Source organism: Hordeum vulgare, chromosome 1H, assembly GCF_904849725.1.
Source record: "Hordeum vulgare subsp. vulgare chromosome 1H, MorexV3_pseudomolecules_assembly, whole genome shotgun sequence".
Classification (NCBI taxonomy): domain Eukaryota; kingdom Viridiplantae; phylum Streptophyta; class Magnoliopsida; order Poales; family Poaceae; genus Hordeum; species Hordeum vulgare.
In genome coordinates, this window is record NC_058518.1 from 410449982 (window position 1) to 410522070 (window position 72089).

The window sequence follows — 72089 nt, forward strand, 5'->3', positions numbered from 1 at the left end:
TAATAAAAAATGACCTATACTTAGCTAATTATCCTCGAAATGACATAATTAGCTCCAAAAAGGCATTCTTAGCCAATTTAGCCCGAAGAAGGGGACAAGAAGAGAAAAAGAGGAAAATGAAAGGAAGGAAGAGGAAAAATGAGGAGAAGAAGAAGGAGGAGAGGGAGGAGGAGAAGAAGAAGGAGAAGAAGGAGGAGAAGGAGAAGGAGCTCCTCCTTCTCCTTCTTCTTCCTCCTTCTTCCTCCTTCTCCTTCTCCTTCTTCTTCTGCTTCTCCTTCTTCTTTTCTTCTTCTTCTCCTCTTCCTTCTTCTTCTCCTCCTCCTCCTCCTCCTCCTCCTCCTTATTTTACTTCTTCTTCTCTATCTCTACTTCTACGTAGCTTAGATTGATCCAAGAAAGGCTAAATTGGCTAATTATCCTACGAAATGACATAATTAGCTTAGTTAGATCCAAAATCGCCTATTTAATAAAAAATGACCTATACTTAGCTAATTATCCTCGAAATGACATAATTAGCTCCAAAAAGGCATTCTTAGCCAATTTAGCCCGAAGAAGGGGACAAGAAGAGAAAAAGAGGAAAATGAAAGGAAGGAAGAGGAAAAAGGACAAGAAAGAGGAAAAATGAGAAGAAGGGGACAAAAGGATAAGAAGAAGAAGCTCCTTCTCCTTCTTCTTCTCCTTCTTCTTCTCCTTCTTCTCCTTCTTCTTCTTCTCCTCTTCCTTCTCCTTCTCCTCCTCCTCCTCCTCCTCCTCCTCCTTTTTCTTCTTATTCTCCTCTTCCTTCTCCTTTTCCTCCTCCTCCTCCTTCTTTTACTTCTTCTTCTCTTTCTCTTATCCTATAGTTAGCTAGGGTTCCACCTAAATGACATAATTAGCTTAGTTAGCTCCAAAATGGCCTATTTAATAAAAAATGACCTATACTTAGCTAATTATCCTCGAAATGACATAATTAGCTCCAAAAAGGCATTCTTAGCCAATTTAGCCCGAAGAAGGGGACAAGAAGAGAAAAAGAGGAAAATGAAAGGAAGGAAGAGGAAAAAGGAGAAGAAAGAGGAAAAATGAGAAGAAGGGGACAAAAGGATAAGAAGTAGAAGCTCCTTCTCCTTCTTCTTCTCCTTCTTCTTCTCCTTCATCTCCTTCTTCTTCTTCTCCTCTTCCTTCTCCTTCTCCTCCTCCTCCTCCTCCTCCTCCTTTTTCTTCTTCTTCTCCTCTTCCTTCTCCTTTTCCTCCTCCTCCTCCTTCTTTTACTTCTTCTTCTCTTTCTCTTCTCCTATAGTTAGCTAGGGTTCCACCTAAATGACATAATTAGCTTAGTTAGCTCCTAAATGGTCTATAGTTAGCTAATTTCTCTCCGAAATAACCTATATATACACTACTTCATCTAGTATTATTTATCTAACTTTCTTATTTGTCATTTTGCAGATTACCTTCACTTCACGGGAAGCTTGGTTGATGGAATGCTTGAAGATGATTTCTTGTACCATGGGTTGTATTGAAACTATTGTAGTATATGAATATATGAAACTTTGTATGCACGTGGATGAAACTGGTGTAATATATGGTTTGGTACGGATGTAACTTCCATAATATGTATGCACTATGGATGAGAGTTATTTTAATATGGTTATGAGTACGGAAAGAAATTTATTTATGTCAACTATATATATATATATATATATATCCTGATTATTGTTAAAAATGCTGGATATAACAAAAAATAAATAAAAAAGGGGCTGGTTCCCCTCTTTGCCGTCTGCCAACGTATGGCAAAGGGGGGGGGGAGGCACATGGCAAAGGGGGAATCTGCCCCTTCTCTCTCCCCTCTTTGCCGTCTGCCAACACATGGCAAAGGGGGGAATGCACATGGCAAAGGGGGAATCTGCCCCCTCTCTCTCCCCCCTTTGCCGTCAGCCCCCACATGGCAAAGGGGGGAAGTCACATGGCAAAGGGGGAATCAGCCCCCTCTCTCTCCCCTCTTTGCCGTCTGCCCCCACATGGCAAAGGGGGGGAGGCACATGGCAAAGGGGGAATCTGCCCCCTCTGTCTCCCCTCTTTGCCGTCTGCCCCCACATGGCAAAGGGGGGAAGGCAGACGGCAAAGGAGGAATCTGGCCCCTCTCTCTCCCCTCTTTGCCATCAGCCCCCACATGGCAAAGGGGGGAAGGCTGACGGCAAAGAGAGGAGGCCTGCCGTTAACACTTAACGGGGACGTTGCAATATATGCCGTCCCATTTATTTTGCCGTCTGCCCCCTCATGGCAAAGATTCTTTGCCGTCCGCTTTGTGAAAGCAGACGGCAAAGAGCCTCTTCACCGGATTTTTTTTTACCGTCTACTTTGCCATGAGGGGGCAGACGGCAAAGCCTTTGCCGTCGGTGGTTGCCCCCTTTGCCGTCCGCCTTGGCAGACGGCAAATTTCTGAATTCCAGTAGTGCACATAGCATGTGCGAGAAACTTGAGAGGGTTACGGCAAAAACTGGATGCACTTCGTGTACAAAACGGACAATCTCTTTCGAAGTATCAGGGTTTCATACGGAAACTCGTCTGTTACAAAGGGATTTCATTTTTTGAACTTATTTGAACTCCATAGTTTTTTTGTGTTCAAAATGCACCATTCAAATCCACATCATCAATTTACAACCCTTTCTGACTTCATTTGTTATTTTTCATGCATTTAGTGATTATTTTGAGCTATAAGACCATGAAATTGAAAAGCATTTGAAATGAACTCTAAAAAGGTTCCAAGTTGGCACGGTATCATCATTTCACCCACATAGCATGTGCGATAAAGTTGAGGGGGTTACGGCAAAAACTCAATGCACTTCGTGTACAAAACGGACAATCTCTTTCGAAGTATCAGGGTTTCATACGGAAACTCGTGTGTTACAAAGGGATTTCATTTTTTTGAACTTATTTGAACTCCGTAGTTTTTCTGTGTTCAAAATACACCATTCAAAGCCACATCATAAATTTACAACCCTTTCTGACTTCATTTTTTATTTTTCATGCATTTACTGATTATTTTGAGCTATAAGACCATGAAATTGAAAACAATTTGAAATGAACTCTGAAAAGGTTCCAAGTTGGCATGGTATCATCATTTCACCCACATAGCATGTGCGAGAAAGTTGAGAGGGTTACGGCAAAAACTGAATGCACTTCGTGTACAAACGGACAATCTCTTTCGAAGTATCAGGGTTTCATACGGAAACTCGTCTATTACAAAGGGATTTCATTTTTTTGAAATTATTTGAACTCCATACTTTTTCTGTGTTCCAAATACACCATTCAAAGCCACATCATCAACTCACAACCCTTTCTGACTTCATTTGTTATTTTTCATGCATTTACTGATTATTTTGAGCTATAAGACCATGAAATTGAAAAGCATTTGAAATGAACTATGAAAAGGTTCCAAGTTGGCATGGTATCATAATTTCACCCACATAGCATGTGCGATAAAGTTGAGAGGGTTACGGCAAAAACTGGATGCATTTCGTGTAGAAAACGGACAATCTCTTTCGAAGTATCAGGGTTTCATACGGAAACTCGTCTGTTACAAAGGGATTTTATTTTTTTGAACTTATTTGAACTCCATAGTTTTTCTGTGTTTAAAATGCACCATTCAAATCCACATCATCAATTTACAACCCTTTCTGACTTCATTTGTTATTTTTCATGCATTTACTGATTATTTTGAGCTATAAGACCATGAAATCGAAAAGCATTTGAAATGAACTCTCAAAAGGTTCCAAGTTGGCATGGTATCATCATTTTACCCACATAGCATGTGCGAGAAACTTGAGAGGGTTACGGCAAAAACTAGATGTACTTCGTGTACAAAACGGTCAATCTCTTTCGAAGTATCAGGGTTTCATATGGCAACTCGTTTGTTACAAATGGATTTCATTTTTTTGAACTTATTTGAACTCCATAGTTTTTCTGTGTTCAAAACACACCATTCAAAGCCACATCATAAATTTACAACCCTTTCTGACTTCATTTGTTATTTTTTATGCATTTAGTGATTATTTTGAGCTATAAGACCATGAAATTGAAAAGCATTTGAAATAAACTCTAAAAAGGTTCCAAGTTGGCATGGTATCATCATTTCACCCACATAGCATGTGCGAGAAAGTTGAGAGGGTTACGGCAAAAACTGGATGCACTTCATGTACAAAACGGACAAGCTCTTTCGAAGTATCAGGGTTTCATACGAAAACTCGTTTGTTACAAAGGGATTTCATTTTTTTGAACTTATTTGAACTCCATAGTTTTTCTGTGTTCAAAATACACCATTCAAAGCCACATCATCAATTTACAACCCTTTCTGACTTAATTTGTTATTTTTCATGCATTTGCTGATTATTTTGAGCTATAAGACCATGAAATTGAAAAGCATTTGAAATGAACTCTGAAGAGGTTCCAAGTTGGCATGGTATCATAATTTCACCCACATAGCATGTGCGAGAAACTTGAGAGGGTTACGGCAAAAACTGGATGCACTTCGTGTACAAAACGGACAATCTCTTTCGAAGTATCAGGGTTTCATACGGAAACTCGTCTGTTACAAAGGGATTTCATTTTTTTGAACTTATTTGAACTCCATAGTTTTTTTGTGTTCAAAATGCACCATTCAAATCCACATCATCAATTTACAACCCTTTCTGACTTCATTTGTTATTTTTCATGCATTTACTGATTATTTTGAGCTATAAGACCATGAAATCGAAAAGCATTTGAAATGAACTCTCAAAAGGTTCCAAGTTGGCATGGTATCATCATTTCACCCACATAGTATGTGCGAGAAACTTGAGAGGGATACGGCAAAAACTAGATGCACTTCGTGTACAAAACGGTCAATCTCTTTCGAAGTATCACGGTTTCATATGGCAACTCGTTTGTTACAAATATAATTAATTTTTTTTAACTTATTTGAACTCCATAGTTTTTCTGTGTTCAAAACACACCATTCAAAGCCACATCATAAATTTACAACCCTTTCTGACTTCATTTGTTATTTTTCATGCATTTAGTGATTATTTTGAGCTATAAACCATGAAATTGAAAAGCATTTGAAATGAACTCTAAAACGGTTCCAAGTAGGCATGGTATCATCATTTCACCCACATAGCATGTGCGAGAAAGTTGAGAGGGTTACGGAAAAACCTGGATGCACTTCATGTACAAAACGGACAAGCTCTTTCGAAGTATCAGGGTTTCATACGGAAACTCGTTTGTGACAAAGGGATTTCATTTTTTTGAACTTATTTGAACTCCATAGTTTTTCTGTGTTAAAAATACACTATTCAAAGCCACATCATCAATTTACAACCCTTTCTAACTTCATTTTTTATTTTTCATGCATTTACTGATTATTTTGAGATATTTTTGCATGAAATTGAAAAGCATTTGAAATGAACTCTGAAAAGGTTCCAAGTTGGCATGGTATCATCATTTCACCCACATAGCATGTGCGATAAAGTTGAGGGGGTTACGGCAAAATCTCAATGCACTTCGTGTACAAAACGGACAATCTCTTTCGAAGTATCAGGGTTTCTTACGGAAACTCGTCTGTTACAAAGGGATTTCATTTTTTGGAATTATTTGAACTCCATAGTTTTTCTGTGTTCAAAATACACCATTCAAAGCCACATCATCAATATACAACCCTTTCTGACTTAATTTGTTATTTTTCATGCATTTACTGATTATTTTGAGCTATAAGACCATGAAATTGAAAAGCATTTGAAATGAACTATGAAAAGGTTCCAAGTTGGCATGGTATCATAATTTCACCCACATAGCATGTGCGATAAAGTTGAGGGGGTTACGGCAAAAACTGGATGCACTTCGTGTACAAATAGGACAATCTCTTTCGAAATATCAGGGTTTCATACGGAAACTCGTCTGTTACAAAGGGATTTCATTTTTTTGAACTTATTTGAACTCCATAGTTTTTTTGTGTTCAGAATGCACCATTCAAAGCCACATCATCATTTCACAACCCTTTGTGACTTCATTTGTTATTTTTTCATGCATTTATTGATTATTTTGAGCTATAAGACCATGAAATTGAAAAGCATTTGAAATGAACTCTGAAAAGGTTCCAAGTTGGCATGGTATCATCATTTCACCCACATAGCATGTGCGAGAAAGGTGAGAGGGTTACGGCAAAAACTGGATGCACTTCGTGTACAAAACGGACAAGCTCTTTCGAAGTATCAGGGTTTCATACGGAAACCCGTTTGTTACAAAGGGATTTCACTTTTTTGAACTTATTTGAACTCCATAGTTTTTCTGTGTTCAAAATACACCATTCAAAGCCACATCATCAATTTACAACCCTTTCTGACTTCATTTTTTATTTTTCTTGCATTTACTGATTATTTTGAGCTATAAGACCATGCAATTGAAAACAATTTGAAATGAACTCTGAAAAGGTTCCAAGTTGGCATGGTATCATCATTTCATCCACATAGCATGTGCAAGAAAGTTGAGAGGGTTACGACAAAAACTGAATGCACTTCGTGTACAAAACGGACAATCTCTTTCGAAGTATCACGGTTTCATACGGAAACTCGTGTGTTACAAAGGGATTTCATTTTTTTGAACTTATTTGAACTCCATAGTTTTTCTGTGTTCAAAATACACCATTCAAAGCCACATCATCAATTTACAACCCTTTCTGACTTAATTAGTTATTTTTCATGCATTTACTGATTATTTTGAGCTATAAGACCATGAAATTGAAAAGCATTTGAAATGAACTCTCAAAAGGTTCCAAGTTGGCATGGTATCATAATTTCACCCACATAGCATGTGCGAGAAAGTTGAGAGGGTTACGGCAAAAACTGGATGCGCTTCGTGTACAAAACAGACAATCTCTTTCAAAGTATCACGGTTTCATACGGAAACTCGTCTGTTACAAAGGGATTTCATTATTTTGAACTTATTTGAACTCCATAGTTTTTTTGTGTTCAAAATGCACCATTCAAAGCCACATCATCATTTCACAACCCTTTGTGACTTCATTTGTTATTTTTTCATGCATTTACTGATTATTTTGAGCTATAAGACCATGAAATTGAAAACAATTTGAAATGAACTCTGAAAAGGTTCCAAGTTGGCATGGTATCATCATTTCACCCACATAGCATGTGCGATAAAGTTGAGGGGGTTACGGCAAAAACTCAATGCACTTCGTGTACAAAACGGACAATCTCTTTCGAAGTATCAGGGTTTCATACGGAAACTCGTCTGTTACAAAGGGATTTCATTTTTTTGAACTTATTTGAACTCCATAGTTTTTCTGTGTTCAAAATACACCATTCAAAGCCACATCATCAATTTACAACCCTTTCTGACTTAATTTGTTATTTTTCATGCATTTACAGATTATTTTGAGCTATAAGACCATGAAATTGAAAAGCATTTGAAATAAACTCTGAAAAGGTTCCAAGTTGGCATGGTATCATAATTTCACCCACATAGCATGTGCGAGAAACTTGAGAGGGTTACGGCAAAAACAGGATGCACTTCGTGTACAAAACGGACAATCTCTTTCGAAGTATCAGGGTTTCATACGAAAACTCGTCTGTTACAAAGGGATTTCATTTTTTTGAACTTATTTGAACTCCATTGTTTTTTTGTGTTCAAAATGCACCATTCAAAGCCACATCATCATTTCACAACCCTTTGTGACTTCATTTGTTATTTTTTCAAGCATTTACTGATTATTTTGAGCTATAAGACCATGAAATTGACAAGCATTTGAAATGAACTCTGAAAAGGTTCCAAGTTGGCATGGTGTCATCATTTCACCCACATAGCATGTGCGATAAAGTTGAGGGGGTTACGGCAAAAACTCAATGCACTTCGTGTACAAAACGGACAATCTCTTCCGAAGTATCAGGGTTTTATACGGAAACTCGTCTGTTACAAAGGGATTTCATTTTTTTGAACTTATTTGAACTCCATAGTTTTTCCGTGTTCAAAATGCATAATTCAAATCCACATCATCAATTTACAACCCTTTCTGACTTCATTTGTTAGTTTTCATGCATTTACTGATTATTTTGAGCTATAAGACCATGAAATCGAAAAGCATTTGAAAGAACTCTCAAAAGGTTCCAAGTTGGCATGGTATCATCATTTCACCCACATAGCATGTGCGAGAAACTTGAGAGGGTTACGGCAAAAACTACATGCACTTCGTGTACAAAACGGTCAATCTCTTTCGAAGTATCAGGGTTTCATACGGCAACTCGTTTGTTACAAATGGATTTCATTTTTTTGAACTTATTTGAACTCCATAGTTTTTTCTGTGTTTAAAACACACCATTCGAAGCCACATCATAAATTTACAACCCTTTCTGACTTCATTTGTTATTTTTCATGCATTTAGTGATTATTTTGAGCTATAAGACCATGAAATTGAAAAGCATATGAAATGAACTCTCAAAAGGTTCCAAGTTGGCATGGTATCATCATTTCACCCACATAGCATGTGCGAGAAAGTTGAGAGGGTTACGGCAAAAACTGGATGCACTTCATGTACAAAACGGACAAGCTCTTTCGAAGTATCAGGGTTTCATACGGAAACTCGTTTGTTACAAAGGGATTTCATTTTTTTGAACTTATTTGAACTCCATAGTTTTCTGTGTTAAAAATACACCATTCAAAGCCACATCATCAATTTACAACCCTTTCTGACTTCATTTTTTATTTCTCATGCATTCACTCATTATTTTCAGCTATAAGACCATGAAATTGAAAACAATTTGAAATGAACTCTGAAAAGGTTCCAAGTTGGCATGGTATCATCATTTCACCCACATAGCATGTGCGAGAAAGTTGAGAGGGTTACGGCAAAAATGGAATGCACTTCGTGTACAAAACGGACAATCTCTTTCGAAGTATCAGGGTTTCATACAGAAACTCATCTGTTACAAAGGGATTTCATTTTTTTTGAACTTATTTGAACTCCATAGTTTTCCTGTGTTCAAAATGCACCATTCAAAGCCATATCATCAATTTACAAACCTTTCTGACTTCATTTGTTATTTTTTTCAGGCATTTACTGATTATTTTGAGCTATAAGACCCTGAAATTGAAAAGCATTTGAAATGAACTCTGAAAAGGTTCCAAGTTGGCATGGTATCATCATTTCACCCACATAGCATGTGCAAGAAAGGTGAGAGGGTTACGGAAAAAATTAGATGCACTTCGTGTACAAAGCGGACAATCTCTTTCGAAGTATGAGGGTTTCATACGGAAACTCGTCTGTTACAAAGGGATTTCATTTTTTAGAACTTATTTGAACTCCATAGTTTTTCTGTGTTCAAAATACACCATTCAAAGCCACATCATCAATTGACAATCCTTTCTGACTTAATTTGTTATTTTTCATGCATTTACTGATTATTTTGAGCTATAAGACCATGAAATTGAAAAGCATTTGAAATGAACTCTAAAAATGTTCCAAGTTGGCATGGTATCATAATTTCACCCACATAGCATGTGCGAGAAAGTAGAGAGGGTTACGGCAAAAACTGGATGCACTTCGTGTACAAAACGGACAATCTCTTTCGAAGTATGAGGGTTTCATACGGAAACTCGTCTGTTACAAAGGGATTTCATTTTTTTGAACTTATTTGAACTCCATTGTTTTTCTGTGTTCAAAATGCACCATTCAAAGCGACATCATCAATTTACAACCCTTTCTGACTTCATTTGTTATTTTTCATGCATTTACTGATTATTTTGAGCTATAAGACCATGAAATTGAAAAACATTTGAAATGAACTCTGAAAAGGTTCCAAGTTGGCAGTGGTGACAATTTTAACACAACACATGATATCCATTATATCTAGGGTACATTACATTTGCTCAAGTTCACAACAGTGCACAAATGATAGAATTACATCTAGGGCACAACACACTAGCAGGAACATAACACACACACACTGCCACTTAATTGGTTTGCTTAGACCAAATAGAAATCAACTAGCCACAATTCTGATGGCAAGAACAAAGAGAAAACCCATTGTTTCCATGAGCTCATTCCTTTTCTTCAACTTCAATTGCATTTTCTTGTTTTCGTTGTTTAGATCCATAACCTTCTTCTCCATCCTACTAGCTTTGATCCAACTACGTTCAAGGCCACCATGGAGCTCCTCAAAAGCTTGCCCCACTAGCTCAGTGGGAGGGGGCTCAATCCAAACAACTGAATCACACTCATCAGGAAGCTGTTAAATCAGAGTTCACATAATTAGGTGAAATTCGTTACTTTGCAATAAATCGATGAAAAGAGAGTACCAAATGATGTTTTGAGGAATTACATCGAGTGGAGAACCCAAAAACCTTCTTTCCGTGCTTGCTCCACCCCAAGAAACACGGCGAGCAGGAATTAGCCCATGCCCCGGGCAACGGTGATTCGAGCGCTCCTCAAGGCCGTAGAAACTAGGATTGGAACTGCACAATCCCCCAGCCATCTACCTATGAGCCAGAAAGGCGCATATTACGGGCCATCCCGTGAAACCCTAGATGATAAATCCCCAAATCCAGTGTCAACCGAAAATCCAAATCGACTTACCTCACTGTTTGCGGAGGAGCTTGCAGACGACATTGCAGACGTACACATGGACGTGCCCCAGTGGTGAAAACGGGGACGGGGCGTGACGGACCGCTAAATCTAGACAAATCTCGGTAAAAATGGAGCTCCGAGGTCGAGCTTCGAGAGGTGAGCTAGAGCACCCAAATGCCCTCCCCTCGCCGGCCATAAAAATAGAGTGCTCTGCCGCGGCGATGGGTATATATAGGCAAATTATTTGTCCCGGTTCGTGTTATAAACCAGGGCTAAAGCCCCCCTTCTAAACCGGTTCAAGGCACGAACCAGTACCAATGGATGTGGGCCAGGAGCGCGGCCCATTGGTCCCGGTTCGTGCCTAGAACCGGGACAAATGGGTCCAGACGAACCGGGACCAATGCCCACGAGGCCCCGCCCGGCCCCCTGGGATCATGAACCGGGTCTAATGCCCCCCACGGGTCCTGGTTCGTGGAGAACCAGGACTAATGGGCTGGCCAGGCTCGAACCAAAACCCTGTTTTCTACTGGTGTTTCTATATGAGTGAATTATATATATTTTTGGTAGTACCAAGTTAGAAGTTATTGTTGTGTGACATTTGTTGTGAACCTGTACAGTGTAAGAACAATGGCTTTGCACGGTATAAACTATAAAACATCAAGATTTTACTGTGCATTATCTATGGGGGAACGTTGCATGGAAAATAAAATAAATCTATGCACACGCAAGATCTATCCATGAAGATGCATAGCTACAAGAGGGAGAGAGCTTCTACATATCCTTGTAGATCACTAAGCAGATGCATTTATTAACGCGATTGATGTAGTTGTACACCTTCACGATCCGTCCCGATCAAGCACCGAACGCACGGCACCTCCGCGTTCAGCACACGTTTAGCTCGATGACATCCGCGCCTTCTTGATCCAGCAAGACGGGCGATGCAGTAGATGAGTTCCTGCAGTACGACGACGTGGTGTCAGTGGTGGTGAAACTATTTCTGCAGGGCTTCGCCAAACACAATGGATTTAGAGCGGAGGATGAACTAGAGGAAGGAGATTAGAACCATATTGGGCTTCTAATTATGAGGGTTAGAGTTAGCTAGGGCTAGCTCTAATTAGTCAACTAGGACCAACTAGAACTTAAACTAGATCAACTAGAGGAGGCTCTAAAACTTGTGTTCTAGGGGCTAGCCCTGCTCCTCCATTTATATGTTGATCCCTCGGGTCGTAACTTGGGGGAGGGCCTCCCCAAAGTCGGTTTGGAACGCATGGAAGAGTCCTTCCCGGATACCCGCACCACATGCCATGGTCTTCGGCATCCAGGGCCACACGCCAGGTCCCTGGCTGTCACACCCTCTGTTTCTACCACTTTGCCACATTATATTTCTATAAATTTTGGAACCAATTAAAACTTTTTGAGTGCTTGTGATGGATGATCTGATTGCAACATGCTTGTGTGATTGCTTGTGTTCTAAGTCACCAAAGTTATTCTTCTCTCTAAAACTCCTCTCCTTGACCCCAAACCCTTGCCCAATGACCATGACATGTGTATAGGACCAAAAACTACTTTTATGAAAATGTTATCTCAATAAAAGGGCATTTATTTATTTTAAGGTTTCAAAACCCCTCAATTGGGATTTGTACTACAAGTCCTTCATTTAGGAGGGATGTTTTACCCCAAAGATTTTATTTGGATTCTATTATCAAAAAGACTCCTCAAAACCACAAAATAATTATTTTAAAAGTTATTTCCCTAATTTATTTAGACTCCGTTTCTCAGGCCATAAATGATCTTTTGTGGGTAAAAAATATTTCCTTGCATTAAAAATATTTGATAAAACTTAGGAAAACTCAGTGGACATATATTTCCCATACATATGAGTTTTAATACATGGTCATGTTAAAAATATTGGTCAAAACCCCTCAAAATCCTTTCTGCCTATTTCAAGCTTTTGATATATTTCCATAGGAAATATTCTCATTAAATTCCAGGAAAATTCTAGGTACTCTCAAATGATAGATGCGGTGATCCTGCAAAATTTCATCTCAATCCAAGTTGATTTGATTCACCTAAGAACCGCAAAACCCTCCCTATATAGAATCCAATTTGAGCAACTTTAGATTGCCAAGCTTATACAATTGATCCCAAATTTTTCAAAGGTGATCTAGACCCAAAATAAAGATGCTACACCAAGTTGTGCATTTGTGGGGGTGGATTTGATCACCAAAGTCAACATGAATCTCATTCTGTGTATTCTTGGGGATTTTCATGTTTACATTGCCAACTTTGCTCAAAGAGCTGAAACTTGGTGAACACTCTTGGTTTTTACCACAATTCAATCATTTTAACTTTCACAACAAGTGGGTACAGGTAACTTACTCAAACAATGATCAAACACCTTCTGGTAGTTTGGTAAAGTTGGTGCTTTCACCACTTCTTCTCATCCCCTTCACTTCAAATTTCTACCACATGTTGTTCTCGTGTTCCTTCACCCCCAGTAAGTTTCCCATAGGGAGAGCTCAATTATTGGTCTGGTAAGACCCCCATTTCCCCTTCTAGATAGGAGAATCCCAAATCTTTCTCCACTCCTCTCCCTCTCGGTTAAGCCTCGAGAGCATCGAATTCCCTTCCCAACTTGTTTAACCCCCCTAGACCCCCTCGACAGGCTCCGCGGTGCAAAAGTCATTGTTGGTGTGCTGTGGCATGCAATTCTGGCGCTATGGAGCATGCTACAGTGCCTAGCCGAACTATAGCCGCCCTCTGCTCGATGCTCCCAACCGCCTCGAGCCACTCCCTCACGCCAGTCAAGGCGCATGGGCGTCCGCAACAATCCTCCCTGTCGGCCCCCTTCTCTCTCCCTCCAGTGTCATTACCACTCGCACCCTAGTGCCGCCCGGTTCGGCCAACCAGCATTCCCACACGCGCACGCCTCTCTCTCCCCCTCTTTCTTCCCCTAGCCGTGGACCTCGTCCTCGAGCACCCTACGATCCATTTTGCACCTCCCATGGCCCCTGGCCTCGGCCACGAGCCCGTCGGCGCATCGCCGCCCCCTATAATTAGGGCCTCCTCGAGAGCGTTCTCCCCATTTCCAGCCTCCCCTCCCCTCTTAGCACAACAACCTTCCCCGCGCCCACATCGCCGGTGGTCAACTCCTCTCCCCCTGTCACCCCTCCCCTCCTCTGTCTCGCTGGCCGCTGGGGCCCCCTGTCAGGGTTAAACCCCCGGCCGCCATGAGTTTCGCTCCGCCCTGGGCCGATTTCTCCGGGTCAGCCTAGTTGCTGGCGCCTCTGGCCACGCACTAAGGCCCCCCTCCTTATCTTTTTATTTTCAAATTCTTTCTATTTGCAAAAATTGAAAAATGCATCCAAATACATTTATCCCTTCACCTAAAATCTTGAAATAATGTGTACTATTTTAGGATGCCACTTGTGTGATTTTTACCAAAAACTTTTATGCATTATTTTATTTTAAAACCTAGTTTTAAACATTTTAACCTTCAGTTAAAATGTTTCTCTCCACTTTTTACATTTCAAAAATAAAAACCAACAATTTTTACAATACCTACAATCACCCTAGTATTTTACAAAAATAGGATGATATTTTTTGGAGCAAATTATTTCCCTGTTTTATTTTGCCCGTTAATATTGTGACGATAGATTGCGTTGTTGATGAAGGATTTGGACCAGAAGACTTTGAAGACCCTAAAGACTTTGTTGAGCAAGGCAAGCTGCTCTTTGACCATGTCTAAGAGAGCATTTATTTTGCATACCATATATCACTATATTCTATTGCATTTGATTCATGGTGAGTCGGTGACCACCTTGGTGGGTTGTCTTCAAGAAACCCCTCGTTGATACTTGCACATGAGCATGACCCTACCACCTATGAGGGTTGTGCAGGTGGGAAGTAGTTAGGTTGCTAGTAGTTGGTACACAAATGGGACGGGACTATGCATGATGACAATGCAAGAAATGATTTCGAAGGCTTTTCGAAAACCCCATTGGGTGATACTAATGCCTGAGGGAGAAGATGTGAAATAGGTGACCACTTGAGGAAGAAATGGTGTACCGAGAAAAGCTTTATGTGTCTGATTTTGCAAACGTGATTAGATTTAAGAATTGTCGGTCGTACCAACCTTACATGTGTGACCACGATACCCCTTATGGCACAGGGTTTGTTGATTACTTTGGTCAATGCTAGCGGAGAGCCTGCATTACTAGTGGCGAGAGTGGCATGGTCATTCTCGTTATGCAGGTCATGCCAGGTAGGAAGACCATGAGCTGTTTTCATAGGCACCGGGCACACCGCTGGTCCCTTCATGGACGGTACAATCTAGAGCGAGGCTCCCATGATGTACATCATGAGGGCAGGGTACCTATCGCGTGGACTCTTTTTTTAGTGTCACCAGGCGAAAGGAATTGTTGTTCGGGTGCTTACCTCGGGTAGGTGATATCTCGTGATTCATATGGATATCTTCGACAAGTTGATGCATGCTTTTACAAGATTGATCATGACATTGCACTCAAAATTAGCTTTCCGAAAACTTACCTACTTAGTGCTATATCATGCATTGTTATTTCCTTGTTCCACATCATGGGTTGCTTGTGAGTACATTCAATGAACTCATTGGCTTGCCACTGGTTATTTAATTGGGAGGCATGGAAGATAAGGAATATGGAGAAGAGTTTGTTGAACATGAACACACAAACTAGGACGCTTCCCAGTCAAAATGCTTGTAGGTTAGCGTGCAGATGGCTCGGGTTCATGCTTCTGATCAAGATTTCCACCGCTAGTTATGTTGGTGTGTCAGACTTCGAGGCCCTACCTATGTAAGACTTGGCCTTAATGATCTCTTTGTATCAAACATCGTGTATGGATGTAAGCTCTTGTTATTCAGCTTGTGTGTGTTTAAAGAGCATTGATCTCTAGAATAACTGTACACGTGCATTCGGTGATCACGACTTGTAAGTCGGGGTCCCCATAGAGCTGGTATCAGAGTCATCCTGACTGTAGGAAGCCTTAGTTAGCATGGACGTCAGATAGGATGAACCCATTTGTTGGGGAAGTTGCATGGGAAACAAAAAACTTCCTACGCACACGAAGACCTATCATGGTGATGATCATCTACGAGAGGGAGATCGAATCCACATACCCTTGTAGATCGCTAAGCGGAAGCGTTAATAAACACGGTTGATGTAGTGGTACCTCTTCACGATCCGTCCCGCGAACTGTCTCATGATCCGTTCCACGATCCGTCCCGATCAAGTGTCGAACGGACGACACCTTCGCGTTCCACGCACGTACAACCCGATGATGATCTCCGCCTTCTTGATCCAGCAAGAGAGACGGGGATGTAGATGAGTTCCCCGACAGCATGACGACGCTCCGGTGGTGGTGGTGATCTTATTCCTGCAGGGCTCCGCCCGAGCTCCGTAGAAAACCGATCTAGAGGAAAAACTACGAAGTAGAGGTTTAGGGTTGTGACTCCGTGTGAAAACAGACCTTCCCTTGCAACAGCACCAGAAGAATGCTGCTAGCACTCCCCGGTAACGAAACTAGAAGAATGTTGTTGACGGCCCACCAGCGCGTGGGATCGTAGCAGTTTTCGAGGATAGAGTATTCGACCCAATTTGTTGATACGCCAAATGGAGGTGAGAGGATACTCTCGAGTATTAGTAGCTGAATATGTCGGATTCAACCACACCTGAAATATTAGTATCTACAAGCAAAGTATCAACATCAAAGTAGTATGATAACAATGATGTCAGAAACGATCTGTTGACGGCAGACTATTCCTAACTGTCGTATCAATGGCGCCAGAAGTTGCCTCGTTGACGGAAATTGTCTGTTCCTGTCAACGATCAGCGAATCAAAATTGTAGCAGGTAGTAGTAGTGTAATGAATAACAGCAGTGGCAAGGAACAGCAGTAGTGACAGCGGTAGCAAGTAGCAAGAGTAGCAAGCGACAGTACTAGCAGAGCAAGACAAGTAACAGCAGTAGGAGCAGAGCAAGACAAGTAACAGCAGCAGTGCGACAAACTCGTAGGCAATGGGTCGGTGATTCGTTTGGATGATATTCATCATGCAACAGTTATAACACGGAGAGATATGTGGCTAGATCCCGTTTGTCAATGTGATGTAGGCATGCATTCCGTGTGTCGTCATACGTGCTTAGGGAAAATAACTTGCATGACATCTATTGTCCATCCCTCCCGTGGCAGCGGGGTCCAAAAGGATACTACGGGATATTAAGGTTCTCCTTTTAATAAAGAACCGGAACAACGCATTAGCACTTGGTGAACACATGAACTCCTCAAACTATGATCATCACCGGGAGTGGTTCCGGTTATTGTCACTCCGGGGTTGCCGGGTCATAACACATAGTAGGTAACTAGAACTTGCAAGATCGGATCTAAAACACACATATATTGGTGACAACATAATAATTTCAGATCTGAAATCATGGCACTCGGGCCCTACTGACAAGCATTAAGCATGGCAAAGTAGTAGCAACATCAATCTCAGAACATAGTGGATACTCAGGATCAATCCCCGTCAAAACTAACTCGATTACATGATAGATCTCATCCTACTCATCACCGCCCAGCGAGCCTAAGAATAGATAACTCACGAACGATGAAGAGCTTCATGGAATTGGAGAGGGAAGAAGGTTGATGATGATGATGGCGACGATTTCCCCTCTCCGGAGCCCAAAACGGACTACAGATCTGTCCTCCAGATAAAGAACAGGATGGTGCGGTGCCTCCGTATCGCAAACGCGATGATATCTTCTCTTCTAATCTTTTTCTGGGAGAAAGTGAATTTATAGAACTAAGATGGGGGGCGGCAGAGCCACGTGGGCCCCACAAGCTTGGTTGCCGCGGCCAGGGGGGTGGCCGCGGCAACAGGGCTTGTGGCCCACGGGCCCACCCCCTGTGGTGGATCTTGGTGCAGGTATTTTTCATATTTTCCACAAAAATTCTCCGTAAATTTTCAGGACGTTCCGAGAAGTTTCATTTCTGCACAAAAACAACACCATGGCAATTCTGCTGAAAACAGCATCAGTCCGGGTTAGTTCCATTCAAATCATGCAAATTAGAGTCCAAAACAAGGGCAAAAAAGTTTGGAAAAGTAGATACGACGGAGACGTATCAAACTCCCCCAAGCTTAAAACCTTGCCTGTCCTCAAGAAACTCAGGTGAGAAACTGAAAGAGAAAGAAAAACTTTGACAAACTCTGTTTGATCTTGTTGTTGCAACTATGTCTAACTCATAAGCAAGTGACACAAAGGTCTCACGGTAAACTAATATCAATGGCATAATCAGCTAGCAAGCAAATAATAATGAGTTTCAAATACCAACAATTCAATCAAAACAAGCATGAAGCAATATGAATAGGTGGTATCTCGCTAGCTCTTTCTGAGACCGCAAAACATAAATGGAGAGCACTTTCAAAGATCAAGGGCTGACTAAACATTGTAATTCATAGCAACGAAGATCCAGTCATAGTCATACTCAATATCAATCAAAAGCAAAGCATAAAAATGACAGAGGTGCTCTCTAATTGGTGCTTATACAAGAAGAGGATGACACAACAGGAAAATAAATAGACAGGCCCTTCGCAGAGGGAAGCATTGATTTGCAGAGGTGCGAGAGCTCAAGCTTTGAAAACAGAGATAATAATTTTGGGTGGCATGCTTTCATTGTCAATGCAATGAACAAGAGTTATCAATATCTTCCATGCTACTTATGCTATAGGCGGTTCCCAAACAGAAAAGTAAAGTTTTAACTCCCCCACCACCAATCAGTCACACTCCACGGCTAGCCGAATCCTCGGGTACCGTCCATACTAACATCAATCCAGGGGAGTCTTTTTTTATAGTTATGTTTTTGATTTAAGCGTGGAACTGGGCATTCCAATTACCGACACCTTTCTCGTGAATGACAGTGAATAAACACATGTCGAGGATAACACGCCTAGCATGGAAGATACCAATAGCCCCCTGTCACCACATGAGCGGTTCGGGCATGCAAAACAGAATATTTCTTGAAGGTTTAGAGAATGGCACATGCAAATTTACTTGGAACGGCAGGTAAATACCGCAAATAGGTAGGTATGGTGGACTCTCATGGGAAAACTTTTGGGTTTATGGAAGTGGATGCACAAGCAGTATTCTGTGCAGTACAAGTGAAGTATAGCAAAAGACTGGGAAGCGACCAACTAGAGAGCGACAACGGTCATCAAGATGCAATGAGTTTGACTAACATGGAGTGCAAGCATGAACATGATATAAATCACCATGAACACAAACATCATAGAGGCTATGTTGATTTTGTTTCAACTACATGCATGAACATGCGCCAAGTCAAGCCACTTGAAACATTCAAAGGGGAATACCATCCTATCATACTATATCATAGTCATCTCAAAATCTATGTTGGCATCCAAGACAAGCCATTATAAGCTCCTAGATAAATAAGCATGGCATCAGAAACTATGATCTCTAAGTTGTCATTGCAAACATGGTTCTCTCATAACAAAGTTGAACCTGGGGCGAGAAGCTAGTCATATTTACAAAAACAAAATAGATAGAGTTCGTACCAGCTTTTCCAGTCTCGGTCACTTCATCATATATCGTCATTATTGCCTTTCACTTGCACGATCGAACGATGTGCACAATAATAAGCATGCTCGTCCAATGGACTAAGCTGAATCTGCAAGCAAACACAAAGGAGAATACAAAGTAATATGGCTCTTTGAAAGCTAAACAGGTATGCATGCAAGAGCCACTAAACATTGTAACCAATATCTTCTACCTTGACCCAAAGAAAAAGAAAACTATTTACATGGGAAAGCTCCCAACAAGCAAAAGAAGAAAGGAAAATGTTTTTGGGTTTTCTCGAAAGGACACAAAACAAGAAAACAAGAAAACGAAAATAAACTAGCATGGATCATATAGTGGCAAAGTGTAAACACCGACGAACAAAGTGAAAGCATAAGCATGAATGTAAGGTCGGTGAGAAAACGTACTTCCCCAAGCTTAGGCTTTTGGCCTAGCTTGGTCTACTCCCAAGGCGGGAAATAACCAGCTCCGGGATACTCTGGAGCAGACTGTGGATGCCACTGTTGTATGAGCTCCTCTGGCTCCCACTGATAAATTGGTGTCTGGTACTCGACCGGCGGCTCGGGCACGGGCACTTGTGGTTGGGCCAAGCCCCAATATGCGTAGATGTTCGCGGACATAATAATGTACCTGCGTGCATGAAGATCAAACAAAGAAGGAGCAGGCAAAGTAATAGTCTCTCGAGTACCCTGACTAAATACCAGGTTATAAATCATCCGTCTACTAGCATCTCTATCCAGAAAATCATGGCGAACCATGCTGTCATAATGCAGATATTTCTCAGGAAGAAGCATCTCTTCTTCCTCGCGAAGTCTAATGGGTATCTCAAAGTGTCTAGCAAGACGAGTAGCATAGATACCTCCATAGACGATACCTTTGGAACGGTTTGTGTTCAACCGCTGAGCTACTATAGCACCTAGGCTATAAGTCTTAGTGCTATAAAGGCCTTCGCGCAAAACCGCAAGGTCTGGAGAGCCAAGTGATCCAGCCTCCCCACGTCCAATCAAACATTTTCCCACAAATAATGTGAAGTACCGAAGCACAGGAAAATGTATGCTGGCAATTCTAGCGCGAGACACTCCTCTCTCCTGTCCAACAACAATAGTACCTATGAAATCTTCCAAGTCCCGTGGACGACGGTCATGAATATACCCAACATAAGGTAATTTGCATGCATTGCAAAAATCATGTAGTGTCATGCACTAGGGGATATCGTACAACATGAACTCAACCATGGGAGGATTCTTCCTCGGATAAAAGTTGAAGCTTTGAACGAAAATATTGGTGAGGAGGAGGTATTGTGAGCACTTATCTTCAAAGAAAGCGGTAAGACCTACGTTCTCCACCAAGTAATAAAAGTCTTCATAAAGCCCGGCGGCGCGTAAAAAATCATCACTTGGCCACTCGCAAGCTCGAACTTCTGTGACTCGAGGAACCACGTACTTGGGGTGGTTCTTCTCATCCTCCTTGGGGTTACGGCTTGAAGATCCTTTCAAGAACCTCCTCATCTTTTTCCTTTTCTAGCTCTAAAAAATTCTGAAATTTTTAGAGACTTCGAAAGAAAAGTGAGTAAGGATTAACCCAACTCTTAGGAACTACTCCTACTAGTGCCTAGAGACAGTATCACGCGCTAAAACTACTTGGACCAGCTAAAATCAACATTTCAAGCTCAAGAACAGGGTCACCAAGGTAGCAAGAATACGCGAAGGCTAAAGCACTAGAGCAAAAACTAATTGGACCAATGGAGGAGTCACTTACCAAGGAGTAATGTCCCCAAAACGGTTCGGAGAATGGTGCTTTGAGCAAGGAGATCGTAAATCACAGCCAAATGAGCAAGAACACGGGTTCGAGCTGCGAAACAATTTTTTCTAGAGGAATAATAAGAGGATAGGAGCTGGAATGAGTGGAGGGGCCCCCTGTGGGCCCCACAAGCTTGCTCCCCGCGGCTAGGGGGGTACCCCGCGGTGACAGGGCTTGTGGCCCACTGGGGTGGCCCCCAGGCTAGCTCTCTGTCCCAGTATTTTTCAAATATTCCAGAAAAAATCATACTAGATTTTCAGGACCATCGGAGAACTTTTATTTTCGAGGTATTTTTCTCCAGGACATTAAACCAGAAAACAGGAAAAACTAAACTAAATCTATCATTTTTCTTCTAAGTAAAAGAAAGTGAAAGCTTAAAACAGAGGTATGTGACTCTTTGATTCATCCATTTCATGGTCATCGAAAGAAATCCGTCAATGGGGTTGATCAAATCCTTATGACAAAACTTTCTCGAATCACAAAAGAGCACGGAGAATTTTCAAATAGCCACTAAGTCGCCTCAATGGGGATATGAATCTCCCCAAAAGCAATTCATACTTCATCTTGACACAAGGGATAGGGCATTCAAAGCTCCCAATAAGAATCGATGTAGTTTTTTCGATAGCATTTATGCAATGTACTGGATATCGTTTCTTCGGAAAGTGCATGGTATGCTCATTACCGTTGACATGGAAAGTGACATTGCCTTTGTTGCAATCTATAACAGCCCCTGAAGTGTTTAAAAAGGGTATTCCGAGGATGACAACCATGGCATCGTCCTCGGGAATATCCAAGATAACAAAGTCTATTAAGATAGTGGTATTAGCAACCACAACAGGCACATCCTCGCAAATGCCAATAGGGAAAGCAGTTGATTTGTCGGCCATTTGCAGAGAAACTTTAGTGGGTGTCAACTTATCCAGTTCAAGTCTACGATAAAGAGAGAGATGCATAACACTAACTCCGGCTCCGAGGTCACATAAGGCAGTTCTTACGTAGTTTCCTTTAATGGAGCAAGGTATAGTGGGCACTCCGAGATCACCAAGTTTCTTAGGAGTTCCACCTTTGAATGTGTAATTGGCAAGCATGGTGGAGATCTCAAGATCTGGTATCGTCCGTTTATTGGTCATGATATCTTTCATGTACTTGGCATATGGAGACATTTTGAGCATATCAACTAACCGCATCTGCAGAAAGACGGGTCTTATCATTTCAATAAAGCGCTCGAAATCCTCATCATCCTTTTTCTTGGATGGCTTAGGAGGAAAGGGCATAGGTCTCTGAACCCATGGATCTCTTTCTTTACCATGCTTCCTAGCAGTGAAGTCATTCTTATCGTATCTCTTAGGTTGTGGGTTATCAGGATTAACCGTAGGTTCAATCTCCACATCCTTATCATCGCTAGGTTGAGCATCATTATGAACATCGCTGTCCACATTGTCACCAGGTTCATGTTCATCACGAGATTGTGTTTTTGCATCAGACGCAGAAATATCATTAGGTTCTTCAGGTGTGACAGTAGTTGGTGAACTAACATGCAGGTTTCTATCATCCTTCTTCTTCTCCTTAGGATGACTGGGTGTATCTGCATTAATTCCTTGAGAATCTTGATCAATTCTCTTAGGATGACCTTCAGGATACAAAGGTTCCTGAGTCATTTTGCCTCCTCTAGTAATGACTCTGACAGAGTTGTCATTTAATTCATTGAGCAGGTCATTCTGAGATTTAAGTACTTGTTCTACCCGAGTAGTAATCATAGAAGCATGTTTACTTAGAAGCTTCAGGTCATTGACGTTTCTATCTACGCAAGCACTTAAATGGCTAAGCATACGAGTAATTTGTTCCAAATGTCTGCTAACATAATCATTGAAACTCTGTTGTTTGGCAACAAAGTTGTCAAATTCATCAAAGCATAGGCTAGCAAGTTTATCAAAAGGAATATCACTCTCATCAAACCTACGCAGAGAATTTACTTCCACTACCTGTATCGGGTTATCGAGACCATGGATCTCTTCGATAGGTGGTAGATTTTTGACATCTTTAGATCTAATGCCTTTCCCTTTCATAGATTTCTTGGCTTCTTGCATATCTTCGGGACTGAGGAATAGAATACCTCTTTTCTTCGGAGTTGGCTTAGGAGGTGGTTCGGGAATAGTCCAAGCATTATCGTTGATCAAGATGTTATTCAGTAGAGTCTCAGCTTGTTCTACAGTTCGTTCCCTAAAAACACAACCGACACAACTATCTAGGTGGTCTCTAGAGGCATCGGTAAGTCCGTTATAAAGGATATCAAGTATGTCGTTCTTCTTAAGAGGGTAATCAGGCAAAGCATTCTGTAGCTCGGCGAGCCTCCCCCAAGCTTGTGGGAGACTCTCTTCTTTGAGTTGAGAAAAGTTGTATATTTCCTGCAAGGCAGCTTGCTTCTTATGGGTAGGGAAATATTTCTCACAGAAGTAATAGATCATATCCTCGGGACTACTCACACATCCAGGAGCAAGAAAAGTGAACCAGGCTTTAGCGTCATCCTTTAGAGAGAAAGGAAACAGCTTAAGGATATAGTAGTGTCGGATCTTCTCCTCACTAGTGAAAAGGGTGGCTATATCGTGTAGTTTGGTAGGATGGGCTACGACCGTTTCAGACTCATAACCATGGAAAGGATCAGATTTGACTAGAGAGATTATCTCAGGATCGACAGAGAATTCATAATCCTTATCGGTGATAAAGATAGGTGAAGTGGCAAACTTCGGGTCGTATTTCATCCTAGCTTTCAGAGATTTTTCCTTCCACTCGAGAAGTAATTTCTCAGTGTCATAGGCATCCTTACACGCAAGAAAATCCTCAGCTATCTCTCCCTCCTTAACGTAACCCTCAGGTATGTCAGGCAATTCATATCAAGGAGAGCTAGATCTAGCAGGAGCAAAAGCAGGTTCTATCTCAATAGTATCGGCAGTTTCAGAAGCATCACGAGCATTGGCAGTAACTCTAGAAATATGAGCTTCAAGGAACACCCCTAGTGGCACATCACGCAAAGTAGCATCTCTAGTAGTATCAAGCATAGCATCATCAAGCAAAATAGCATCTCTAGCATCATCAGGCAAAGCAGTATCAGGCATAGCAGCAGGCATAGTATCAAGCATAGCATTATCAGGCATAGTATCAAGCATAGCATCTCTAGCAGTAGCATCATAAGCATCATCAAGTACAGGCGACATATGAAGATTTCTAGCAGGAGGTGATGTCGCAAACTTACTCATAACTGAAGGTGAATCAAGTGCAGAGCTAGATGGCAGTTCCTTACCTCCCCTCGTAGTTGAGGGAAAGACTTTGGTTTTTGGATCCTTCAGATTCTTCATAGTGATCAGGAGATATAAATCCCAAGTGACTCAGAGAATATAGCAATACCTCCCCGGCAACGGCGCAGAAAAATGCTGACTTCGTGCGACAACAGACCTTCCCTTGCAACGGCACCAGAAGAATGCTGCTAGCACTCCCCGGTAACGAAACTAGAAGAATGTTGTTGACGGCCCACCAGCGCGTGGGATCGTAGCAGTTTTCGAGGGTAGAGTATTCGACCCAATTTATTGATACGCCAAATGGAGGTGAGAGGATACTCTCGAGTATTAGCAGCTGAATATGTCGGATTCAAACACACCTGAAAGATTAGTATCTCCAAGCAAAGTATCAACAGCAAAGTAGTATGAACGGTTTCAGAAATGATCTGTTGATGGCATATTATTCCTAACTGTCATATCAATGGCGCCAGAAGTTGCCTCGTTGATGGAAATTGTCTGTTCCTGTCAATGATCAATGAATCAAAATTGTAGCAGGTAGTAGCAGTGTAACGAGTAATAGAAGTGGCAAGGAACAACAGTAGTGACAGCGGTAGCAAGTAGCAACAGTAGCAAGCGACAGTTCCAGCAGAGCAAGACAAGTAACAACAGTAGCAGCAGAGCAAGACAAGTAACAGCAGTAGTAGCAAAGCAAGACAAGTAACAGCAGCAGTGGGACAAACTCGTAGGCAATGGGTCGGTGATTCATTTGGATGATATTCATTATGCAACAGTAATAACACGGAGAGATATGTGGCTAGCTCCCGTTCCTCAATGTGATGTAGGCACGCATTCTGTGTGTCGTCATACGTGCTTAGGGAAAAGAACTTGCATGACATCTATTGTCCATCCCTCCCGTGGCAGCGGGGTCCAAAAGGATACTACGGGATATTAACATTCTCCTTTTAATAAAGAAACGGAACAACGCATTAGCACTTGGTGAACACATGAACTCCTCAAACTATGATCATCACCGGGAGTGGTTCCGGTTATTGTCACTCCGGGGTTGCCGGGTCATAACACATAGTAGATAACTACAACTTGCAAGATCGGATCTAAAACACACATATATTGGTGACAACATAATAATTTCAGATCTGAAATCATGGTACTCGGGCCCTAGTGACAAGAATTAAGCATGGCAAAGTAGTAGCAACATCAATCTCAGAACATAGTGGATACTAGGGATCAATCCCCGTCAAAACTAACTCGATTACATGATAGATCTCATCCTACTCATCACCGCCCAGCGAGCCTACAAATAGATTACTCATGAACAATGAAAAGCTTCATGGAATTGGAAAGGGAAGAAGGTTGTTGATGACGATGGCGACGATTTCCCCTCTCCGGAGCCCAAAACGGACTCCAGATCTGTCCTCCAGATGAAGAACAGGATGTGGCGGTGCCTCCGTATCGCAAACACGACGAAATCTTCTCTTCTGATTTTTTCTGGGCGAAAGTGAATTTGTAGAACTGAGATTGGGGGCGGCAGAGCCACGTGGGCCCCACAAGCTTGGTTGCCGCGGCCAGGTGGTGTTCGCGGCAACAGGGCTTGTGGCCCACTGGCCCACCCTCTCTGGTGGATCTTAGCGCAGGTATTTTTCATATTTTCCATAAAAAATATCCGTAAATTTTCAGGACGTTCCGAGAACTTTCATTTCCTCACAAAAACATGACCATGGCAATTCTGCTGAAAACAGCGTCAGTCCGGGTTAGTTCCATTCAAATCATGCAAATTAGAGTCCAAAACAAGGGCAAAAGAGTTTGGAAAAGTAGATACGACGGAGACGTATCAGGTTGCACGTGGCAAAGTTGTGTCTCAAAAAGCCCTAAACCTCTATCATATATAGGAGGAGGGAGGAGGCAGCCTTGGCGCCACAAGGGAGGCTCCCTTGGGTCTGCTGAAGTGGAGGAGGGAGGAGTCCTCCTCCAATCCCACTTGGATTAGGACTCCTTCCTTAATTTCCCACCTCTTTTGGATTTTCCACTTTTTCCTCATGGGCTTTCCTTGGATGACTTTGTCAGCCCATTATGCCTTATTGCACATCCAGTAAACCCATTTGGACCCCTTGGGGCGTGGTGGGCCCACCCAGTGGGCCCCCGGAACCCATTCGTCACTCCCGGTACACTTCCGGCAATGCTCGAAAACCTTTCGGAATCCAAATACCAACTTCCTATATATCAATCTTCGTTTCTGGACCATTCCGGAACTCCTCGTGACGTCTTGGTTCTCATCCGGGACTCGGAACAAAACTTCGGTCACCAACACATATAACTCAACCATACCGAAACGTCACCGAACCTTAAGTGTGCAGGCCCTGCGGGTTCGAGAACTATGCAGACATGCCTTGAGACACTCTCTGGTCAATAACCAATAGCGGGACCTGGATGTCCATATTGGCTCCCACATATTCTACGAAGATCTCTATCGGTTGAACCTCTATGTCAAGCATTCAGGTAATCCCGTATGTTGTTCCCTTTGTCCTTCGGTATGTTACTTGCCCGAGATTCGATCGTCGGTATCTCCATACCTAGTACAATCTCGTTACCAGCAAGTCTCTTTACTCGTTCCGTAATACAAGATCCCGTAACTAACTCCTTCGTCACATTGCTTGCAAGGCTTGTTGTGATGTTGTATTACCGAGTGGGGCCCGAGATACCTCTCCGTCACACGAAGTGACAAATCACAGTCTTCATCCATGCCAACCCAATAGACACCTTTCGAGATACATGTAGAGCACCTTTACAGTCACCCATTTACGTTGCGACGGTTGATAACCCACAAGGTATTCCTTCGGTGTCCGGGAGTTGCATGATCTCATGGTCATAGGAACAGATACATTGACATGCAGAAAACAGTAGCAATAAACTAACACGATCATACGCTACGTTTATAGTTTGGGTCTTGTCCATCACATCATTCTCCTAAAGACATGATCCCGTTATCAAGTGACAACACTTGTCTATGGTTAGGAAACTTTAACCATCTTTGATCAACGAGCTAGTCAACTAGAGGCTTACTAGGGACAGTGTTTTGTCTATGTATCCACACATGTATTTGTGTTTCCAGTCAATACAATTATAGCATGGATAATAAACGATTATCATGAACAAAGAAATATAATAATAACTAATTTATTATTGCCTCTAGGGCATATTTCCAACAATATCCCACTTGCACTAGAGTCAATAATCTAATTCACATCACTATGTGAGTTTAACGAATCCAACACCCATACAGTTCTGGGGTTTGATCACATCTTGCTTCTGAAAGAGGTTTTAGTCAACGAGTCTGAACCTTTCAGATTTGTGTGTGCTTTACAAATCTCTATGTTATCCTGTAGATGCTGCTACTCCGCTCCATTTGGAACTATTCGGATTAGTGTCAAAGCTTGCATCGACATAACCCTTTACTATGAACTCTTTAATCACCTCCATAATCGAGAAAAATTCCTTAGTCCATTAGTTACTAAGGATAAATTTGACCGTTGTTCAGTGATTCAATCCTCGATCACTCTTTGTACCCCTTGACGAACACATGGAAAGGCACACATCAGGTGCGGTACATAACATGTCATACTTTAGAGCCTACAGCTAAAGCATAGGGGGCGACCTTCGTCCTTTCTCTTTCTTCTGTCGTGATCGGGCTTTGACTCTTACTCAAATTCACACCTTACAACACAGCTAAGAACTCCTTCTTTGCTGATCTATTTTGAACTCCTTCAAAAAACTTGTCAACGCATGCATTTCATTGAAAGTTCTATTAAGCGTTTGACCTATCTCTATAGATCTTGATGCTCAATGTTCAAGTAGCTCTATCCAGGTTTTCCTATGAAAAACTCCTTTCAAACAACCCTTTATGCGTTCCAGAAATTCTACATTACTTCCGATCAACAATATGTCAACCACATATACTTATCAAAAATTCTATAGTGCTCCCACTCACTTCTTTGGAAATACAAGTTTCTCATAAACCTTGTATAAACCCAAAGATTTGATCATCTCATCAAAGCGTATATTCCAACTCCGAGATGCTTGCACCAGTCCATAGAAGGATCGTTGGATCTTGCATACTTGTTAGCATCCTTAGGATCGACAAAACCTTCTGGTTGTATCACTTTCAACCTTTCCTCAAGGAAACCGTCGAGGAAACAATGTTTTGATATCCTATGTGCAATATTTCATAAATAATGCAACAACTGCTAACATAATTCCAACAGACTTTTAGCATCACTACAAGTGAGAAAGTCTCATCACAGTCAACTCTTTGAACTTGTCGGAAACATACTTTGCGATAAGTCGAGATTTTCTTAATGGTGACTTTTCACCATCATCGTCTGTCTTCCTTTAAAAGATCCATATGTACTTAATAGTCTTACGACCATCAAGTAGTTCTTCCAAAGTCTATACTTTGTTTTTATACACGGATCCTCTCTCGGATTTCATGGCCTCCAGCCATTTGTCGGAATCCGGACCCACCATCGGTTCTCCATAGCTCGTAGGTTCATTGTTGTTCAACAACATGACCTCGAAGACAGGGTTACCATACTACTCTGTAGCAGCACGCGACCTTGTCGACCTATGAGGTTTCTAGTAACTTGATCCAAAGCTTAATGATCATTATCATCAGTTTCCACTTCAATTGGCGTAGGCGCCACAGGAACAACTTCCTGTGCCCTGCTACACACTTGTTGAAGTGGCGGTTCAATAACCTCATCAAGTTCCACCACCCTCCCACTCAATTCTTTCGAGAGAAACCTTTCCTCGATAAAGGACCCGTTTCTAGAAACAAACACTTTGCTTTCGGATCTGAGATAGGAGATGCACCGAACTATTTTGGATATCCAATAAAGATGCATTTGTCCGCTTTGGGTTCGAGCTTATCAGACTGAATATTTTTCACATAAGCGTGGTAGCCCCAATCTTTCAAGAAACGACAGCTTAGGTTTCTCCAAACCATGGTTCATACTGTGTCATCTCAACGGAATTACGTGGTGCCCTATTTAAAGTGAATGCGGTTGTCTCTAATGCCTAACCCAAAACGATAGTGGTATTTAGATAAGAGACATCATAGTATGCGCTATATCCAATAGGGTGCGGCTACGACGTTGGGCACACCATCACACTATGGTGTTCTAGGTGGCATGAATTGCGAAACAATTTCCACATTGTCTTAACTGTGTACCAAAACTCGCAACTCAAATATTCATCTCTATGATCATATCGTAGACAGTTTATCCTCTTGTCACGAGATCTTCACTGTGAAATAGCTTTCAACTTTTCAATATTTCAGACTTGTGATTCATCAAGTAAATACTCCTATATCTACTCAAATCGTCAGTGAAGTAAGAACATAATGATATCCACTGCGTGCCTCACCACTCATTGGACTGCACACATCAAAAATGTATTACTTCCAACAAGTTACTTTCTTATTCCATCTCACTGGAAAAACGTGGCCTTCAGTCATCTTGCCCATGTGGTATGATTTGCATGTCTCAAGTGATTCAAAATCAAGTGAGTCCAAACGATCCATCTGCATGGAGTTTCTTCATGTGTTTATACCAACAGGTATGGTTTGCATGTCTCAAACGTTTCAAAAATGAGTGAGTACAAAGATCCATCAGCATGGAGCTTCTTCATGCATTTTATACCAACATGACTCAAGTGATAGTGCACAAGTAAGTGGTACTATCATTACTACTTTGTATCTTTTGGCATCAATATTATGAACATGTGTAGCACTATGATCAAGATTCAATAAACCATCGAAGGTAATTATTCAAGAAAATAGAATAACCATTATTATCTTTAAATGAATAATCGTATTGCAATAAACACAATCCAATCATGTTCATGCTCAACACAAAACACCAAATAACAATTTTTTAGGGTTAACACCAATCCCAATGGTAGAGGGAGCGTGCGAAGTTTCATCACATCAACCTTAGAATTACTTCCAATGCACATCGTTACCTCACCCTTGCTAGTATCCTTTTAATCCGTAGCTATAACTTCAAGTTACTAACACTTAGCAACTGAACCGGTATCGAATACTAGTAAGGTACACATCAATATCAGGTATATTCAATATACTTTTGTCGACTTTGCCAACCTTCTCATCTACCAAGTGTCTAGGGTAGTTCCGCCTTAGTGACCGTTTCCCTCCTAACAGAAGCACTTAGTCTCGGGTTTGGGTTTAACCTTGGGTTTCTTCACTAGAGCAGCAACTGTTTTGTCGTTTCATAAAGTATCCCTTCTTACCCTTGCCCTTTCTTGAAACTAGTGGTTTTACTAACCATCAACAATTGATGCTCCTACTTGATTTCTACTTTCGCAGTGTCAAACATTGCGAATAGCTCAAGTATCAACATATGTATCCCTGAAATGTTATAGTTCATCACGAAGCTCTAGTAGCTTGGTGGCAGTGACTTTGGAGAATCATTACTATCTCATGTGGAAGATCAACTCCCACTCGATTCAAGCAATTGTAGAACTCAGACAATCTGAGCACATGCTCAACAATTGAGCTTTTCTCCCTTACTTTGTAGACAAAGAATCTTGTGGGAGGTCTCATACGTCTTAAAAAGGGCACGAGCATGAAATCCCAATTTCATCTCTTGGAACATCTCATATGTTCCCTAACATTTCAAAACGTCTTCGGCGCCCCAATTCTAAGCGTTAAGCATTACGCACTGAACTATCACGTAGTCATCAAAAACGTGTATGTCACATGTTCGCAACATCCATAGACGACGCTCGAGGTTCAGCACGCCGAGCGGAGACATAAGTCTTCTATGCAACAATGAGGACAATCCTCAGTTTACGGACTCAGTCCGCAAAATTGCTACTATCATCTTTCAACTAAATTTTCTCTAGGAACATATAAAAACAGTAGAGCTACAACGCAAGCTACAACATGATCTGCGAAGACCTTTTTGAGTATGTTCATGATAATTGAGTTTAGCTACAACTCAAAATAGACATCCCTCTAGTCATTTGAGTGGCGCATGATCCAAATCCACTAACTCAAGTCCGATCATCATGTGAGTTGAGTATAGTTTCAGTGGTGACCATCTCCATGTTGATCATATCAACTATATGATTCATGCTCGACCTTTCGGTCTCTTGTGTTCCGAGGCTGTCGGGGGGATAACCCCGGGGTATGCTCATCGAGCCTGTTCCTTCATTTCCGGCGCAATGGACATGAACGTATACAGATTCCCAAGACCCAAGTCTTCTGGCCGGCTAGGCAGTGCCTACAGGCTAGAGGACGAGGCGGCCATCCCTATTGCTGGCCAGGCAACCCCAGCCGGCTAGAATCGAGGCGGCCTCCTCTTCTGAGCCGGCCTGGTCCCGCCAGCCCGGCTAGGGAGGAGGCGGCCACACATAAGCCGGTTAGCCAAGCAGGCTAGCCGGCCGAAGAGCACAAGTCACATCAGATCGTAGGTCAGGATAAGACCTTACGATTAAAGGTAGCTACACGTCACCAAAGGTACTGGATCGGGGCGCCCGGCAGGTACGAGCGTCGGCGGCGACGCCGCTGACCTACCGCGGCTCTCATCCATCACCTAGCATAGTGTCGGACCGTCACACTCGCACTCCATTACTGCACTCGGCGTGGGGAACAGTGGAGGCGGCCGTACTACCTGCCCATGACGAATCTCGCGGGGCGACGCTTGACGTACACCGCGTGCTCAGCGTCAACCTCACGCGAGAGCCTCATTGGCCAGCTGGCGGGTCCCATGGCCAATCGAGACCATGCAGCAAACGGGTCCCTCAAGCGACAAGACAAGACTCTCGTGGGCCCCTGGCCAGCCGGCGAGGCTGCCAGCCGGGTCCCACACCTGTACCATTTATCCATATTGTAGGCCGGCGGGTTCGTCCATAAAACCCCCCGGTCGCCCTCCATGCAGGGGGACCGATCATTCAACAGTCATACAACACAACACATTCACCAACCGCACAGAGAGAGGCAGAGACGAGCCGGCTGCTCCCCTCTTCCTCCTCCCAACACAGCTCCAGGAGCAACATTGTACTCTGTTCATACACATCAAACACTCCGACAGTATTAGGGGTATTATCTCTAGGAGAGCCCTGAACCTGGGTACATTGTGCGTCCCATGCGTGTACCAACCTCGTTCCCAGCGTCCACCTTTGTCCCTTTGGTTCTCACCGACTTTAGCCTACCTATGGCATATGTTGTGAGTATTCACCGACATTTGGCACCCACCATGGGGCCGATCGTGGCATCGGTTGGCTTTACGCGCTGGGCTAGGCCCCGCACCTACACCACCGGATGCATCGTGTCTGGATCATTATGTATGCCCGTGGAGCCCGCTTTCGATGAGGCAACACCCATGATGATGGACGTCCCCGTCCGCCGGGCGGATTCGGACGAAGATTCTGATGACGAGGCGCTCCCTAGCGTCGCCGTCACTGCTATGGAGAACCTCAGGGTTCTCTTCAATGACTTTCGTCTCAACGACGGCCCACGCTACTTCGGCGAGGACTTCGACGTTGAGGCGCTCTGCGCCAGCTTCAGCAGGCTCTCTATCGCTGAGATGCGTTCCCACGACGTATATCCCAGCAACGTCCTCATCTTCGATGGCCCTCCGACGTCGGTGGGGTTCTTCACCCCATACCAGGTTGCTGCCGTCTCCAACACCGTGGAAGTGATGGTTATAGGCGCCGGCACCAGCACAGCTCCCGGCAAGGCCTCAACAGGCGCTGGCGAGCCCGCCGCTGCCGCCGCCGATACTCTTCAGGACGCCATCGCTGGCCTGAAGACACCCGTCACCGCTTCCGCAAACCCTGCTGACGCTCGGGCCTCGCTTGAGGAGGCTCGCAAGCGTATCCTGTAGGAGGGCATCGCCATAGCTTCGGCGAAACGTCGATTGGAGGCTACGCAGCACGAGTATAACTCCGCGTATGGCCTTACTCTGATTTCCAAGGCCCCTAGCCGGCTTGGATCGGTTCACAGCCACGGCCGGTTCATCGCCGAGGTCCTAGGCGGCGATCTGCCCACCTACGAGACTCCTACGACCAACATGCGAGCAGCGCAGGCAGCCATGGAGGAGATGGCGAGCCTGGAAGGCGACGAGCGTGCTTTCCAGGAGAAGTGGGTCAAGGACCTCCTTAACGCCGCCAACCAGCAACACGCTTGGCTTGACCCCAGTCAGGCTCAATCGGAGTCCCCGGGACCCAACTCAGGGGCACACCGCAACCCTAGCGGTCAGCATCATGCAGAAGGATCTTCCTCGCATCGCCCTTCCGGCCGGAGGGGCGAGGGAAGCCAAGATCGGCGCTCTCAGTGCCAGAACGAGCACACTTCAGGCTTGCGTCGCGGAGGCGAAGAGGGCGATTCGGAGTGTGAGATTCTTCCCCCGTGAAGAACTCACGTCTCTGTCTCACGAGGCGCCTCCCATCTCGCCACCAGGGCTGGCGCTCACGCCACCCAGGAAGAGCGGGACGCCCGCCGACGTCTCATCGTCCTGGCATAGTCAGCCCTCCTAGAGAAGACGGTCTCGTCGGTCTGGCATGCTTCGGGCCCCGGGTCCGAGGGGAGCCGTTCCCCCGAGGTTTCACCCTACCTCGGGACATGCCAAAATACAATGGCACGGCCAAGCTAGAGGACTGGCTGATTGACTACACCACGGCCGTCGCATTGCCAAGGGAAACAAGCGCATAGCAGTCCGCTACGTGCCACTCATGTTGACCGGCTCGGCCCGGACTTGGCTTAACAGCCTCCCGACCGGCAGTGTCAACTCCTGGGTGGACTTCGAGGAGCGTTCGTCTGCAACTTCACTGGCACCTACAAGCGCCCTGGCCGGCCTCGCGAGCTGGCCATGTGCATCCAGAAGGCCGGCGAACCCCTTCGCGACTACGTCACCCGATGGAATGAGCTCCGTAATTCGTGCGAGGGGGTGCATGAGGTACAAGCCATCCATTACTTCATCGATGGTTGCCGAGACGGCACCCTCCTCAAGCACAAGCTCATGTGCACCGTGCCCACCTCTCTGGCGGTGCTCACGGCCAAGGCGAACAAATACGCCACGGCCGACTCAGCGATGCGCGTCAAGGTGGCCGCCTCGGACAAGGTTGTGCCTACGCCGGCTACTCCCAAGCCGGCTGGGGACAACCGAGGCGGCCCGAACAACTAGAAGCGCAAGGTGGATCAGATGGATCCCCGCTACAACAGCAAGTTGGTGGCCAGCGTGGAGGGCGAAGCGTCGGCTCCTCAAGCCGACCCTTCACGAAAGCGTGCCAACAGAAGCAACACCAACTGGCTGCCCAAGCAGTCCTTCGAGCAGCTACTAGACGCCCCCTGCAAGATACATTCTGGGGCGCAGCCGTCTTCCCACACCCTTCGACAGTGCAGCTTTGCGCGTCGGCTGTCGCAAGGGGATGGCCTGCCGGCTCCTCCGGGTGCGCAGGCGGCCCCTCGTGCACCGGCTCCCAACTACGCTCCGGCTCTGCCGCCGCCGCCTCACGACAACGGTCATCACCAAGACGACTACCCTCATCAAGACGGAGCGTTCATCGTCTTCACCAGCGAAGGCGACGACAAGCACAGCTTGCGCCAGAGGCGGAACGAGGTAAATGCCACTGTCCCCCCGGTTCCCCAGTACATGCATTGGTCTGACAAACCAATCACATGGAGCCGGCTGGACCATCCTGCGGTGATGCCCAACCCGGGATCATACGCACTCGTCCTCGACCCCACCTTCACCTCCAAGAGGCTCACCTGCCGATTCGCCCGGGTGCTGGTCGACGGCGGCAGCAACATCGACATCCTCTACCTCGACACTCTCCTCAAGCTCGGGCTCAAGGAGACGGATGTCCTACCGACCAGTACTGTCTTCCATGGCATCGTGCCTGGGCAGTCCTGCTCGCCCATCGGCAAGATCCAGCTGGACGTCCTCTTCGGCGACAAAGCCCACTTCCGCCGAGAGTCCATATGGTTCGAGGTAGTGGATCTCAGTAGCCCGTATCACGCGCTACTGGGAAGACCGGCTCTAGCCAAGATTATGGCTATTCCGCATTATGCCTACCTGAAGATAGAGATGTCGGGTCCCAAGGGCATCAACATTGTTGTTGGCGACTACAAGAAGTCGCTCGAGTGTGCCCAAGATAGCAGCCGTCTCGCCGACGCCTTGGTGATTGCTGAGGAGAAGCGGCAGATCGACCGGCTCGTGGCCCAGGCTACCGAGCAGCCGGCGATTCCTTCTCCTCCGTCCCAATCGGCCGGCGAGGGCTCTTTCAAGCCGGCTAAATAGATCAAGCAGGTCCCACTCGACCCTGCCAACCCGAAGCAGTGTGTCACCATCGGGGCTGGCCTCGGCCCCAAATAGAAAGGTGAGCTCGTCGACTTCCTTCGTGATAATCGGGACATCTTTTGCATGGTCCCCCAAGGACATGTCGGGTGTTCCGAGGAATTACGCCGAGCACAAACTTCACGTGCGACCGGATGCGAAGCCGGTGAAACAACCCCTGCACCGCTTCGCCGAGGGGAAGCGGCGCATGATCGGAGAAGAAATCACCCGGCTCCTTGCAGCCGGCTTCATCATGGAGGTTTTCCACCCGGACTAGCTGGCTAACCCAGTCATGGTGCTGAAGAAGAACAACACATGGTGAATGTGTATTGACTACACTAGCCTGAATAAGGCCTGTCCGAAAGACCCTTTCGCGTTGCCTAGGATAGATCAAGTGATCGACTCCACTGCAGGCTGCGAGCTGCTGTCGTTTCTGGATGCTTATTCAGGCTACCATCAAACCAAGCTGGATCCAGCTGATCGCCTGAAGACCTCCTTCATCACGCCCTTCGGGGCCTACTGCTACACCACCATGATGTTCGGTCTGAAGAACGCAGGTGCGACATTCCAACGCTGCATGCAGCAGTGCCTACTGCCACAGATTGGCAGAAACATCCACGTCTATGTGGATGACATCGTCGTCAAGACGAAGCAGCACTTCAGCCTCCTCGACGACCTGCGGGAGACGTTCGCCAATCTGCGTGAGTACAAGATCCGGCTCAACCCTGAGAAGTGCGTCTTCGGGGTTCCAGGCGGCAAAGTCTTGGGGTTCTTTGTGTTCGCCCGCGGCATCGAGGCGAACCCCGAGAAGACCGGCACCATCGAGCGGATGGTGCGGCCGGCTCGAATCCTCGACGTCCAGAAGTTCGTCGGCTGCTTGGCGTCCCTTAGCCGGTTCGTCAGCCGGCTTGGCGAGAAGGCCCTTCCACTCTACCAGCTCATGAAGAAGACAACGAAGTTCAAGTGGAACGACCAGGCGGACGAAGCCTTCCGGGACCTCAAGTGGGTAATCTTGAGCCTGCCGATCTTGGCAGTACCGTCTGAAAGGGAACCCATACTCATATACATTGCGGCGACCACTCGCGTGGTTAGCGTAGTGTTGGTAGTTCAGCGTAAAGAGGAAGGCAAGGACATGCCAGTGCAGTGCCCTGTCTATTACCTTAGCGAGGTCTTGTCCGCCTCTAAGCAGAACTATCCACATTATCAAAAAATGTGTTATGGTGTTTACCTTGCTGCAAAGAAGTTGAAGCAATACTTCCAAGAGCATGCCATCACTGTGGTGAGCACCGCTCCGCTTTCAGAGATCATGGGCAACCGTGATGCCACGGGCAGAATTACCAAATGGTCTATCGCCATGGCGAACCATCATATTCGGTACGAGCCTCGCACCGCCATCAAATCTCAGGTGGTGGCCGACTTCTTAGTCGACTGGGCCGAGACCTAGTTTGAGCCACCGCCTCCAGACTCCACACATTGGCGGATGCACTTCGACGGCTCGAAGATGCGAATAGGACTGGGAGCCGACATCGTCCTGACGTCTCCGAAAGGGGACCAACTGAAGTACGCTCTCCAGATCCATTTCGCCGCCTCCAACAACATCGCCGAGTACGAAGCACTGGCTCATGGCCTCCGACTTGCCAAGGGATCGGTACCCGGCGCCTCATATGCTTCGATGATTCAGACTTAGTGGTGCAGCAGGTCTCTGGCGAATGGGACGCCAGGGACGCCAACATGGCGAGTTGCCGCTTCCTCATCCAGCAGCTCAGCGGTCCTTCTAAGGGATGTGAGTTTCACCACGTTCCCCGGGCAGAAAATGAGGCGGCCGATACACTGGCGAAGATTGGCTCTACGAGACAGGCCATTCCAGCCAACGTCTCCCTCGAGCAACTCCATAAGCCGTCTACCAAGCCGTGTCCCGAGTCGGCATCAATCTTTGTGCCGGCCGACTCTATGGTGCAACCTCCGTCGACCCCGTTAGTTACGCCGACTGCGGATCCCACGCCGGCTGCGCTAACTGTGCCGACGCCAAAGGCGGCACCGACTGAATCCATGGTACAAGCACCGTTGGCTCCACCAACTACGCCGGCGGCGGTTCCTATGCCGGCTCTATTGATCCCACCGACTCCAATGGCGGCGCCAACTACGACAACAACCCTGGCTCTGCCTGGACTCGAATCGTCCCAGTGGGTGGATGTCATGGAGGTAGACGGTGAGCCGGCTGCCGTGGTAGCACCAGAGACACCATCAAGCTCGGGGGCTACAGAAGCCCCCAACAGTCAAGACGAAGCGGTGGCGACCCTTGTGTCGGCTCCATCATGGGCTCAAACTATTCTGGCCTTCCTTCTTCGTGGCTAACTTCCTCAGAACGAGGCGGAGGCGAGATAGATCCAGCGCAGGTCCGCCGCCTACGCCGTCATCAATCGTGAACTGGTACGACGCAGCGTGACCGACGTGTTCCAACGCTGCGTCGAATCAGAAAAGGGGCAGGAGATCTTCAGAGACATCCACCAGGGGGGAGTGTGGGCATCACGCCGCCTCCAGAAGCCTGGTGGCCAAAGCATTCCGTCATGGATTCTACTGGCCCATGACCCTCGAGGAGGCCGTGGATCTGGTTGACAAGTGCGAAGGTTGCCAGCGCTTCAGCACACAGAGCCACATGCTGCCTTCGACCCTCAAAACTATTCCCGTGTCATGGCCATTCGCCGTCTGGGGACTGGATAGGGCTGTTCAAGACGGCTCGCGGAGGGATGACACATCTTTTGGTGGTCGTCGACAAGTTCACCAAGTGGATCGAAGCCAGACCTATCAAAAAGCTTGACGGCCCCACCACTGTCAGGTTCATCACAGACATCTGTGTCCGATATGGCGTTCCCCACAACATCATCACCGACAATGGCACCAACTTCGCCAAGGGCGCTCTAGCACTCTACTGTTCCAAGGTAGGCATCCGGCTCGACTTGGCTTCAGTGGCACACCCGCAGTCGAACGGCCAAGCAGAGAGGGCCAATGGCCTGATTCTGGACGGCATCAGGCCAAGGCTGGTGGCACCACTGGTCAGATCAGCCGACTGCTGGATTGAAGAACTGCCGGCTGTGCTATGGAGCCTCCGCACCACGCCCAACCGGTCGACCGGCTTCACTCCATTCTTTCTGGTATATGGGTCCGAGGCTATTATACCCATGGATATCGAGTTCGACTCGCCTCTGGTCACCCTATACACAGAAACGGAGGCAAAGGAGGCAAGAGAAGACGGTGTGGATCTCCTCGAAGAAGCAAGGGACTTGGCCTTGAGCCGGACGACCATCTACCAACAAAAGCTGAGACACTACCACAGCAAGAAGATCAAGGCTCTCTCTTTCAGGGAGGGAGACTTGGTCCTCAGAAGAATCCAGCACACTGCCGGCCAGCACAACAACGCTTACTACCTGATTGACGCCCAAAAGCTAAGGAAGCGCAAGAGGGACGACTCTGGCTAAGAAACGGAACGTCCATGGAACGCAACGTTGCTTCGCTCGTTCTATTGCTAAAAGGCAAGAATCAAGCAAAGGAAAGAGCATGCACATGTATCTTTATCCCTCTTCAGGGAACAACAACAAATGCAATAAAAAGAGCATGCTTCATGTTTCTTTTTATTGAGAGTTTTCACTCAGTGTACGCCCTTTAACTGGCTTCAATAAGCTCGGGGGCTACACCGCGTACACCTCTTGCTGGCTTTATCAAGCTCGGAGGCTACGCAGCGCACGCCCCTTGCTGGCTTTAACAAGCTCGGGGGCTCGCTAGCCGCTCGAACGCCTTCCCTATTGTAAAAGAACACATAGTGTAACCGGCTGATCCCTAGTCACCTCGTACGAGCCTGCGGGCTGGCTCCGGCCACCTGGTTTGCGATGTGACGCCAGGTCAGGTCGGATACATGCAAAGTTCGTCTACAAAGGGTCGCCGGCTCGGGCTGGCTCGATCATATATACGATCTCATTCAAGCCGGCCTCTGATTGGCTTATGTCTTGTTCTTTAAGTCTTGATGACTTCGAAAAAAAGGAGTAAACCAGGAATCAAAAGACAAGGTCATAAGACAACACGCTTGGCAATACGAATATAATGCTGAATATATACATTCACAAAAGCATTGGCCCACGGCCAACGTTCATTACATCCCTCCGGGAGTAGAACAAAACACAAAAGGACACCGGCTACGGGGTTGCGGCCTCATCGATCGCCCCGGCCGCTGCTCCTGATGTGGTAGCATCACCATCTCCGGCTGCTCCCGAGGCAGTTGTGTCGTCTCCCTCGCGAGGGCTCCCGGCTCCGTCCGCACCGGAGTTGGCGTACGCCGCACCGCTGGAGGCGACAGCAGATTCCATAGCCCGGGCCGCCTCGTCGGAGCTGCCGTCAGAGTCATAGGGTTGAAGGCCGTGCAGATCTTCAGCGATCACACCGCCATCTTCACCCCTATCCAAAATGAAGTCGTCCCACGCTGCGTACTCGGCGACGGCGCTGGCCCTCACACGAAGCGCCTCCTCCATGCCTTGTAGCTCCGCCTCCGAGCCGTCACGCTGGGCGGCCAGCTTGCCCAAGTTCCGGTTTCAATACCAGGACTTGGCCAAGCGTAGGGCCATGTAAGCCCCAGCCCGCGTAGCAGAGGCGCGCCAGGCATCCAGGCGCTCTCCGCCCGCTGCAAGCCAGCGGGCGAGCCGGCTCATGGATGCCGACTCCATGCCGTCCGGCCACAAGGCCGCCACCATCGACGAGCCTGCGACCTGGAGCTGAGCCACAGACTCGCCCAGGGCGCGCAGGCAGGCCCGAAGGCCCACCCCGATCTCCTCTACGCTCCAACCGAAGGTAGTGTCTACCTCCTGGCCGGCCAAGCGGCGCTCCTCGCGGCTCACCTCGACGGCAGTATCGGCCACGATCTGGGTCTCAGGGAAGAGACCTGGAATGACGACAGCCAGGACGTAAGAACATAGCAAAAAGAGGAGACATCCAAAAAGACCGAAACCAAGACAAGGAAGAGAGACCCACAATGGAAGGCGCCATCGGTCTCATGGGAGACCTCGAGGACCTCGCGCTCCTGCACCTTACTCGCATGAGTAAGGCGCGCAATCTCCTCCTGGAGAGTCGCCGCAGACTCCAAGGCCTTGCCCATCTGCGTCTGCTTCTGGACAAGGGCCTCCTCCTTCTCCCTCAAGGCGGTGTCCTTGAGGTCCATCTCCTTGAGATGAATCGATGCGAGGCGATCCATGTCGGCGGAGTAGGAGGCCTCCTTCTTCTGCAACGTGGCACGCAGCCGCTCCAGCTCGACCCGGCCGGCCGCCTCGAGCTCCTTCTTCTCCGTCTGAAGAAGGTCCAGCTGCTCCTGGAACTGGTTGCCGGTGTTACGCAGGGCGTCCCGCTCCGTGGCAACCTCGCCCAACCGGACTTCGAGCTCGGCAATCTAGCTATGGGCCCCCAGATGCTGGGTCCGCAGCTCGTTATAGGCCTGCGCCTGAGCATCATAAAGCTCTTGCCAAAAGAGCGAAAAAGGAATAGGATTAAGATTCGGCCTGGTTAAGACCTAACCAACCCGATTCTCGGGGGCTACACCCAGTGGGCGCGCTAGCGCGCCACCACTGAAGAAACCATACAAGGAAAAGGGCATCCAAGGGATTCGGACCGGTCGACGATCGACCGACCCAATTCTCGGGGGCTACACCCAGTGGGTGCGCTGTCGCACCCCCACTAACGCCAAAGGAAGAGGAGAAAGTACAAAAGGACAAAAAGGAAACACCTACCTGGGTGCGGGCCTCCACGCGCTCCATGTCGCTGCACACCACGCGGGCCGACTGCTCCACCTTGGACCGACTGTTGGAAAACATCGTCACCAGCTCCGGTACGCCAGAAAGCAAGGTGCCAGTGGGCAGTCACAGGCGCGCAGGTTTGCCGCCCACCATGTCCTCATAGGCCGGCTCCCAGCTCGGCCCTCAGCTCCCGACGCAACAAGGTCGTGCTGGGGAATGACGATGGCACCGGCTCCTGGTGCCGGCTCGGCAGACGGCTCTCGCGCCATCCCGGCTGGCGCTACCTCTTCCGTGGGAGGCGGATGGGCCGCGTCCGGCGCATCCATGGTCGCCCCTGGGGCGTCAGGGACCGTGTCCGACGTAGCTAGGTCCAGCTCCGACGCGTCGGGTGCCGCCTCGGCCCTGGGAGAGTCAAGGACCGTTTCCAGGTCCACCTGCGCCGAGGCTTCCGGCCCTAATGGCTGGGGCCCCCTCAGCCATTGCGGCCGGCCTTGAGGCGGCCTCGCTAGCTGGCTCCTCCGCACGAGCATGTGCGGAGGGGTAATGTCTAGTCTTCGCACGCTTCTCCACCAGCCTCTCGACCCGGCTGGGGCGAGGCTGGCCCATGGCGGCCTTCCCCGCAGCCGTGTCCCACCGGCGCTTGGACTCCGTCTCAAGCTCCCTCTGGGCAGCATCAGCTACTTCCCAGCCAGCCCGCTCGGCTGTGGAGGCAGTGTCTTCATCCACATCCTCCGCTTCCTTGTCAAGCAAAACTCCTAAGGAACAAAGCTCATCACCAGATGGACGAAGAAAAAAGAGGAGGAAATCTTACCCCGCTACCACAGGGACCTGCCTCCGGCTAGCACCGCGGCGTCTCTTGACGCCGCCTGCTCGCTGTCTGGCTGGAGGACCCGGCGCCGGCCGCTTAGAAGCCGGCCGGGAAGCTGTGGCACCCTTGCCCTTCTTCCCGGCCGCCTCATCAGCAGTGGTTGCTCCACCCCTTTGGCGCCTGCCGCGCGTCAGTGGCGGGCTGGTGACCTCCTCCATCCCATCAAAGTCCTCCTCGAAGGTTGCACCAGAACAGGATGAGTCTATCTCGTCGTCGTCCGTCCAGTCTGCAACGGCGGGCCGTGCATACTCACCAGATGGCTCTGTCCCTTCCGAATCCAGGGGATTCTCCGAGCCGGCGGAAGAGTCCGAGTGGGACTCAATCATGCCCTCGTCCTCAATCTTCGAGCATCGTACACTTCCACGTCGGGAGCAGGCAGATGGAGGGACCCCTGCAACTTCTCGTACAGCTGCGAAAAGAGGTTCGGTCGTCGGCTCAGCAACACTACCGGCTACAAAGAAAACAACAAAGAGTAAAAAGGCCGCTTACCATCGGAGGCGGACGGGTCCTGTTGAAGGTGGACATCCCCCACGTCCATTCCCCGCTCTCGTCCATGCGAGCGGTGGAGATCAGATTCAGCCTTCGCGCTACTGCGCCTGGGGTGAACCTCTTGGTGGATAGCCGACACGGATCAAACAGGCCGCTCATCTGGCAGACTAGATGCGGCCGCCTCTGCAAGGGCAGGATCCGACGGGCTGCCATGGTGGTGAGCAAGTCGCGGCCAAGGAGGCCGCCCTTCTCCAAAATATCGAGGTGGGCGCAGATCAGCGCCACCTCGGGAATCGGCTTGGGGGTCTTCACGTCCCAGTTCCGCCTCGTCGGCAGAGCGATGTCGAAGGGGGGCAAGTTGACGGCATCCAGGGCAGGGTCGACATTCTTCACATAGAAGAAACCCTTCTGCCAATGCTTGATGGATTCTTGCAGAGGCATCTGGGGGAAGCCAGACTTCGAGCGATGGTGCACCAACGCGGCCCCGCACGGCGTAATCGGGCGCGGCCCCGTGAGCTTCTCCACCTCGGACTTCTCCATGGCGATGGATTGCTGTTTGAAGAAGAATAGGCTGCGCCACAGATTGACGCAAGGCTCGATCCCCATGAAGCCCTTGCACAGGACCACGAAGGCAGCCAGCTGCAGAATGGCGTTCGGTGCCAGGTGATGCGGCTGCAGGCCGAAGTAGTGGAGCCATTGGGCGAAGAAAGAGCTAGCCGGAAGCCCAAAGCCCCGGTAGAAATGCTCGACGAAGACCACGACCTCTCCCCCGGCATGTGTGGGAGCGGTCTCGGTGCCAGGAAGCCGCACCAGCGCTTAGGAGGCCGGGGGCAGCAGTCGGTGGTGACGGAGTGCCTCGATGTGCCCCTCGCCAACATCAGTGCCCAACCAGGCTCCCTGCGAGGACGTCTTCTGCGCCGAGGGCTTCTTCGAGGAAGAACCACCAGCCATGGCTGCGAGGACGATAACCCGAAGGGGTCGGCGGTTTCGTGGCGACAAAGACGAAGGATGCGAGCTCTTTGTCTCTGGGCGCGGGGAGGAAGAGAGCGCGGATGCGGGGCGAGAAGGGGGGTGAATGGCCTCCTCGGAACCCCCACATCCCATTTAAACCCCCACGAAGCGTCATGGGGAGGGGATCCGGTGCGCTCCAGGGCCCCATTAATCCCGTGTATTACGGGCGGTAATGCTTCCCTAAGCCCAACCATTGCGGAGTAAATCCGGAGAGGATCTCCCGTGCGGAGGCCGAGGGGGCGTCGTGACGGGATCCAGGGCCCAGGACCGGTCACGTCATCAGTAATCACCATCATTACGCCAGGCAGGGCCTGGCACGTGGCGTTCTCCGAGCAAGTTGCGACGAGATCGAAGCGTCTCTTCGAAGCCAACCGGTTTCGGAGCCGGCTTCCTTCGTCGCGAATAGCGGCCAAAATATCCGGACAAATCGACAAGCCGGTGAGGCCGCCCGCCCGCAGGCGGCAGGCCTCGCTAGCTTCGGGTACTAGTGTCGAGGAGATAACCCCGGGTAGGCTCATCGAGCCTGTTCCTTCATTTCCGATCCAATGGACATGAACGTATACAGATTCCCAAGGCCCAAGTCTTCTGGCCGGCTAGGCAGCGCCTACAGGCTATAGGATGAGGTGGCCATCCCTCTGGCCGGCCAGGCAACCCCAGCCGGCTAGAATCGAGGCAGCCTCCTCTTCTGAGCCGGCCTGGTCCCGCCAGCCCGGCTAGGGAGGAGGCGGCCGCACATAAGCCGGCTAGCCAAGCAGGCTAGCCGACCGAAGAGCACAAGTCACCTCAGATCGTAGGTCAGGATAAGACCTTACGATTAAAGGTAGCTACGCGTCAGCAAAGGTACTGGATCGGGGCACCCGGCAGGTACGAGCGTCGGCGGCCACGCTGCTGACCTACCCCGGCTCTGATCCATCACCTAGCATAGTGTCGGACTGTCACACTCCCACTCCATTACTGCACTCGGCGTGGGGAACAGTGGAGGCGGCCGTACTACCTGCCCGTGATGAATCTCGCCGGGGGACGCTTGACGTACACCGCGTGCTCAGCGTCAACCTGACGCGAGAGCCTCATTGGCCAGCCTGTGGGTCCCACGGCCAATCGAGACCATGCAGCCGACAGGTCCCTCAAGCGACAAGACAAGACTCTCGTGGGCCCCTGGCCAGCCGGCGAGGCTGCCAGCCGGGTCCCACACTTTTACCCTTTATCCATATTGTAGGCTGGAGGGTTCGTCTATAAAACCCCCCGGTTGCCCTCCACGCAGGGGGCCGATCATTCAACGGTCATACAACACAGCACATTCACCAACCATAGAGAGAGAGGCAGAGACGAGCCGGCTGCTCCCCTCTTCCTCCTCCCAACACAGCTCCAGGAGCAACATTGTACTCTGTTCATACACATCAAACACTCCGGCAGGATTAGGGGTATTATCTCTACGGAGAGCCCTGAACCTGGGTACATCGTGCATCCCATGCGTGTACCAACCTCGTTCCCAGCGTCCACCTTTGTCCCTTCGGTTCTCACCGACTTTAGCCTACCTATGGCATATGTTGTGAGTATTCACCGACAGAGGCCATGTCTGTACATGCTAGGCTCGTCAAGTTTAACCCGAGTGTTCAAGGTGTGCAACTGTTTTGCACCCGTTGTATGTGAACGTTGAGTCTATCACACCCGATCATCACGTGGTGTCTGAAACGATGAACTGTCGCAACGGTGCACAATCGGGGAGAACACAATTTTATCTTGAAATTTTAGTGAGGGGTCACCTTAATTCTACCGTCGTTCTAAGAAAAATAAGGTGCACAAAAAGGATTAACATCACATGCAATTCATAAGTGACATGATATGGCCATGTTCTTGTGCTTCTTGATCTCCATCACCAAAGCACCGCATGATCTTCATCGTCACCGGCGCCACACCATGATTTCCAGCATCATGATCTCCATCATCGTGCCGCCATCAAGGTTGTCATGCTATCTATGCTATTACTACTAAAGCTACAACCTAGCAATATAGTAAACACATCTGCAAGCACAAACGTTAGTTTAAAGACAACTTTATGGCTCCTGCTGGTTGCCGTAGCATCGACGTGCAAGTCGATATTTAACATTACAACATGATCATCTCATACATCCAATATATCACATAATGTCTTTGGCCATATCACATAACATGCATACCCTGCAAAAATAAGTTAGACATCCTCTAATTTGTTGTTGCATGTTTTACGTGGCTGCTATGGGTATCTAGTATGATCGCGGCTTACTTACGCAAAGCCACAACGATGATATGCAATTTTCTATTTAACCTTCTCCAAGGACCGCCTCGGTCAAATCTGATTCAACTAAAGTTCAAGAAACAGACACCGTCAGTCATCTTTATGCAACAAGTTGCATGTTAGTCTCTCGTAAGCGTAGGAGTAAGGTTGGTCCGGGCCGGTTCAATCCATCAATAGCGTCGAATCGAGAAAAGACTAAGGAGGGCAGCAAAAAGAACGTCAACGCCCACAAACTCTTTTGTGTTCTACTCGAGATATCATCTACGCATGAACCTAGCTCATGATGCCACTGATGGGGAACGTTGCATGGGCAACAAAAAAAATCCTACGCGCACGAAGACCTATCATGGTGATGATCATCTATGAGAGGGATATCGGATCCACATACCCTTGTAGATCGCTAAGCGGAGGCATTAATAAACACGGTTGATGTAGTGGTAAGTCTTGACGATCCATCCCACGAACCGTCCCACAATCCGTCCCACGATCCGTCCCGCGAACCATGAGACAATCCGTTCCACGATCAAGTGCCAAACGGGCGGCACCTCCGCGTTCCACACACGTATAGCCCGATGACGATCTCTGCCTTCTTGATCCAGCAAGAGAGACGGAAATTTAGATGAGTTCCCCGACAGCGTGACGGTATTCTGGTGGTGGTGGTGATCTTATTCGTGCAGGGCTTCGCCCGAGCTCCGCAGAAAACCGATCTAGAGGAAAAACTACGAAGTAGAGGTTTAGGGATGCACGTGGCAAAGTTGTGTCTCAAAAGGCCCTAAACCTCTAGTATATATAGGAGGAGGGAGGAGGCAGCCTTGGTGCCACAAGGGAGGCTCCCTTGGGTCAGCCGAAGTGGAGGAGGGAGGACTCCTCCTCCAATCCCACTTGGATGAGGACTCCTTCCTTAATTTCCCACCTCTTTTGGATTTTCCACTTTTTCCTCATGGGATTTCCTTGGATGAATTTGTCAGCCCATTATGCCTTATTACGCATCCCATAAACCCATGTGGACCCCTTGGGCGCATGGTGGGCCCACCCTTTGGGCCCCCGGAACCCATTCGTCACTCCCGGTACACTGCCGGCAATGCCCGAAAACCTTCCGGAATCCAAATACCAACTTCCTATATATCAATCTTCATTTCCGGACCATTCCGAAACTCCTCGTGACGTCCTGGATCTCATCCGGGACTCCAAACAAAACTTTGGTCACCAACACATATAACTCAACCATACCGAAACGCCACCAAACCTTAAGTGTGCAGACCCTGCGGGTTCGAGAACTATGTAGACATGACCTGAGACACTCTCTGGTCAATAACCAATAGCGGGACCTGGATGTCCATATTGTCTCCCACATATTCTACGAACATCTCTATCGGTTGAACCTCTATGTCAAGTATTCAGTTAATCCCGTATGCTATTCCCTTTGTCCTTTGGTATGTTACTTGCCCGAGATGCGATCGTCGGTATCTCCATACCTAGTTCAATCTCGTTACCGGCAAGTCTCTTTACTCATTCTGTAATACAAGATCCCGTAACTAACTCCTTAGTCACATTTCTTGCAAGGCTTGTTGTGATGTTGTATTACCGAGTGGGCCCCGACATACCTCTGGATCACACGGATTGACAAATCCCAGTCTTTATCCATGCCAACCCAACAAACACCTTTGGAGATACCTGTAGAGCACCTTTATAGTCACCCATTTACGTTGCGACGTTTTATAACCCACAAGGTATTCCTCCGGTGTCCGGGAGTTGCATGATCTCATGGTCATAGGAACAGATAATTTATTATTGTCTCTAGGGCATATTTCCAACACCCTTACCAAACTGTACCTAGTGTCTATGCTCAAGTGTTTCTGCACTTCTTACCTCTTCCACTCTATTTCAAAGAATTATTGCTTGAACCTTGTAGATGGTCATCGTACCCGGAAACCTCCTAGCATCCGGCTTTCCCCTACTCCTTGAGGATAGCATGGAGAAGTGCCAATTCCGCCGATCACCCATTTACCTCTACCACGAGCACTGGGTCGATGCCACCACGAAGGAGTACCACATTGAAGTGGTCACGAAGGCAAATGAATCCTCGACGAGTTGGTTCTTTGAAGGACCACGGATGGTGTCGGGGATATAACCCCATGATTTAACCTGCCCTACCATGGCGGGTTGAGGTGCAAGGACAACATAAGAAGATGGGCTGGAGCACTTAGTTGACAAGCCACCAAGCGACCCATCACGAGAAGGCGGCAACTCAACAACGTACAAGGCAAGAGACGCCAGAAGCTTTCCTATTTTGGGAAGGAAGACAAGGTGGATTTGTAATAGTACATGGTTACTATTTGACCCGGACTCTATTGTAAACTTGGGGCCTCTACCTATATATAAAGGAGAACCCTCAAGCTAGAAAGATCAAGTAAGTAAACCCTCAAGAGCTAGGTTAGCGATTCCTCACCCTTGGAATCGAGATTCCCATCAATAGAGACATAAAGCAGGACATAGGCTTTTACCTCCATCGGAGGGGCCGGACCTGGGTAAATCTGCCTCTCGTTTCCCAATCAACCCCTTTGAGTCGCCACACCTCGACGATGGCCTCACCACTAAGTCCTTTCATGAGGACATCTGTCGTGATAAAACCACGACAGTTGGCAGCCACCATGGGGCAATTGCAAGGTGGAGTTGAGATTTCGGAGGGATCTCTTCTGGGATTCGAGAGCTACGTGGCGGGTCAGATGACCAAAAGTCATCGCGGCAAGATCAACATCAGCGATTGAAACTAGGGTCCCGATGCCGACTCAATCGAGTATAGTTACCGGGTTCTCTTTGGCAATATTCACATCTTCATCGGTAAGACCAATGAAACAGCGCCCGAGCCGGACAACTGCACCAACCTCGTCGAGCCGACTCATCGCAGCCAGAGCAGGACTGACCGAAGTTACGTCACGGTGAAGGATGTCAAGTCACCTTATCACCATAGATATAGGGATGCTGAAAGCCAAAGTGACAATATGCGGAAGCGTTTTGAGACCAGGTTAGAATTTGCGGCTGCTACCAACGCTCGCTCGAAAACCCAGCGGCGGAACGGTCTCCCTAAGGACCATCAGAGGAACAATACGCCTGATTTTGAGTCTGCGCTCAAATATCCTTGCCCTAAGCATGGCACTAAGGATAAGCCAGCCAAACATGCATGGGAGGACGGTTATAGCATGCAGGAATTCTAGATGAAGGTTCTCGAGAGACACGCCAAGACGCGTCTGAGTCAGGATTCCCCTGGCGGGTGACATGGGGATTTTAGACAATCAAGCAACGGTCAGTACCATGTCTTCAGCACAAATCATTGCAAGCAAGATTCAAAGGTTAAAAGGAGGGCTATCAGCATGTCCGAATCGGCGGTTCGAGAGTACCTCCGTTGATCTGAGGAGCAAATCACTTGCAATCGTCAAGATCACCCACCTTGGGTTGACAATCCTGGAGAGCTGGCTTTAGTGGTTGCACCTCAAGTCGGCGGCTATAACCTCTCAAGGGTCCTCATGGATGGAGGAAGTAGCATCAACATACTGTACCACGACACCTTTCGGCGAATGAATCTTCCTGACAACAGTTTGGAAACTTCGACCACCGATTTCCATAGCGTCGTTCCAAGGAAGTCGGCATATCCGGTTGGGCGGATCAATCTCGATGTAGTCTTTGGAGATGAGCACAATTGCAGGGTCGAGCCTTTGACTTTCGAAGTTGTGAAGATACAAAGCCCTTATCACGCCCTCTTCCGAAGACCGGCTTATGCACGCTTCATGGCCCACCCCTGTTATGTTTACCTCAAGATCAAGATGCCGGATCCCAACGGCCCTATCACAGTGAAGGGAGATAGGCTGACGGCTCAAGAGTGTGAAGAAGGGGACGCAGCCTATGCGGAGTCAGCTTGCGCCGTCGAGGAGTTGAAGTTTTATACAGCTAACATTGACCTGGCCGATATGAGTCCTCTCAAGAACCCAAATGTTGATTATGAAGAGCCTCTCAAGTTTAAGCTGACTGAAGATAATAAGCAGCTTGATTTTGTCCCATGCGACTCGTCCAAGTGGTTCACTATTGGGACTGTCTTGGATCCTAAATAGGAAAGCGCACTCATCGAGTTCATCTGTGAGAATCGGGATATCTTTGCATGGAAACCTTTTGACATGCAGGGAGCATCGCAGAAACTCACTGAGCACCACCTTAATGTGGACCCAAAGATGAAACCGGTATGCAAATACCTCTGTCATTTTAACAAAGAGAGACCCAAGGCCATTGGGGAAGTAGCCCGCCTCCTAGCTGCCGGTTTCATCATTGAAGTATTTCATCCTAAATAGTTGGCTAACACGGTGTTCGTTCTGAAAAAATGGCACATGGAGCATGTGTGTTGATTACACGGACCTCAACAAAGATTGCCCTAAAGATCCTTTCGTCGTCCCACACATCGATCAGATCATTGATTCTACGGCAGGTTGCGAGTGATTGCGTTCTTTAGATGCATATTCACGCTATCATCAGATCAAAATGGCGATGGAGGATCAGGAGAAAACTGCTTTCATAACCCCCTTTGGTGCTTTCTGCTATGTCTCTATGTCGTTTGGGCTAAAAAGTGCATGGGCAACTTGCCATTGAAGCGTACAGAATTGCCTTCACCCATAGGTTGGGCGCAATGTTCATGCTTATGTTAACGACATCGTGGTGAAGTATAAGAAGAAAGAAACACTTTTGGATGATCACAAAGAAACATTTGATAACCTATGAGTATACCAGATGAAGTTGAACCCGACAAAGTGCATATTCGGGGTCCTTGCTGGCACACTACTGGGTTTCTTAGTTTCATAAAGAGGCATTGATGCCAATCTAGACAAGATCAAGGCGGTAACTTCATTGAGTAAGCCGGCTAACATAAACCGGGTTCAACGCCTGGCGGGACATAACGTAGCATTGAGCCGATTTATAAGCCGCCTGGGGGAGAAGGCGATACCTCTATATCAGTTGGTGAGGAAAATGAACAATTTTGTTTGGACTGATGCAACCAACAAAGCCTTCGAGGCACTCAAGAAGCAACTAGCTGATCCACCGGTTCTAGCCTCCCCGACTCACAAAGAGCATATGCTCCTATACATTGCTGCCAATTCTAAGGCAGTAAGCGTTGCAGTCGTCATCGAATGGAAAGAGGAAGGAAAGGAATATCCAATCCAACGACAGATTTATTTCGTGAGTGAGGTTTTGACCATGTCCAAGCAACGATGCCCGCATTGGCAGAACTCGTCTTCGGGGTCTTTATGGCAAGCCGGAAACTGAAATACTACTTCCAGGAGCACCCAATCATAGTGTTTTGTTCATGACCTCTTGGTGACATAATACAAAATCGAGAACAGACTGGACAAATTGCTCAGTGGGCAATCGAACTTGGTCCACATCAGGTGAAGTATATGCCTTGGACGGCTATCAAATCTCAAGCATTGGTAGATTTCATCAATGACTAGATGGAGTTGCAAACACTAGAGGACAAGACAGACAATACTTATGGGACCCTACACTTTGATGGGTCCACACAGTTACAAGGATCCGGGGCTATGGTCGTGTTAACTTCTCCATGAGGTGAAAAAAATTGCTATGTTCTACGACTCATTTTTCCCTGCACCAATAACGTGGCTGAATACGAGGCTTTGTTACACGGGTTAAAGATGGCCAACGAAATGAGCCTTAGCAGGGTAAGTGTTGGGGAACGTTGCATGGGAAACAAAAAATTCCTACGCGCACGAAGACCTATCATGGTGATGTCCATCTACAAGAGGGGATTTCTGATCTACGTACCCTTCTAGATCGCACAGCAGAAGCGTTAGTGAATGCGGTTGATGTAGTGGAACGTCCTCACGTCCCTCGATCCGCCCCGCGAACCGTCCCACGAACCGTCCCGCGATCCGTCCCACGATCTAGTGCCGAACGGATGGCACCTCCGCGTTCAGCACACGTACAGCTCGACGATAATCTGGGCCTTCTTGATCCAGCAAGAGAGACGGAGAGGTAGAAGAGTTCTCCGGCAGCGTGACGGCGCTCCGGATGTTGGTGATGACCTAATCTCGGCAGGGCTCCGCCCGAGCTCCGCCCGAGCTCCGCAGAAACACGATCTAGAGGTAAAACCGTGGAGTTATGTGGTCGGGCTGCCTTGGAAAAGTTGTCTCAAATCAGCCCTACTTGCTCCATACATATAGGAGGAGGGAGGGGAGGCGTACCTTGAGGCTCAAGGAGCCCCAAGGGCTGCGCCACCAAGGGAGGAGGAATCCTCCTCCAATCCTAGTCCAACTAGGAATGGAAAGTGGAGTCCTTCTCTCCTTTCCCACCTCTTTTTTTTTCTTTTCTCTTTGATTTTCTATCCTTGGCGCATAGGGCCCTCTTGGGCTGTCCCACCAGCCCACCAAGGGCTGGTGCGCCACCCCCAAGGCCTATGGGCTTCCCCGAGGTGGGTTGCCCCCCCGGTGTACATCCGGAACCCATTCGTCATTCCCGGTACGTTCCCGGTAACTCTGAAAACCTTCCGGTAATCAAATGAGGTCATCCTATATATCAATATTTGTTTCCGGACCATTCCATAAACCCTCGTGACGTCCGTGATCTCATCCGGGACTCCGAACAACATTCGGTAACCAACCATATAACTCAAATACGCATAAAACAACGTCGAACCTTAAGTGTGCAGACCCTGCGGGTTCGAGAACTATGTAGACATGACCCGAGTGACTCCTCGGTCAATATCCAATATTGGGACTTGGATGCCCATATTACATCCCACATATTCTACGAAGATCTTATCGTTTGAACCTCAGTGCCAAGGATTCATATAATCCCATATGTCATTCCCTTTGTCCTTCGGTATGTTACTTGCCCGAGATTCGATCGTCCGTATCCGTATACCTATTTCAATCTTGTTTACCGGCAAGTCTCTTTACTCGTTCCGTAATACAAGATCTCGCAACTTACACTAAGTCACATTGTTTGCAAGGCTTGTGTGTGATGTTGTATTACCGAGTGGGCCCCGAGATACCTCTCCGTCACACGGAGTGACAAATCCCAGTCTCGATCCATACTAACTCAACGAACACCTTCAGAGATACCTGTAGAGCATCTTTATAGTCACCCAGTTACGTTGCGACGTTTGATACAGACAAAGCATTCCTCCGGTGTCAGTGAGTTATATGATCTCATGGTCATAGGAACAAATACTTGACACGCAGAAAACAGTAGCAACAAAATGACACGATCAACATGCTACGTCTATTAGTTTGGGTCTAGTCCATCACGTGATTCTCCTAATGACGTGATCCAGTTATCAAGCAACAACACCTTGTATATAATCAGAAGACCCTGACTATCTTTGATCAACTGGCTAGGCAACTAGAGGCTTGCTAGGGACAGTGTTTTGTCTATGTATCCACACATGCATATAAGTCTTCATTCAATACAATTATAGCATGGATAATAAACGATTATCTTGATACAGGAATTATAATAATAACTATATTTATTATTGCCTCTAGGGCATAATTCCAACAGTCCCCACTTGCACTAGAGTCTATAATCTAGCCCTCACATCATCATGCGAATTACATTGTAATAAATCTAACACCCATACAGTTCTGGTGTTGATCATGCTTTGCCCGTGGAAGAGGTTTAGTCAGCGGGTTTGCTACATTCAGATCCGTGTGCACTTTGCATATATTTACGTCCTCCCCTTCGACGTAGTCGTGGATGAGGTTGAAGCGTCGTTTGATGTGTCTGGTCTTCTTGTGAAACCGTGGTTCATTTGCTAAGGCAATGGCACCCGTGTTGTCACAGAACAAGGTTATTGGATTCAGTGCGCTTGGCACCACTCCAAGATCCGTCATGAACTGCTTCATCCAGACACCCTCCTTAGCCGCCTCCGAGGCAGCCATGTACTCCGCTTCACATGTAGAATCAGCTACGACGCTTTGCTTGGAACTGCACCATATTACTGCACCCCCATTAAGAATAAATACGTATCCGGTCTGCGACTTAGAGTCGTCCGGATCTGTGTCAAAGCTTGCATCGACGTAACCCTTTACGGCGAGCTCTTCGTCACCTCCATACACGAGAAACATCTCCTTAGTCCTTTTCAGGTACTTCAGGATATTCTTGACCGCCGTCCAGTGATCCACTCCTGGATTACTCTGGAACCTTCCTGCCATACTTATGGCCAGGCTAACGTCCGGTCTAGTGCACAACATTGCATACATGATAGAACCTATGGCTGAAGCATAGGGGACGGTGCTCATATGCTCTCTATCCTTATCAGTTGCTCGGCACTGAGTCTTACTCAATCTCGTACCTTGTAAAACTGGCAAGAACCCTTTCTTGGATTGTTCCATTTTGAACCTCTTCAAAACTTTATCAAGGTATGTGCTTTGTGAAAGTCCTATCAGGCGTTTCGATCTATCCGTGTAGATCTTAATGCCTAGAATGTAAGCAACTTCTCCTAGGTCGTTCATAGAGAAACTTTTATTCAAGTAATCCTTTATGCTCTCCCAAAACTCTATGTTGTTTCCAATCAGCAATATGTCATCCACATATAATATTAGAAACGCCACAGAGCTCCCACTCACTTTCTGGTAAATACAAGATTCTCCAACCACCTGTATAAACCCAAATGCTTTGATCACCTCATCAAAGCGTTTGTTCCACCTCCGAGATGCTTGCACCAGTCCATCAATGGATCGCTGGAGCTTGCACACCTTGTTAGCATTCTTAGGATCGAGAAAACCTTCGGGTTGCATCATATACAACTCTTCCTTAAGGAAACCGTTAAGGAACGCCGTTTTGACATCCATCTGCCAGATTTCATAATCGAAAAATGCAGCTATTACTAACATGATTCTGACGGACTTAAGCATCGCTACGGGTGAGAATGTCTCATCGTAGTCAACTCCTTGAACTTGTGAAAAACCCTTTGCCACAAGTCGAGCTTTATAAACGGTCACATTGCCGTCAGCGTCCGTCTTCTTCTTAAAGATCCATTTGTTATGAATGGCCTTGCGGCCCTCAGGTAGTACTTCCAAAGTCCACACTTTGTTTTTCATACATGGATCCTATCTCGGACTTCATGGCCTCCAGCCATTTGTTGGAATCTGGGCCCACCATTGCTTCTTCATAATTTGCAGGTTCATTGTTGTCTAACAACATGATTGACAAAACGGGATTACCATACCACTCTATAGCAGCACGTGGTCTCGTCGACCTGCGTGGTTCGATAGGAACTTGAACCGGAGTTTCATGATCATCATCATTAACTTCCTCCCCAACTGGCGTCGCAACGACAGGGGTTTCCCCTTGCCCTGCGCCACCATCCAGAGGGATGAGAGGTTTGACAACCTCATCAAGTTCTATCTTCCTCCCACTCAATTCACTCGAGAGAAACTCCGTCTCGAGAAAAGCTCCGTTTTTAGCAACAAACACTTTGCCCTCGGATTTGAGATAGAAGGTGTACCCAACTGTCTCTTTTGGGTAACCTATGAAGACGCACTTTTCCGCTTTGGGTTCCAGCTTTTCAGGCTGAAGCTTTTTGACATAAGCATCACATCCCCAAACTTTAAGAAACGACAACTTTGGCCTTTTGCCATACCACAGTTCGTATGGTGTCGTCTCAACGGATTTTGATGGTGCCCTATTTAAAGTGAATGCAGTTGTGTCTAATGCATAACCCCAAAACGACAACGGCAAATCGTTAAGAGACATCATAGATCGCACCATTTCCAATAAAGTACGATTACGACGTTCGGACACACCATTACGCTGTGGTGTTCCAGGCGGTGTCAACTCTGAAACAATTCCACATTATCTTAAGTGAGCACCAAACTCGAAACTCAGATATTCACCCCCACGATCAGACCGTAGGAACTTGATCTTCTTGTTACGATGATTTTCAACTTCACTCTAAAATTGCTTGAACTTTTCAAATGTTTCAGACTTGTGCTTCATTAAGTAGACATAACCATATCTACTCAAATTGTCAGTGAAGGTGAGAAAATAACGATATCCGCCGCGTGCCTCCACGCTCATCGGACCGCACACATCGGAATGTATGATTTCCAACAAGTCACTGGCACCCTCCATTGTTCCGGAGAACGGAGTTTTAGTCATCTTGCCCATGAGGCATGGTTCGCACGTGTCAAGTGAATCAAAGTCAATTGACTCCAAAAGCCCATCGGTATGGAGTTTCTTCATGCGCTTTACACCAATATGACCTAAGCGGCAGTGCCATAAAAACATGGCGTATCATTGTTAACTCTAACTCTTTTGGTCTCAATGTTATGTATATGTGTATCACTATCAAGATTCAATATGAACAATCCTCTCACATTGGGTGCATGACCATAAAAGATGTTACTCATAGAAATAGAACAACCATTATTCTCTGACTTAAAAGAGTAACCGTCTCGCAATAAACAAGATCCAGATATAATGTTCATGCTCAACGCAGGCACTAAATAACAATTATTCAAGTTCATAACTAATCCCGATGGTAACTGAAGTGAAACTGTGCCGACGGCGATTGCATCAACCTTGGAACCATTTCCTACGTGCATCGTCACTTCATCTTTCGCCAGACTTCGCCTATTCCGCAGTTCCTGTTTCGAGTTGCAAATATGAGCAACAGACCCGGTATCGAATACCCAGGCACTACTACGAGAGCCGGTTAAGTACACATCAATAACATGTATATCAAACCTGATTTTACTTTGGCCGCCTTCTTATCAGCCAGATACTTGGGGCAGTTGCGCTTCCAGTGACCCATACCCTTGCAATAGTAGCACTCTGTTTCAGGCTTAGGTCCAACTTTGGGTTTCTTCGTCGGATTGGCAACAGGCTTGCCTCTCTTCTTTGAATTACCCTTCTTGCCTTTGCCGTTTCTCTTGAAAGTAGTGGTCTTATTCACCATCAATACTTGATGCTCTTTACGGAGTTCAGACTCTCCGACTTTCAGCATCGCAAACAACTCGCCGGGTGACTTGTTCATCCCTTGCATGTTGTAGTTCAACACAAAGCCCTTATAGCTTGGCGGCAGTGATTGAAGAATTCTGTCAGTGATAGCCTCTTGCGGGAGTTCAATCCCCAGCTCAGCTAGACGGTTTGAGTACCCAGACATTTTGAGCACATGTTCATTGACAGACGAATTCTCCTCCATCTTGCAAGCATAAAATTTATCAGAGGTCTCATACCTCTCGATCCGGCGTTCTTCTGAGAGATAAACTTCAACTCCTGGAACATCTCATATGCTCCATGACGCTCAAAGCAACGTTGAAGTCCCGGTTCTAAGCCATACAAGACTGCACATTGAACTACTGAGTAGTCCTCCTTACGTGTTAACCAAGCGTTGTTAACATCCTGGTCAGCCGTAGCGGGTGGTTCATCTCCTAGCGTTGCTTTAAGGACATAATCCTTCTTCCCAGCTTGTAGGATCAACTTAAGATTACGAGCCCAGTCTACAAAGTTGCTTCCATCATCTTTCAACTTAGCTTTCTCTAGGAACGTATTAAAATTCAGGGTGACTGTTGCGTGAGCCATGATCTACAACACAAATATATTCAAAGTGGACTTAGACTATGTTCAAGATAATTAGAGTTTAACTTAATCAAATTACTTGCTAAACTCCCACTCAAAAAGTACATCTCTCTAGTCATTTGAGTGGTTCATGACCCACTTACACTAGCTCAAGTCCGATCATCACGTGAGTTGAGTATAGTTCCAGTGGTAAGCATCCCTATGGTAATCATATCAACTATATGATTCATGATCGACCTTTCGGTCTCATGTGCTCCGAGGCCATGCTTGTACATGCTAGGCTCGTCAAGCTTAACCCAAGTGTTCTGCATGCGCAACTGTTTTGCACCCGTTGTATGTGAACGTTGAGTCTATCACACCCGATCATCACGTGGTGTCTCGAAACGACGAACTGTAGCAACGGTGCACAGTCGGGGAGAACACAATTTCGTCTTGAAATTTTAGTGAGAGATCACCTCATAATGCTACCGTCGTTCTAAGCAAAATAAGGTGCATAAAAGGATTAACATCACATGCAATTCATAAGTGACATGATATGGCCATCATCACGTGCTCCTTGATCTCCATCACCAAAGCACCGGCACGATCTTCTTGTCACCGGCGCCACACCATGATCTCCATCAACGTGTCGCCATCGGGGTTGTCGTGCTACTCATGCCATTACTACTAAAGCTACATCCTAGCAAAATAGTAAACGCATCTGCAAGCACAAACGTTAGTTTAAAGACAACCCTATGGCTCCTACCGGTTGCCGTACCATCGACGTGCAAGTTGATATTATCTATTACAACATGATCATCTCATACATCAAATATATCACATCACATCGTTGGCCATATCACATCACAAGCATACCCTGCAAAAACAAGTTAGACGTCCTCTAATTTTGTTGTTGCATGTTTTACGTGGTGACCATGGGTATCTAGTAGGATCGCATCTTACTTACGCAAACACCACAACGGAGATATATGAATTGCTATTTAACCTTATACAAGGACCTCCTTGGTCAAATCCGATTCAACTAAAGTTGGAGAAACCGACACTTTCCAGTCATCTTTGAGCAAGGGGGTTACTCGTAGCGATGAAACCAGTCTCTCGTAAGCGTACGAGTAATGTCGGTCCAAGCCGCTTCAATCCAACAATACTGCGGAATCAAGAAAAGACTAAGGAGGGCAGCGAAACGCACATCACCGCCCACAAAAACTTTTGTGTTCTACTCGAGAAGACATCTACGCATGTACCTAGCTCATGATGCCACTGTTGGGGAACGTCGCATGGGAAACAAAAAATTTCCTACGCGCACGAAGACCTATCATGGTGATGTCCATCTACGAGAGGGGATTTCCGATCTACGTACCCTTGTAGATCGCACAGCAGAAGTGTTAGTGAATGCGGTTGTCGAGTGGAACGTCCTCACGTCCCTCGATCCGCCCCGCGAACCGTCCCACGAACCATCCCGCGATCCGTCCCACGATCTAGTGCCGAACGGACGGCACCTCCGCGTTCAGCACACGTACAGCTCGACGATGATCTCGGCCTTCTTGATCCAGCAAGAGAGACGGAGAGGTAGAAGAGTTCTCCAGCAGCGTGACGGCGCTCCGGAGGTTGGTGACGACCTAATCTCGGCAGGGCTCCGCCCGAGCTCCGCAGAAACGCGATCTAGAGGTAAAACCGTGGAGTTATGTGGTCGGGCTGCCTTGGAAAAGTTGTCTCAAATCAGCCCTAATTGCTCCATATATATAGGAGGAGGGAGGGGAGGCTTGCCTTGAGGCTCAAGGAGACCCAAGGGCTGCGCCACCAAGGGAGGAGGAGTCCTCCTCCAATCCTAGTCCAACTAGGATTGGAAAGTGGAGTCCTTCTCTCCTTTCCCACCTCCTTTTTTCTTTTCTCTTTGATTTTCTATCCTTGGTGCATAGGGCCCTCTTGGGCTGTCCAACCAGCCCACCAAGGTCTGGTGCGCCACCCCCAAGGCCTATGGGCTTCCCTGGGGTGGGTTGCCCCCCCCCCCCCCCGGTGAACATCCGAAACCCATTCGTCATTCCCGGTACATTCCAGGTAACTCTGAAAACCTTCTGGTAATCTAATGAGGTCATCCTATATATCAATGTTCATTTCCGGACCATTCCGGAAACCCTCATGACGTCCGTGATCTCATCCGGGACTCCGAACAACATTCGGTAACCAACCATATAACTCAAATACGCATAAAACAACGTCGAACCTTAAGTGTGCAGACCCTGCGGGTTCGAGAACTATGTAGACATGACCCGAGTGATTCCTCGGTCAATATCCAATAGCGGGACCTGGATGCCCATATTGGATCCCACATATTCTACGAAGATCTTATCGTTTGAACCTCAGTGCCAAGGATTCATATAATCCCGTATGTCATTCCCTTTGTCCTTCGGTATGTTACTTGCCCGAGATTCGATCGTCAGTATCCGTATACCTATTTCAATCTCGTTTACCGGCAAGTCTCTTTACTCGTTCCGTAATACAAGATCCCACAACTTACACTAAGTCACATTGCTTGCAAGGCTTGTGTTTGATGTTGTATTACCGAGTGGGCCCCGAGAAACCTCTCCGTCACACGGAGTGACAAATCCCAGTCTCGATCCATACTAACTCAACGATCACCTTCGGAGATACCTGTAGAGCATCTTTATAGTCACCCAGTTATGTTGCGACGTTTGATACACACAAAGCATTCCTCCAGTGTCAGTGAGTTATATGATCTCATGGTCATAGGAACAAATACTTGACACGCAGAAAACAGTAGCGTCAAAATGACACGATCAACATGCTACGTCTATTAGTTTGGGTCTAGTCCATCACGTGATTCTCCTAATGATGTGATCCAGTTATCAAGCAACAACACCTTGTATATAATCAGAAGACCCTGACTATCTTTGATCAACTGGCTAGGCAACTAGAGGCTTGCTAGGGACAGTGTTTTGTCTATGTATCCACACATGTATATAAGTCTTCATTCAATACAATTATAGCATGGATAATAAACGATTATCTTGATACAGGAATTATAATAATAACTATATTTATTATTGCCTCTAGGGCATAATTCCAATAGTAAGATGTCTGGGCAACTCGGATTTGGTGGCACAACAGGTTTTAGGGACGTGGGATCCCAATGATTCCTTGATGGCGGCTTACCGGCGAGCAGTCACTAAAGTGGTGGGTTACTTTGATGGATTCCAAGTCGGCCATATAGATCGTCAGCTTAATGAAGCAGCATACGCATCATCGCGGCTTGGATCTCAGCGAAAGTCGGTTCCCCCCAATGTTTTTCTTGATGTTCTTCACAATCCCTTAGTGAAATTACCATCTAAAGAGGACTTCGCAGTTCCAGATCCACAATCACAACTAGGGGTGTATCTTCATGCAACCCTAGAATGGACGGTGCCATATTTGACGTATCTCACTAGAGGAGAATGTTAGAGTATATATAATAGTCATGTACCCCTTTGTATTTATCCCATTATATAAGGGGTTTCCTGCATATGTTCCACACATGTACATGTATATATATCGGCCTATGGCCTCATTGGAATACTAAATTGCATATTCCTAACATGGTATTAGAGCATTAGGTTTTTTGCACGCGCAACTCGTGCTCTCGATCCAATCTCCCTCCACCGTACCCCTGCTTTTCTTCTCGCTGGTGCTGCTCTCGGGTGCCCACCCCGATTCCCGGCCCCTGGAGTTGTTTCTCGTCACCGCTGCCTCCAGTCTCAATCTCCTGGTCGAGATCCGTCGACCCTTCGTGGCTCCGCTCTCGGCCTCCCATCTTGATCTACACGCAGTGCTGCCAGATCCGCGGGTCCGTCCAGCTCCCGCTCTCCAGATCCACCGGCCTGTCCCCTGCTGCGGATCGAAGCAGACGCCGCCTCCAGCCGCATCCCCTGTTGTGGTTCGAAGCAGCCGCCGCCTCCAGTCGCTGCCCTGATTGGATCCGCCTCCAGCCGCCGCCAACCGGTGCCCCGATCCCATCCCAATCCCGATCCGGCTCGGCTCACTACAACTGCTAGTTGCCTCGCCCCAATCTCGCCGGATCTCACCTGAATTCGCCGGATCTTGCGTGATCTCATCGGATCCTGCTGGTTCTCGCGATCTGTGCTGAGTAAAAAAATGTCTGCTGCATCAGGCTATGTTGCTGTTCCTCGTTGTCCGGTGATTTTTGATGGCTCTAACTACACCGAGTTCGTTGGCTTCATGCGCATTCATATGTGTGGCATCCGTCTATGGGGCGTTCTTTCTGGCGAGGTCAGTTGTCTACCACGTCTGGTTCCTCCTGTGTCCCCTACTCCGCCGAAGTCAATGGTTCTTCCTACGGATGCTAATCAGGCCGCAAAGGATGCGTCTAAGCTTCCTGATGAGGCCGCTGATCGTGCTTATGATGAGAAGGTTTTGGCTTATGAGGAGGCTCTTCAGATGTATCATGGTGCTCTGTCCGTTTACACCCAGTGTCTTGATGATGATGCTCGTGCTACAGCTGTTCTTACTGCTAGTGTTCTGCCTCAGTTTGCCTCTAAGTTTCTGGGCCTTCCTACTGTCTTTGAGATGTGGACCCATCTTCATCAGCACTATGAGCCCTCTGGTGATGCCTTATACCTCTTTGTGGTCCGTCAGGAGCATGCTCTTCAGCAGGGTGACTCTACTGTTGATGACTTCTATGCACAGAGTTCTGCTATCTGGCGCCAGCGTGATTCTCTCTGTAGTGCTGGTTGTCGTACTTGCCCCTGTTGCTAGGCTGTCCAGGCCAATTTGGAGTTTCATCGCGTCTATGAGTTCCTGTCTCGGCTCCGTAAGGAGTTTGAGCCCCGGCGTGCTCAGTTGTTTCCTCGTGGCCGTATTTCTCTCATGGAGGCGCTTTCTGAGATTCGTGCTGAGGAGAATCGCTTATGTTGTGTTGGTTTGCTGGAGGTTCCCTCTGTGCTTGCTGCTCGAGCTCCTACTACGCGACATGCTACACCGACCCCTTCTCGCTCGAGTGCTCCGCCGCTCTTTCCCACTCCTCCTGGCGGCTCGGGCTGCCCCCGTCCACATTGCGGCTACTCCAACCTGGATGGTCATGTCGAGTCCCAGTGCTTCCAGAAGAGGAAACACCCGCGTAAGGTGCGATCATCATCTTCGGGGACTTCGTCTACTACCTCGACGGCTTCCGCCACCGCTTTGACAAAGCGGATGTTCTGAGACTTAAGCGTCTCCTCGCTGCTATAGGTTTTTCCTCAATGGGTACTGATGGTTCTATGACTGATGCTTCTCGCACTGAGCAACCACCTTCTACACAGTCAGGTACATCCCCATGGGCTGTGGACTCTGGAGCTTCTTTTCATATGTCTTCTTATTCTTCCACTCTGTCCTCTCTTCGATCACTTGATTCTCCCGTTCATGTCCTCACTGCTGATGGTACTCCTCTTTCTGTTGTTAGTAGAGGCAATCTTACCACTCCTTATTATGTCCCTGATGTTGCACATGTTCCTCGACTTACCATGAATTTGTTTTCGGCTGGTCAACTTGCAGATTTTGGTTGCCGCTTCATCCTTGACTTGACTCTTGTTCTGTCTAGTACTGTCGCACGCACACTCTGGTTGGGGCTGGCCCTCGCCGCCGTGATTCTCAGGGTCTTTGCGAGTTCGACTAGCTTCATGTTCCTTCTGCTTCCACTACTATTGTGAGTTCCTCCGCTTCGGTTGCCTCCGTTACTGGTTCCTTCCAGCAGTGGCATCATCGACTTGGTCATCTGTGTGGTTCTCATTTTTCGTCTTTAGTTTGTTGAGGTCTTTTGGGGTCTGTCTCAAGAGATGTCTCTTTAGAATGTCAGGGTTGTCATCTTGGCAAGCAGATTCAGTTACCATATTCGCATAGTGAGTCAGTGTCTAAGCGTCCTTTCGATTTAGTCCATTCTGATGTATGGGTTCCGGCTCCCTTCGCTTCGAAAGGGGGTCATAAATACTATATCATTTGCATAGATGATTTCTCTCGTTACACATGGCTTTATTTCATGACTTCTCGTAGTGAGGTGTTGTCTATTTATAAGCGTTTTGCTGCCATGGTTCACACTCAGTTCTCTTCGCCCATTCGTGTGTTTCATGCTGACTCCGTTGGCGAGTATATTTCTAAGATGTTGCGGGTGTTCTGGTTGAGCAAGGGACTCTTTCTCAGTTCTCTTTTCCCGGTGCTCACATTTAGAATGGCATGGCTGAGCGAAGGCATCGTCATGTTCTTGAGATGGCTCATGCTTTGATGATTGCTGCCTCTCTCCCGCCTCATTTTTGGGCTGAGGCCGTCTCCACCTCCACCTATCGCATCAATCTACAACCTTCCGCTGCTCTATAGGGTGGTGTTCCTTTTGAGTGTCTTTTTGATCGTTCTCCCGATTATTCGATGCTTCGCTTGTTTGATTCTATTTGCTATGTTCTTCTTGCCCCTCGCGAATGCACCAAACTGACCACTCAGTCTGTTGAGTGTGCCTTCTTAGGCTACAGTGATGAGCATAAGGGCTATCGTTGTTGGGATCCTATCGGCCGTCGGATGCATATCTCTCGGGATGTGACTTTTGATGAGTCTCATCCCTTCTACCCACGCCCATCTTCCTCGACCTTTTCAGTGGAGGATATCTCTTTCCTCAGTTTTCCTAATACACCTCTCAACCCCCATCGAGCCTTTGCCTATTCATTCTGCTCCCTCTGCTTCTCCACCTCTTGCTGATTTACCACCACTATCTCCCATGGTCTCCTCCTCTAGCACGTCACTGGATTCTGCACCTTCATCTGCAGTGACTTCTTCGTCTTCACCCCCCTATTCTACCTTGGCGATCCCTCCTTGCATTGTTCCATATTTTCCTCAGTGTTACACTCGTCGTTCACGTCATGTGGATGACTCTGCGGATGTGTCATCATCCTCGTCTCAGCCTCCCTATGGCTTGCACTCTCCCCCTCGTTCGCCTGTTGATCGCCTTGGATTTCCCACTGCTGGTGCTGCTGTTCCTAAGCTGACTTCCTATCGTCAGGCCGTTGTTCATCGTGAATGGCAGTTTGGGATGGTAGAGGAAATTGCTGCTCTTGAACGCACTACTACATGGGATCTTGTTTCCCTTCCCCCCGGTGTTCGTCCCATCACTTGTAAGTGGGTCTACAAGGTTAAGACTCGCTACAATGGTTCTCTTGAGCGTTATAAAGCTCGTCTTGTGGCTCGTGGTTTTCAGCAGGAGCATGGTCGCGATAACGATGAGAATTTTGGTCCTGTGGACCATATGACCACTAATCGTACCCTTCTTGCTTTGGCCTCTGTACGCCACTAGTCTGTATCTCAGCTTAACGTTAAGAATGCTTTTCTTAATGGTGAGCTGCGTGAGGAGGTGTACATGCAGCCACCACCTAGGTATGTCGTCTTCGTTGCTCTCTCTATGGTCTTAAGCAAGCCCCCCACGCGTGGTTTGACCGATTTGCCTCTGTGGTAACTGTTGCTGTTTTTTCAGCCAGTGCTCATGATCCAGCATTATTTGTCCACCTTTCTCCTCGTGGTCGGACTCTTCTTCTTCTCTATGTTGATGACATGATCATCACTTGTGATGACCCTGAGTATATTTCCTTTGTAAAGGCTCGTCTTAGTGTGCAGTTTCATATGTCTCATCTTGGACCTCTGTGCTACTTTCTTGGGATTGAAGTATCTTCGACCTCTGATGGCTTTTTTATATCCCAGGAACAGTATATCCAGTATCTTCTTGCTCGTGCTGCTCTTATTGACGAGTGCATTGTTGAGACTCCCATGGATCTCAATGTTCACCTTCATGACACTGATGGTGATCCACTGCTTGACCCGACGCGTTATCATCATCTTGTTGGCAGTCTTGTCTATCTAGCTGTCACTCGTCCGGATATCTCTTATCCGGTTCATATTCTGAGTCAGTTCGTCTCCGCTCCCACCTCAGTTCACTATAGTAACCTCCTTCATGTTCTCACCGTCTATTATTTCCTCACTCCAGTTTTTACACCTTCAGGTATTCGGATGCTACATGGGCTAGAGATCCTTCAAATTTTCGTTCACTTTCTTCTTATTGTGTTTTTCTTGGTGGTTCTCTCATTGCCTGGAAGATGAAGAAACAGACCGCAGTTTCCCGTTCGAGTGCAGAGGCTGAGTTGCAAGCGATGGCTCTTTTGACGGTAGTGGTGACTTGGTTACGGTGGTTACTTCAGGATTTTGGTGTTTCTGTCACTACACCGACTCTGCTCTTATCTCACTGTACCGGTGCTATTAGCATTGCGCGGGATCCTTTGAAGCATGAGCTCACCAAGCACGTTGGTCTTGGTGCTTTCTATGTGCGCGCTGGTGTGCAGGATCAGGTTATTGCTCTTTAGTATGTGCCTTCCAAGCTATAGTTGGCGGATTTCCTGACGAAGGCCCAGACTAGAGCGCAACATGGCTTCTATCTCTCCAAACTCAGTGTTGTTCATCCACCATGACTTTGAGGGGGGGTGTTAGAGTATATATAATAGTCATGTACCCCTTTGTATTTATCCCATTATATAAGGGGTTTCCTGCATATGTTCCACACCTGTACACGTATATATATCGTCCTATGGCCTCATTGGAATACTAAGTTGCATATACCTAACAGAGAACTCCTCTCCGAGGAGGTTGAGGCTCGCAAAATAGTATGTCGGTCTAAATCTATGACTATCATTAAAGGCGAGTTACATCGACAGAGCAATACTAGTGTGTTCTAGAGATGTGTCTCTCCCGAGGAGGGGCAAGAAATTCTAAGTGAAATCCAGGCTGGTGATAGTGGGCATCGTGCCGGCTCAAGATTTTTGGTGGCAAAGGCTTTTCGACATGGGTTTTATTGGGTGACGGCTCATGCAGATGCGGAAGATCTTGTGCGCAAATGTGATGGTTGTTAGAAATTTGCACAACAAGCTCACGTACTGGCTCAAGAATTGCGCACGATCCCAATCACGTGGCCATTTGCAGTGTGGGGGCTCAATATGGTTGGACCATTCAAAATGTCTCCAGATAAAAAGACCCACCTCCTAGTGGCGGTTGATAATTTCACCAAGTGGGTTGAGGCAGAACATGTCAGTAACTGTGATGCGGATATGGTAGTAAATTTTTAAAATATGCTAATCTGCCGTTTTGGATATCGCAATAGTATTATCATTGACAATGGTACCAATTTATCAAAAGGGGCTATGGAACTATTCTGCCAAAAGGAACCCATCCGGCTTGATTTGCCAGTTGTGGCGCACCAAAAACCTAACGGGCAAGCTAAAAGGGCGAATCAAGAAATTTTGAGAGGGATTAAACCCCGGCTCATTGTCCTGTTGATGCGAACTCTAGTTTGTTGGGTGGATGAGCTTCCCTTAGTTCTTTGGAGCATTAATACTACTCCAAACAGATCCACTGGATATATGCCTTTTTCCTAGTCTATGGTGCGGAGGTGGTGCTACCAAGCGAGATCCGACACATCTGTCCTAGATTCAACGCCTGTATTGAGGCCCACAATGAGGAGGCAATTGAAGATTCTTTTGGATGCTTTGGAGGAGGAGCGAGACTTAGCAGGAGCTAGGTCAGCAATATACGAACAAGACCTACATCGCTACCATAGCCGTAGGGTTAAAAGTCGAGCCTTTCAGGAAGGCGACTTGGTTCTCCGGCTCATCCACGATCAAACAAGGATGCATAAACTCTCACCACCCTGGGAAGGACCATTTATTGTCAAAAATAATCTCAAACAGCGGTTCATATTACCTGATCGATTTACGACACAGTAAGAACACCACTGAAGTAGAGACAACCCGGTTTTGGAACATTGCTCACCTACGGCCTTATTATACATAGAGCCACCGGCTCATTATTCCTTGTAAAACTTCTATGATATTTTGAATCTAATAAAGCTCATCTTCTAGCCAGAAAATTGAGTATGAGCCTTTGTTATTTACATTACATGGGGGATTACGAGAACAAATAAAATTATCGTGATCAATAAGAATTAAGCCGGCTTATCTGGGGACTGCCGGTCCCCAGGTTGTTTACCAGTAATAGCATTGTCTTCTGCAATCCCATGCCAGGCCTTTCTATTGATCATAGGTCACTTGGGGGCTTCTAACTCATCGAGTTTAGCTTTCCTACCCTCTTGTTCGGCAAAGATGCCACAATATGGTTACACCTGCCGGTATACTTTGGTGAATCCGAAGAAGGTGACTCCATGTACTATTGACTGATCAATCCATTATGGACCCTCAATTAGCAAGGTTAAAACATGGGTATGTCACATGAGAGCCTGCATAGTGAAAGCGAGTATAAACCATGGGTTATTGACGGGGGGATAACCTAGGGTAGGCTCATCGAGCCTACTCCTTTGCATTTCAGCACAATACGGGACGGATGCTTCCTTCTAGCGGGATGCGCAGTCCGCGCTGGCTAGGGACACAACGGCTCGCCATCCGACTCGATTGCTAACCGCTTGTTGAATGGTGAGCACATGTCGCATCAACGCGACTGATTCGACAAGTGCATACGACTAAAGGTAATATTGCGTCAGCTCACGCACTACAGAGTTGTGTATGCGCGGCTAAAGTGGAGGCGGCCGTACCGCTGACCGGTGCCGGTTGCGACCTGTCGGCTTTGCACAGTCCCGGCACGCCTCCACCCACTCCATTACCTGCCCCGGTGTGGCTACAGTGCAGGTGGTCGTACCGCTGACCACGACGGCTTACTGAGCTTATCCTTGTGTTTCATTACGTTCAACGCCCTATTTAAAGTGATGTCCTAAGGGGCAGACGGGGAGCTCGGAGACCCCGTGCTACTGCTTTCAGTTTCCTGCGGAAGGAACGTGAACCATTAATTAGAATGCAACCATATGGAGCTAATTACGCAGGGGTGTATTCCTTACCAGAACACGCTCAAGCTCCTTCACCTTCGGATCCGTGGTAAGCTCATTTGTTACCGGGTGCACCTTCTACCGGGCCGTGACATAGTTCCTGGTCTGCTTTTCAGGGTATTTATCGAAGAGCGGCGGTAGGCCTTGCTCGGCATGCTCCGCGTCCTCCTTGTGCCATTTAGGTCCCGCCACTCTGTAACCGTCGGGACCGAGTTTGTGGACCCCTAAGTTCAAGTCCCGCATATCTTCCCCCCACTGACTTGATTCCGCGGATGCGTTGCTCTCGCACTTGATCTTGAACTCCTGGTAGTCAGCTTCGCTCATCGAAGGATTTGTCTCCTTGATCTTCACATAACTATCACCTCATCGAATCCTTCTCTTCACCGAGGCTCTCCAAGTAGCCAGGGTCGTGCTCATCTTCGTGAGGGCGGCACTGTTCACTTTATTCCCTGTGAGGCGTGTGTTTGCGACGTCACCGGGGAACTTGTATCGTTCGTGCAGCTTCGTGAAGAGGAGGTTGCGCAAATTCGCTCGGCCTTGATGCCTTAGGCTCCCGGTGTTGATCGATACAGTGCTCCGGAGAATGCACCCGAGCTGTCCCTAATACCCACTGACTAATTCTTTGGGCGCCGTTGGATGCCCACTGGAGGATACTTCGGTAAATTCCTCCCTGACGGTGCCAAGCACGTTCAGGCGCCGGTCCTTCCGTTGCTTCTTCGGTTGGCTGCCATTTGTGCATTCACTGCCATCATCAGTGGTGGCATCCCCGGCAGCACCATCAGTGGTGTCATCCCCGACGCCACTAGGGGTTGTGTAGTCGTGATCGGTGTCTTCCATGGCGTCCTCATAGCGGTGAGGTTCTTCCTCCAGCTCTTGGGACAGCTCCTAGAATGGTTTGCCCGAACCGCCGGCCTCATCGTTGTTGGTCATGTTCGCTCTAAATAGGAAAAAAGGCTACTAGAGTTATTGCACGGGGTTGAATTATCACCAACTATAATTCCACTGTATCCAATTTTACTTTTCTTTTACTCCATAGGATCGCAAAACGTGACACACGAGAAGTTCCAACGTATCCATACCAAAAAGTAGTAATAGTGAGTGTTTCATTTTTAGGGCCCTTTTAGTGAAGAAAAAGAAAACAAAAATAATGTGCTAGTATAACAAGATAACACTAATCCAGCAGTGTGGTAGTATTGATAATGTCATGTAATCTAACATTTGAATATATCATTTTGGACCCATTTCACTCACATAAAAAATAAACATAAGAATTAAAAAGAAATAAGCTCTGTTTTCAAGAAAGGATAAGGATTTTGTTTCGGTTGAGAATCGGGCACCTTCTAGGTCAAGAAAATTGGGCATGACCTTTGCTAATTTTCTTGACCTAGGGGTGCCCAATTCTCAACCGAAACGGAAATTCATCTACGTTTCAGGAGAAAGCGGTAAAAAATATGAGTCCTTACAACCTTACTGCACAAGCAGGATGCCAAAAAATAGTAAGATGGAAGATTTAAATACTTCAGGAATAAATTTAACATAACCACTACAATCAAAAGGCAATGAGCATAGAAGTTCTCCGATAAAAAAATTAAGACTTTGGAAGCATAAACAGTTAGCTCTATGTGCACTAGACTTTGAGAAAGACAGTCTCAAGATGACAAAGCTGAGAGGCACCCGGAGCACAAATATAAGGTCAGAACTAATGAACATTTTGATTTGGTAAAACAAACCAATCACTCTGCCTCCATGACTAGGCCACTTTGAGAAAGATCAACCCCAAGAAGCCAAAGGTGACAGAGGCGCACACACAAAATCATATGACAGGTGGTAATGATGTTCCTAGCAAAATTCAAAGTGAAATTGCAAATGGTAAAGACTAGATCGGACATCAGACAACCAAGCCATAAATCAGTGATCAACATAAAAAAATTCATTATCCAAGTAATAAAATTTATTCTCCGTCGTAAGTAAGTAAGTAATTAAATGTGTTTCAGATTTCAGATAAGCTCATTGCCCAAGTAATATCATTATTTCACCAAGCAATAAGCTAACCAAATACACCTATGGAGATCCATGATCCAGGGCATGTTGCATGTGGTAGCAAACATGACTCAAAAGTCACGACTGTACTCTGTGCGCCACTTGAAGAGTAGAGCTGCACAGAACACCTACGAAGTTGATATAGAGCTATAAATTGTGTACCACTCATATGTTGAAATGTCCTGGAGAGACACAAAGTCATGAAAGAACTAAATAGCCAAAAGGATATGACAATTTGAAATCAGTAAGAAATTTCCTTACAGGAATGGCAGCTGTTGGTAATGCTAAGAAATTAATTGGTTGAAAGAACGATGTACTTTCAGCACCACCAATAACAGTACGTTGACGATTGCCAGAATTTCTTTCAAAGTGATACTAACTGAATCGAACGACATTAAAATCAAGACACGATTGCAATTATGTGTGTGTTGAAATAAATCGGAATAGATGCCAGGAGCGCCTACGCAGATGATAAATAAAGCTATGAGTCTTGGACCGCTCACAGCTATCATCTAAGTAACAAGAATATTTTGATAGCGAGCATTACCAAAGTGATCGGACATCACACATACAAGCTCATAATTGCAGTGTTGGTCACCCTAAATCAGTGCCTAATGATCAACTAAAACTTGCATTAACGAGACACACAATCCCATCCGAAGTGCAATTCCAGTGCTGAATATCTTCTATTCATTAGGACATAGGACATCTATCTAGTTTCTTACCGGGTTACGGATGGAGGAGCACGGATCAGTGTCGATTAGTAGATGCAGGTCAAGGAGATCGAGCAGTCGGCCGCGGGCGCGGGAGTCAGCAGCGGCAGGTCGGCACAACGACCAGGCGCAATGCGGCTCCGGAGTGCGATGATGCGGGCGGCGCAACGGATGGTCGGGGAGCACGCGCGGGTCGGCAGGGAGTCGGGGATTGGCGAGAGACTGGTGGTGGAGTAGAGGCTTGGAGGGCGACGGTAGTGGATGACGAGGGGGCCGCGGTGGTGGCCGGGGCCTGGGGCAGTGACGAGGGGGCCACAGCGGTGGGTGACGAGGAGGGCGGTGGCGGTGGCTAACGAGGGGAGATGGGAGGGAGGGAGGGGTGCGGTTGGAGTGGAGATGCGGGAGAGAGGCGAGTGTGGGGAGGGAAGAAGGGGATAGTACGGAGGAGGGTTAGCAACGGCGCACCATTTAGGGGTGCGCCATAAGTGGCATATCAGTGGCACACCTTTTAGTGGTACGCCATAAGTGGGGAGAGATAGCAATGGCGCACCTTCTAGTGGTGCGCCATAAGTAAGGTGATAGCAATGGCGCACCTTCTAGTGGTGCGCCATAAGTAAGGTGATAGCAATGGCGCACCTTCCCCTGGTGCGCCATTACTAACCTTTTTTTGATTTTGAGTTGCATGCATGTAATAGTTTCGCCACCTATCTAGTATACTTTGTATTTACTTCATCTATTTTCTTACTAAGAACTATGAAAAGATCCAATCACTCATTTCCACTTGTTT